Genomic DNA, 72089 nt, shown 5'->3' on the forward strand with positions numbered 1-72089 from the left:
TGATTTAATGGTTTTAGCGTTGTTAGACGTGTTTTGAGGATTGGAACAAGTTTGAATAATGTTTTAAGATGTGTTGGTAACTTTGGTTGAGGTCCCGGGGGCCTCGGGGTGATTTCGGGTGGCTAACGGAAGGAATTTGAAGTTGGAAAATTGCAGGTTTTTGGTTGCAGCAGGTGTTTCCGCATCTGCGGAAAGGAGATCGCAGATGCGGTCTCGCAGAAGCGAGCTAGGCCTCGCAGGAGCGGAAATAGGAGCCCAGGTCAGGTTCCGCAGAAGCGGGACATTGGGTCGCTTAAGCGGTCCCGCAGATGCGAAGTTGGACCGCAGAAGCGGAAAGTCGCCTTAAGTGAAAGGTCCGCAGGAGCGGACGTTGACCGCATAAGCGGAAGGCGCAAAAGCGGGAATTAATCCGCAGAAGCGGAAATAACTGGCAGGTTAAGTGAAAACATCTTCCTCGCGAATTTTTGAAAGAGTAGCATTTTGGACTCCGAACCTTGAGAGCTTTGAGGCGATTTTGAAGAGGGATTCGAGGGCTATTATCAGGTATGAACTCTTGGACTTAGAGCTTGATTTTATGGTGTATAAACATGAATTTGGACTGAATAATCAAGGAATCAAAGGTCAAAAATGGTGGTTTAGGGCTTGAATTTAAGAGAGTTTAAAATAGGGATTTGAGGGGTCAAATGGACCCCGATTTTGATGATTTTGATATGTATAGACTCGTGGCGAGACGAGGAATCCGGAGATGTGAATTTCGTAATTTTTCGAGAAGTGGGCCCGGGGCTCGGGTTTTGCCAACTTCGTGATTTTTGATATTTTTCGAGTCTTTTCGATTGGGTTATGACCCATTAGCCTATTGTGATGTATTCCTTGTGGTTTTGATCAGATTCGACGCACGAGGAGGTTGATTCGAGGGGAAAAGGCATAGCGAGCTAGACTTTGACCGGCTAGAGGTGAGTAATGATTTTAAATGATGTTCTGAGGGTTTGAAAACCCCGGACTTGCACAACTTGGTGCTATGTTGAGATGAGACACGCGTTCCATGACGAGCGCGGGGTCATTTACTATTGGGGACTGTGACTTGGTCCAGTCCGGATGATATTTTACCGCGTATTAGCAATGACTTGTTGTTTTCACTATGATTTGGGCTTATTGCCATATTTGGGGCTTATTGCCGACTGTTTGAACTCTTTATGAACTAACATCACTGTTTTCCTCACTGTTTGAAATATTATTTGAACTCAGTCCATGTGATTTACACTGTTTCTTGAACTCAGCCATATTTACTCAAACTTGGAGTTTTAAACTGATATTTGAACTATTGTTTGAGCTGAGTATTATTGCTTTACTGTTGCCCGAGGGGCTGTTGACTATTTCTGGACTGATTGAGGCCGAGGGCCTTATGTGAGGGCATGATGAGTGAGGTGAGGAGGCTTTCAGGCCTCGTATTGATACTGTTCAGGCTTTCAGGCCTTGTTGATAGCGCTTGGGCTGTAGGAGCCCCTCCGGAGTCTGCACACCCACAGTGAGCGCGGGTACCCATCTAGAGTGATTAAATATTGAACAGTGGTAACAATGACACTGTTATACGCGTTTGGTCAGGTAACAATGACTGACCAGTCAGGTAACAATGACTGACCAGTGGTAACAATGGCACTGTAATACGCGTTTGGTCAGGTAACAATGGCTGACCGGTCAGGTAACAATGGCTGACTTACTGGTTGAGTATGATTGATTTTTAACTGTTTTCAAAAAGATTTTCTTCCTATATTTCACTGGTTTCTACTGTTTATCTGATGTTGCTGCTTGAGATAGCATTATTTGTGCCCTTGTGGGATTTTATGTTCTCAGTCGTTATTTAATTTTATTACTCACTGGGTCGGAGTACTCATATTACTTCCTGCACCATGTGTGCAGAGACAGGCACGGCTGAGTTCGTACCTGGGTGCTGATTTCCTTCCAGACCAGGCGGACTAGGAGAGACGAGGTAGCTGTCGACGTCCACAGCCCCGTTTCTTCCTTATCTTCTGCATATTTTATTCATCTTCAGACTATATTTCCAGACTTGTAGTATTTTCATCAACTCTGTAGTAGCTCGTGACTTGTGACACCCCGATCATCGGGCTGAGTTTGGGATGGTTTTTCCCCGTTATGTTACGTTTATTTCCGCACTTATGATTAATCAGTATCTATGGTTTAAACCTGTTATGCTAAGAAATTGTCAAAAGCAGTGTTGATTGTTCTGTTGGCTGGCCTTGTCTTCACGAGAGGCACCATCACGACCGGGTGGGGATTGGGTTGTGACAGCGAGCTTATTACTACCTGGAGGAACGATATTAACAATTAATAGTATTGTAGTAAGTCTCAAAGAAACTTGTTAAGTTTCAAAGCTATTCACCAAAATGGCTACCATGTTGAGACATCAAACGAAGGAAAGGTTGAATACCTTTATATTACTACAATAAAAGCGGGAAAAAATATATATGCACGAAAAATTACCCGCATTTGCTTCTGGGTTGTACCACACATTGGTGTGGTTGAATTACATGCTATAGTAAGCAAAAAGTTTACTACTTCTAATAATTTTATCATTTGGCATGACCGGTTGGGTCATCCCGGTTCTAACATGATGCGCGAAATAATAGAGAATTCAAATAGGCACACATTGAAGAACAAGAAGATTCTTCAATTTAAGGAATTCTCTTGTGCTGCTTGTTCTCAAGAAAAATTGGTTATTAAACCATCGGCAGCTAAAGTTGGGATTAAATCCCCTGCATTTCTAAAACTTATACATGGTGATATATGTGGGCCTATACACCCTCCATGTGGATCATTCAAGTATTTTATGAGACGCATCTACAAGATGGTCATATGCGTGCTTATTGTCAACTTGTAATATGGAATTTGCGAGATTGTTGGCCCAAATATTAAGGTTAAGAGCACAATTTCCAGATTATGCAATTAAGACAGTTCGTCTTGATAATGTTGGTGAATTTACATCTCATGCCTTTATTGATTATTGTATGGCCACTGGAATAAAAGTTGAGCATCCACTTGCTCATGTTCATACTCAAAATGGTCTTGCAAAATCATTGATTAAACGCCTCCAATTAATAGCTAGACTACTGCTAATGAGGACAAAACTTCCCCTTTCAGTGTGGGGACATGCTATTTTGCATGCAGCAGCACTTGTGCACCTAAGGCCAACAGTTATCATGAAGTCTCCTCATTACAGTTGGCTTTTGGTCAGGAGCCAAATATTTCCCATCTAAGAATTTTTGGATGTGCGGTATATGTTCCAATTGCTCCACCACAACACACAAAGAAGGGTCCCCAAAGAAGGTTGGGAGTATATGTTGGTTATGAATCTCCTTCTATTATAAAATATCTGGAGCCTATGACAAGAGATTTGTTTACAGCTAGATTTGCTGATTGTCATTTTGATGAATCGATTTTTCCAACATTAGGGGGAGAAAATAAATAGCTGGAAAAGAGATAGATTGGAATGTATTATCTCTATCTCATTTGGATCCTCGTAAAAATCAATGTGAACAAAAAGTTCAAAAGATCATTTATATGCAAAATGTTGCAAATCAATTGCTAGATGCATTTACTAACCTTCCATGAGTTACTAAATCGCATATTCCAGCTGTAAATACTCCAATTCGAGTTGATGTCCCAGCTGGACAGTATGATAATGCAAATGAGTCTAGGCCACGCCTTAAATGTGGTAGACCAATCGGTTCCAAGGATAAGAATTTCCGAAAAAGGAAAAGGGCAAATGATCAAGTTGATCATAACATGGAGGTAATTGCTCAAGAGGAGCATAAAGACATAGTAATTGATAAGACCTCACTGGAGGTTCTAGTACCTGGAAATTATGAAAATGAAGAGATCTCAATAAGTTATGTCTCTATGGGAAAAAGGTGGAACCGAAATAACGTTGTAACAATAATTTTGCATATAATGTTGCAATTGAAATAATGCAACAAGATGAGGATCATGAGCCAAAATCTGTCGATAAATGTAGACAGAGAAATGATTGGCCAAAATAGAAAAACGCAATTCAAGCGAAATTGGCTTCACTCGAAAAACGTGAAGTTTTCGAACCAATAGTCCAAACGCCTGAAGGTGTCAAGCCAGTGGGGTACAAATGGGTTTTTGTGCGAAAATGAAATGAGAAAGGTGAAGTCTTAAGATATAAAGCACGACTTGTGGCACAAGGGTTTTCGCAAAGGTCTGGCATTGATTATATGGAGACATATTCTCCTATGGTAGATACAATTACCTTCAGTTAATTAATAAATCTGGCAGTCCATGAAAAGCTTGATATGTGGTTGATGAATGTTGTCACAGCCTACTTATATGGCTCACTGGACTATGAATTTGTTTTGAAAATCTCTGAAGGATTTAAAGTTCCTGAAGCACATAAAATTTCAAGAGAAACTTGTTCAATAAAGCTTCAGAAATCCTTATACGGAATTGAAGCAATCAGGAAGGATGTGGTACACGTCTTAGCGAGTATTTGCTAAAAGAAGGGTACAAAAATGACCCTATTTGCCTTCGTGTCTTTATTAAGAGGTTTGATCTGAATTTGTCATCATAGTTGTATATGTTGATGACTTGAATATCATTGGTACTTCTAAAGAGCTTGCAAAGGTTGTAGAGTGTTTGAAGAAAGAATTTGAAATGAAAGATCTTGGTAAGACAAAATTTTGTCTTGGCCTATAATTGAGCATGTACCAAATGAAATTATTGTCCATCAATCAATATACACTGAAAAGGTTTTAAAGCAATTTTACATGGATAATGCACATCTATTGAGTATCCCAACGGTTGTGAGAACGCTTGATATAAATAAAGATCCATTTCGGCCTCAAGAAAATGATGAAGAGCTCGTTGGTGATGAAACTCCATATCTTAGTGCAATTGGGGCACTGATGTATCTTGCTAACAATACCCGACCAGATATTGCTTTTGCAGTAAGCTTATTAGCAAGATTCAGCTCCTCCCCAACAAGAAGACATTGGAATGGTGTTAAGCATATATTTAGATATCTTCAGGGAACTATAGATATGAGATTGTTTTATTCTAATGAATTCAAGTCAGAAATGATTGGCTATGCCGATGCAGGTTATTTGTCTGATCCACATAAAGCCCGATCCCAAACAGGCTATTTGTTTACATATGGAGGTACAACTATATCATGGTGGTCAATAAAACAAACACTAGCTGCCACATCTTCAAATCATGCTGAGATAATAGCCATTCATGAAGCTAATCGGGAATGTGTTTGGTTGAGATTAATGACTCATCATATTCAGGAAATATGTAGTTTTCTTATGAAAAAAGATAATCCAACTACACTATATGAAGACAATGATGCTTTCATCGCTCAACTAAAAGGAGGATACATCAAAGGAGACAGAACAAAATACATTTCACCAAAGTTCTTTTTCACGCATGATCTTCAACAAAATGGTGAAATTGATGTTCAACAGATTCGTTCATGTAAAAATTTGGCTGATATATTCACTAAGGCATTACCAACCTCAACAATTGAGAAGTTGAGACAGAAGATTGTAATGCGGCGTCTTCGAGAAATAAAGTGATTTCTCATGAGGGGGAGTAAGATACGCGCTGTACTCTTTTTTCCTTAGCCTAAATTTTGTCCCATTGGGTTTTCCTGGTAAGGTTTCTAACGAGGCAGCAAATAAAGCGTATAAAGATATGTGTACTTTTTTTCCTTCACTAAGATTTTTTCCCACAGGTTTTTTTTTCTTAGTAAGATTTTAACGAGGCATATTATCTATTTTTGGACATCGAAGGGGGAGTGTTGTAAAACCTGCAGTTAATATGGATGTCCATTACTCCCACTATTTTCACCCATGATGTAAATAGTCTCCCACTACTCTTCACTATTATGATTATAACTCCCACACCTCCATAACCTCTCCCCATGATCTTCCCCCATGATCTCAATTGTTAATGTCATGTTTAAGACGATCATTTTGTAACCTTCGTATGTAATAGTATAAATAGAGTCATGAAATGTGAGATGGAACACACTTGAACACTTGATTAAATAAGAAAGTATCTATTCTTCTGTGACGACCCAAAGGGTCATCACCTGTTTCCTCACTCGTTCCGTGCTTCCGAGGCCTTGAAAACCTTATTTTTACTTGCCTCGATTTGCGTGCGCAGTCCGGGCGCGTAGCCGAAAAATTTTTATGTTGAAATTTGTGAATTCTGAGAAAAATTTGAAGAATTTTGATATTAACATGATTAAAGTTGACTTTAGTCAACATTTTTGGCAAACGGACCCAGACCCGAGATTGGACGGTCCCGGAAGGTCCGTAGAAAAATATGGGACTCGGGCATGTGCCCGGAGTCGAATTCCGAGGTCTAGAGCCCGAGGAAAGAATTTTTCTGTGAAATTATTTTTCTGAAATTATTAAGGAAATTGGAAATGAAAATTGATTAAAAGACTGTGGTATCGGGCTTGTATTTTGGTTTCGACACCCGGAACAAGTCTTATATATTGTTTAAGTGCTTTCTGTAAAGTTTGGTCGAAATCGGATGTCATTTGACGTGTTTCGGACCTAAATATCTAAAGTGGAAGTTTATGAAGTTTAGAAGAAAATCATGAGTTTTGAGGCTTGATTCTATGAACATAATGTTATTTTGGCGATTTGATTGCGCGAGTAAGTCCGTGAGATATTTTTGAGGTTGTGTGCATGTTTGGTTTGGAGCCTCGAGGGCTTGGGTGAGTTTTGGATAGGCATCGGATTGCATTTTCTCATTTTTAAAAATCTGGTATTTTCAGTGCTGGTGTCTTCGCATTTGCGAAGAAATGATCGCAAATGCGACCACTTGATCGCAAATGCGAAAAAGGGGAGACTTTGCTTGGGTCGCAAATGCGACAATATGTTCGCATATGCGAGAGCAGCCCAGTCGCAAATGCGACGTCTTCCTTCGCAAATGCGATAGCCCCATTTTCCCTCTGTGTTCGCAAATGCGGGAAAAGGCTCGCAAATGCGAGGTAGGGGTCATCGCAAATGCGATGTAATTTTCGCAAATGCGAAAATTTCCTCCAGACCCAAGTTCGCAAATGCGAACTAAAATGTTTGCAATATTCCCACGCCTGTTTTGTTCGCAAATGCGAACCTATGTTCGCATTTCCCATATCCGAGGCCCAGCAAATTTTATACTTAGTCGAATTTTCATCACTTTTCACCATTCTTTCAAAACCCAAACACCATAGGCGATTTTTCAAGAGCAAACTTCATCCCAAATCATTTGTAAGTTAATTTTTACTCAATTCTTTCAACTTTTAACATCATTAAACATGTTTTCCACTTGAAATCAAGGATTTTCATGGGTGAAATTGGGGTTTTTGGGTAGAACCTAGGTTTTCCATAAATTGGGGAGTTGGACCTCGATTTGAGGTCCGATTTCAAAACAAATTATATATTTGAACTCGTGGGGGAATGGGTAACCGGATTTTGGTTCGAACCTCGAGTTTTGACCACGTGGGCCCGGGGGCATTTTTGGAATTTTTGGGAAAAACTTGGGAAATTTATTTTTATGCATTCAAATTGTTTCATATAGTGTTTATTAAAGTAACTAAGCAATTTGTGATTAGATTCAAGCGAATTGGAGGTGGAACCGCGAGGTAAAGCGATAGTTGAGGATTAAGTGGATTTCAAGGCTTTGAGGTAAGTGTTTGGTTTAACTCTAGCTTGAGGGAATAGGAGTTGAGTCTTGTTGCTAATTGCTATGTGATCGAGTACGATGTATAGGCATGGTGACGAGTATCTATACATTGGTGTCTAGCATGACTGTGAGTCCTTATAATGTGATTATCATGAACTGATTTTGAATTTCATGTTTATTGGAGTATTTCTATATGTTGTGAATAACATGTGAATGGTGATATGATAATTTGATTCCTAGGAGCATTGGCTCGAACTGTGATACGAATATTGAAAGTATATGAAATGACTTGATTCATTGAGGAGCGTCGACTCCAGTTGTAGAACGAATTGCGAAAGTATAAGTGATAATTGAACCTCTGGAGCATCTGCTCGAGTTGTGAAAAGAATTGTGAAGTAAAAGTGAGAAAGAGGAGAGATCATTATGTTGCCCTCTTGGCGGGCTATTGTTGGGTTGTGATTCCTATGCATTGTGTTCTTAACGGATACTAGGGTCGCTTAGGTTAATGTTTCCTTGTGTTGTATGATGACTATAGTTATAGATGGGTTGGTTGGGTGTGGTAGTCGGTTAGATATAGCTGAGGTGGTCAAGTGTGGTAATAGGTTGGTTATAGCTGTGGTGGTTAGATGTTGGAACTAATGTGGTGGTTAGATGTTGGAACTAATGTGGGTATAGTAATTCCCTTGCCGGGATATTTGAGATGATGTTTTGTTCCCTTACTGGGAAGTCGTTATATTGTTGTTTGTGACGGAATATGAGATAAGAAATTTCTTGGAGCTTGGGCTCCAGTGATATCGTGGAGTAAGAAAAGAAAGAAAGGGAAAGAGTTACTGGTTATTCCCTTGCCGGACGTTTTGTTGATTCTGTTGTTGGTTTTTTTTTTCTCTCCCTTGCCGGGATACTGAGATTATTAAGTTGTTTGTCATGTGTATTCCCTTGCCGGGATTTTCATTATTGTTTATTTACTCTCTTGCCCCGTATTTGTGACTGTGGTTTGGATGAGGAAATATGATCTTGGTGGAGCGGGTTGCACGCCGCAACAATGATATTGAGGATCGGGTTGCACGCCGCAACAATAATATGTGAGGGTCGGGTTGCACGCCGCAACAATAATATGTGAGGGTCGGGTTGCGCGCCGCAACAATGATACATGATAAATGATATGGGTCGGGTTGCACGCCGCAACAGTGGTATTTGTGGAGCGGGTTGCACGCCGCAACAATGGTAATTATGGAGCGGGTTGCATGCCGCAACAGTTATTTGATGCCCTGTGTTTATATTGAGTATTGATTCCTTGTTTATGGTGGATCTAAGTTGCTTTAGTTTATTACCCTGGGTTACTGTTAATATTGTATCTCCCCATAGCATGTTTCCCCCTCCCATATTGTTAATTGCTTTGTATTCGATTTTCGCTATATATTTATAACTGCACAGGTTTATGTGGTGTCCAGTCTAGCCTCGTCACTACTTCGCCGGGGTTAGGCTAGACACTTACCAGCACATGGGGTCGGTTGTGCTGATGCTACACTTCTGTGCATTTTTGCACAGGTCCAGGTTTTGAGGAGCAGCAACAGCAGTAGTACGGGAGCAGGATTTCATTTACACGAGACTGAGGTAGCCTTGCAGGCGTCCGCAGGCCCGGCGTCTCTTCTTTATGTTCTCTGTTTTGACTGTTGCCTCATTGTTTTCGAGACAGACAACTTATATATTTCTTTCATACCTTTGTATTTAGTATATTCTTAGTAGTTCGTGAGTAATGTGACACCAAATCTTGGGTAGAGGTTATTATTGACTATTCCGCATTTTGTTTCATATTTATAAGACAGACTTCCGCTATTGTTCTTAGTAGGTTTCATGTTCTATATTGATGCTACAAACTGTTAAGATAATTGTTTATTGATGAAAAGGTAAATAAGTTGGCTTGCCTAGCTACCACGAGTAGGCGCCATCACGGCTCTGATGGTGGGAAATCCGGGTCGTGACATCTTCTCTTATTCTACTTATCTTCTTGTTTTATATTGTTATTTTGAGCTACATTTCTTAAGACTGTTGTTTTTTTTAACACTAACGTATCAGAAGTGCCACACCAAATTCTCTTTATATTATTATAGATAGAAAGATATATAGATTATGAGCCCGTTTGGATTAGCTGATTTGAAGTAGCTGATAAGCATTAGGTGCTGAAAAGCACTTTTAAGTGCTGATACTGATTTAATAAATAAGCAGTTACGTGTTTGGGTATAAGAGGGTGTTTGGCTAAGCTTATAAGCTGGTCAAACTGGCTTATAAGCACTTTTTGGCTTATCTACGCGTTTGGTAAAATTAAAAGTGCTTATAAGTTAAGTGCTTATAAGCCAAAAATAAGCCAAAAGCCATAAGTTGGTCTCCCCCAACTTATCAAATTTCAGCTTATAAGCAGTTTAAGTTTGACCAAAATATTTACTATTATATCCCTAAAATACTTCATTTTAAAACAAAACTCTTCATATACCCGTTTCTTTAGCTGCATATTATTAATTTCAGCACTTTTATCCAAACACGTAACTGCTTATTTTTTAAATCAACTTCAGCACTTAAAAGTGTTTTTCAGCACCTAATGCTTATCAGCTATTCTAAATCAGCTAAGCCAAACGGGCTCTAAGTGCTGAAATTGATAATAAGTTGTTGCAGTATTTGATAAAAAAGTACTGTTAAGCTCTTTTTCTGTTAAAATGACTTAAATAACCTTAGAATTATTTACACTTTTAAGAGCGTAATTTCTTCAAAACTTTAGATTCCAAATCAATTCAAATATAAAATATTCTATTTATCATTTTATTTTAAATACAACTGCGCTTTGATAAGATAATTTTTATGATAAATATAATTTATTTTATCATAAGCATATAACATAAGTTATAATACTTAATAAATTGACAAAAATTTCTCAGTAAAAAATTAACCTAAACAGGACAAAATATTTGAAGAGAAACAAACACTGTCTTCATCAACACAACACTTAGAAAGCAATATACCCAAAATTTGATATGTCCTCATTTATTACAAATAGTTCAAAGATTAATCACAATCACATAGATATAAATATGCAAAGAAATAAAGAATTTACTTATCTTAAATAGTCAATGAGAATTGCAGACTTGAAGAGGTGTGGGGAGGGGGAGGGGGGTTAGGTTGAATACTTGAGGCAGTGAGTATCCACGTAGGAGTTTTGTTCTAAAAATGAATATTTTAAGGATAAAATAGTAAAAATCTTGGTCAAACTTAAAGTGCTTATAAGCTAAAAATTCATAAGCTGGGTGTGACCAACTTATGGCTTTTGGCTTATTTTTGACTTATAAGCACTTGGCTTATAAGCACTTTTAACTTTATCAAACGCGTACATGAGCCGAAAAGTACTTATAAGCTAGTTTGACCGGCTTATAAGCTTAGCCAAACCCTCCGTATAGATATAGATTTTGGAAGCCTTTTCAACGGTCATAGTCTCCACGAGAAGAGAAGTTGACAGGGATGTTGAGAACGACTTTTACACGCCGACCCTTGCGATGGGGACGGCAGCAACGCCACGAAATTCAGGTACGTGGACTCTTTCATGGGGTCCTGCTGACCCCAAAACCGAGTACTACACCTACTTACATTTTGCTGAAATTGTGAGCCTAAACCTAAACAGAGCAGAAAATTTGATGTCATTATTAATGATGAAACTGTGTGGGTTGAATTCGAGCCAGAGTACTTGACCCCTTTTGTCATGGAAGACAAGCGCATGAGTCGTAGCAATTTCAACAACACGTTGCGTCGAACCAACAATTCCACGCATTTGAGGTTTATTCTGCTAAAAGGTTATTGAGATGAAATTGATGGTGCGTATACTGTTCTGTCTCCCCATTATAGTTTGTAATCGTTGTTATTTCAGTTGTTGATTGATTACTGGAAAGGACCACATGTTGATAGGGTTCTACATATGGTTATTTTAAACAGTATGAAAGATCGTTGGGTCCTTTCAAAATGTGCATAACAGCACTATATCTTGATCTACAAATAGAAGAACTTCTTCCTGTATAAAATTAGACTGATCATTATTAAGCAGAGGCAGATCCAAGATTTAAAATTGATAGGGAGTTCAATATTTATGTTAGCAGCACTTTATCCATTGGACTTTTGCAATTATGGGTTAAAAACTTAGTATTTGTTCAAATTTGAGTTATTCTTCACAGTGCATATTTATACTCTTTCTGAAAAATACTGGGTTAGAACTACATTGCATAGTTATGTTTCCTATCAATTTTCTCTTTTGTTTATCCCTACTCTGCTTTTTTGGAGTGTAGTTGATGCAATCATGGATATTAAGGAAACTTTTGGTGTGAAGAAAAACTGGCAAGGAGATCCATGTCTCCCTAAAGATTACACATGGGAAGGTCTTCGCTGCAATTACAGTTCCAGCAGTTTGACCCAAATCATAGGCTTGTATGTTTCCACTACATATATCATTTAATATATTTTCCAGTTGCTGAATAAATTGCATGAGGAATAAGTTTACCTTTCAAAGAAGTATCTTTAGCTCTTTCAAATTCTACTGCTAAATGTTCAAAACTCTTTCCAGGAACTTGTCCTCCAGTGGATTAAGTGGGGAGATTCCACCTATCATATCAGATTTAACTGCTTTACGGTACTTGTAAGCTTCCTTAAACCTGAAAAAGGAATTAAAATCTATGAAGATTGACCAAAAAGAGGATCATAGTTCAAGAGAATGAAGTGATTTTGATAATCTCAGGGATCTATCGGACAATGATTTGAGTGGTCCGGTGCCTAGCTTTCTTGCAGGATTTACATCCTTGAGGTTCCTGTAAGTCCTATTTGAACTTCCTTCTTCAACTTGGTTACATGGTCATTTTCAATTAAAATGATCAGATGAATAGAGTATCTTTGCTATTTTTGTGGCAGAAACTTAACAGGGAACAAGTTCTGGGGTTCAATTCCAGTTGAGCTTGCTGAAAAAGCAAATAATGGAGCCTTCTTGCTCGGGTATGCTGATATATTTCCATATCATCAATTAGTAGTACTAGTTTATACGTGGACTACTATCTTCCCTATTATGTCTTCTTTTTTGTTTGCGCAAAACTTACTTTAGTTTCCAGTAGATAATATGTTCTACATATAGCTAAATATTGTACTCTCTGTCGTAGTTAAAATGAGTTTATCATCAGACTGAATTTGTGAACGATATGGTTCTGCTTCTCTTTTGTCCCTTTCCTTCAATCAAACAGAAACAATGCACAGCGCTAGTGCTAGCAATTTATAATGCCTATGCCAGCCCAAACTAATCTTATAATTCTCTTTGGATTTCGTCTATCTCCACACGTCTAACTAAGATAAGAGCAAAACATCACGAAAACTTGAAGAAAAAAAATCAAGCAAGGTACTAAAGTTTAGGTGTTCTTCTGTTAGGCCTCTTTCAAGTTCCATGTTATGCAATAAAAGTAACAAGATTGGTTGTTTTAGAATGCTTTTCTGGTTTAGGGTGCTTCTGACTGCGATTACGTTCAAGCTAAGGGACATATTATTCCTGTTATAATGTAATGACCTTTCACTTGGATTGGTTCCTTCCACAAGTGTCAAGTCCAAAAATGCTAAAAGATGTTTTTTTGCAGATCAAGTTCTTGTGGGTTTGATTGACTAAGTATCTTTCTCTGATTTGAATAGAGATATTGCTGATAACTCTTGAATAGAACCTTTGTTCATTAGTCTGTAGAGTAACACATCTTTTTGCAACAGCATGGATGGATTTGTAGCCCGAAATCCAAATCGTTGTCAATCATTTGCATGTAACAAAAAGAAATTTACAGTTCCAGTAGTTGCATCAGTAGCTGCATTGTTGATACTCTCAATTGTGGTTATCACAGTTTGTTACTGTCACGACCCCAGTTCGCCCTCCGTGAACTGTCGTGACGGCACCTAGTCTCTACGACTAGGTAAGCCTAACAAATGCGGAAAATAAACTAAACTTGCGGAATAAATAATCAAAAGCCGAAAATAACTTAAGGAAACAATATTTAAATGCCGCTTGGCATATACACACAACTTCTCAAAATCTGATACACTATCCCAAAACCCGGAAACTCACGGATCCACAAGCCTTTGAATATCTAACAATGTCTAACACCAGAATATCTAACAAAGAAAAACAGAAGGGCAAATGTTTAAAAGCTAGAATAAAAAGGGACTCCTCGGTCTGCGAACGCGGCACATGTACCTCGAAGTCTCTAGAGCAGTCGCCTCGCCTCACGGGTGGTAGGACTGAATCGACGTACCTGGATCTGCACATGAAAAACATGCGCAGAAAGGGCATGAGTACACCACAACGGTACTCAGTAAGTGCCAAGCCTAACCTCGGTTGAGTAGTGACGAGGAAGGTCAGGGCCCTACTGAGGTTAAATAAAAGCTATAATTCGACAGTGTAGAACATAAAGCAGTATAAATATGTACAACAGTAAAAGTAACACAGATATAAAGAACAACAACAACTACGCAGGAACAATATAAACACCGAAGGAAAATACAGCTCAAACTCCAATAATATCAACCGGGGATCTTCCAAGATACCGTCCTGAAATCCCAAATATACATATCCAGCAAGTCTCTCGGGATACCGTCCCGTAGTCCAGCTCATAGTACACGGGGATCTACCGGAATTTCGTTCCGTAGTCCCAAACATAAATACCCAGTACTGGGAGAATCTACCGGGTGCATTCCCGTAGTTCCATATAACTGTGCAGAGGGATCTACCGGAATCCCACATCCGTAGTCCCAAATGTAAACAGACAAAGGGGTTGCTACCCGAATCCCACATCCGTTGTCCCAATGTAAATACACAGCAGCAACAGAAGAAATGCTCAGAAATATCAAACTTCATATTAAGGCAAACAAATAGTCTAGCCTAGCATGCTGCACAGAATTCAGGTAAAACAGTTAAACAAATAAGGCAATTTAATCACTTAGACATGCTTTTCCTAAGCTAACACAGGCTTAAATAGTACAAGCAGTGAAACAGGAGAATAATCATACTAGTAGTACTTAATGAAAACCGGATTTTCAACAATTAGCACAAGTACGCACTCGTCACCTTACGTACAAGGCATCTCAATTAACAAATATACCAAATCCTAAGGGAAAAGTCCCCCACACAAGGTTAGGCAAGCCACTTACCTCGAACAAGCTCAAATCAACCCGAAACCACGCTCTTGCCACGAGTACTCGACTCCAAATGGCCCAAATCTACTCAATTCAATTGCATATTGTAAATAACACTTCAAGTAACTGATTCTACAATTAAATTCTAAGCTAATACGCGAAATTAGGTAAAATGACCAAAACGCCCCTCAGGCCCACGTCTCGGAATCGGGTAAAATTTACATTTCCAGAATCCTCACACTCTCACGAGTCTAACCATATAAAAATTATCCAAATCCAATGTCAAATCCCCAATCAAAACTCAATTTCTTGGCCTAAGAACTTTACCCCAATTTTCATACAAATCCCGAAATTAAATAATAAATTCTTGTTTAGATTAATGTTTTATAAGCAAAAAGGAGTTTAGAATCGTTACCTAATCGATACCTCTGAAAATCCCTCAAAATCTCGCTCAAATCCGAGCTCCCAAGCTTAAGTTTTGAATAAAAATGGCTAACCCTCGATTTTGAAATCTTATATTTTGCCCAGGTATTCCTTCTTCGCGAACGTGGTCAAAGCCTCGTGTTCGCGAAGCACAAAAATGGCTTTGACCAAAAACCTTTTACGCGAACGCGACAAGGCCCTCGCGAGCGCGATGCTTTACCTAGACGAACCTTCGCGAACGTGGTCCACCCATCGCGAACGCGATGAGTTAATTCCACTGAAAATCAGCCTCTCGATTCCTTCTATGCGAACGCGACACCTATCCTGCGAACGCGATGCACCAAATCCTTAGCCCTTCGCGAACGCGGAGCTCCCATCGCGAACGCGAAGGCTTAATCTTTGCCTTCCTCAACTGACTCTTCGTGAACGCGAGAGTCCACTCGCGAACGCGAAGGGTAAAATTCCTCTGCAACAGCTGAACCAAATCTGCAACTTTTTTACAACTTAAAATGATCCGTTGAGCATCCGAAACACACCCGAGGCCCCCGAGACCTCAACCAAAGGCATCAACGTATCCTAAAACCTTATTCAAACTTGTACCAGTCTTCAAAACACCTCAAACGACATCAAATCAACCAAAACACATCGGATTCAAGCCTAAGTTTCCAAAATCTTCCGAATTCCGCTTTTGATCAAAAACCCAACCAAATCACATCCGAATGACCTGAAATTTTGCACACACATCCCAAATGACATAACGGAACCACTGTAACTCTCGGAATTCCATTCCGACCCTCGGATCAAAATCTCACTATCGAACCGGAAACTTTAAAAATTCAACTTTCGGCATTTCAAGCCTAAATTAGCTACGGACCTCCAAAACACAATCCGAACACGCCCCTAATCCCGAAATCACCTAACGGAGCTAACGGAACCATCGGATTTCCATTCCGAGGCCGTCTTCACACTGTTCCGACTATGGTCAACTTTCCAACACTTAAGCTCTCACTTAGGGACTAAGTGTCCCAAAACTCTCCGAAACTTAAAATCGAACATCCCGGCAAACCAAAAGAGCAGAAATAAACACGGGGAAAGCAGTTAATAGGGGATCGGGACATTAATTCTTAAGACGACCGGCCGGGTTGTCACAGTTACTTCATGAAACACAAAGGTATGGTGAGTGCAGGTTTCTTTTTGTTCTTATCATTCTCAAGGCGAAGATTTTTTCACTGAATTATGACAATGCTTCTATAATCAGGGGATAAAATGGTCAAGTCTTTTGAGTCGAAAAGCCAGTGATTCTTGTAAACTAAAATAGTGAGTATGACCAACAACTTTGAGAAGATTCTAGGCAGAGGTGGATTTGGAATAGTATACTATGGCTAACTTGGGCAACAAAGAAGTTGCTGTGAAGATGCTTGCTGAGACAGGATACAAAGAATTTCAGCTTGAGGTTTCGAAGTTGGCCCTATTGAATTCATGAATTCTTTCAAAGCAACAATTCGTAGGATCTGTATAGACTTGCAGAACCAGTTGAACTAATTCTCTATTAATCAGCCTACTATCTGGTTTTGTAGGCTGAGCTACTGGGAAGAGTTCATCACAGAAAGTTGATTTCACTTATTGGGTACTGTTATGAAGGTGCTTATATGGCCCTTGTGTACGAGTACATGGCAAATGGGGCCGTGAAAGAGCATCTTAATGGTGAGAATTGACAATTTTCATGCTTAAATCTTCTTAATCTTTTCATATGTATCTGACTAACTAACAAGTAAGGTTTTGTTTTTTCTATTTCCACTAAGGCAACTATGTGATAAATTGTTTGTCAATGGACTATATCTTCAAACCTTGTGGTTATTCAAAGATACTTCATCTTTTGAGTATTTAGTTCTACTCTTCCATAGCCAACATCACTTAAATACTTCTAAAATAAATCCTATTTTACATAATATTTTATCCCTTATTTCTCTTAATTGGAGATTTCAACCCTGAATTTGTTGTCTAAATATTCCTGAGCTTGTTCTAATATTCAACTGATATTATACAATTACTGATACATCAAGCAATTGTACTAGAGCAGTTTATTTTGCTGATGCAGGTCATAGTCCAAAATCACTGAGTTGGATTGAGAGACTTCAAGTTGCTCTGGATGCAGCTGAAGGTAAGCAAATCTGTCTCAGTGTTGTTGCTTTTGTTTTTCTCCGTTACCTCATCTCGTTTTCTTCTGCTTTCTTCAAGTTGTTATAATAGTTCTTTTTCTATTTTTCTATCGTATTTGGTCTATTTTCTTGCTGAAATTAACGAGGACTTGCTAGGTTTGGATTATCTGCATAATGCTTGCACGCCGCCTATTGTCCACAGAGATGTTAAGAGTACCAACATCTTATTAGATGAAAATTTCCAAGCAAAACTTTCTGATTTTGGAATTTCCAGAGCTTTTTCGTTAGATGAGAGCTCTTTCGTGTCAACAGCAGTTGTTGGCACCATCGGTTATCTTGATCAGGAGTAAGTAGTTTTACAATCTGCATTTTACATTCTTTGAATTGATTTTTAGAATAAATTGTAAGTAACCTTTTGTAACAGGTTAAATTACACCGATGGTATAAAATTCTTTACACCGTCAGTGATTATATGAATTTAATCCTGACGGTCCTCCCCATATATTCTTGGCTTGCAGGTATGCTCATTTACAGAAGTTGCATGAAAAGAGTGATGTTTATAGCTTTGGAGTTGTGCTTCTGCAGCTAGTCACAGGACAGCCCCCTCTGGTAACAAGCAAAAACTGTCACATAACTCAATGGGTTGATCTTTCCCTTAGTACTGGTGATGTTCTCGATGTTATTGATCCTAGGCTAGAGGGAAGCTAGGATAGTGAAATGGTGGAAAAATATGTAAGATTAGCAATCAGTTGTTGCTCACCCTCCTCTGCTAATAGGCCAACCATGCATTATGTGGCTAATAAACTGGAGGAATATTTAGAAGCAGCAAAAGGGATTACTAAAGGCACAGAGTTTGATTCAGAAGATTCAACTTCAACAATCCCTGTGCTTCTTGATAGAAAACTCTCAGGCAGGTTTTGATTTTAATTTACAGGAGTCTGCAATATCAGGACTTGTTTTGAGACATTTGTTGATTTTTTGTTTGTTATTTCCTTTTTATCATATCTTTGAGCTTTGACTTTGTAATTGGTATATCTTGTCTTTGTTAAAAAGTGTGATTCATTATTTTGCATTGTACTATCTTTTAATTTATACCCCCTTCGTGTAGCCAAACCATGGAAGATAAAGGTGCTTCTATATATTCCTTGTCAAATCTGAATCAAGAAAGCTGCTTTTCTGTCTAGTAAGATAAATTTCTCTAACCTTTTTGGAGGACGATCACCTTTTTGTATTACTACTTGAGCAGTGATTACTTGGGAAGATATTTACACGTTTTGCAAGCAAGGGTGCGAGCTAGTGGTCAATGGAGTAGGTTGAGAACTATAAGGTCTCAGGTTCAGTTCCTAGTGGAGGCAAAAAGCACCATGGTGATTACTTTGCGATTTTTTCTCATCTGTCCAAGCCTCGATGGATAGAGCCCGAACACCATGGTTATAAAAATAAAAAAATTACACGTTTTTGTATTGGCTTGCTCAATTTTTTGCTTGACACGTACTGATGTCAATCGATGAAATTCTTACACTAGGTCCTAATAATACATTAACCTTTTAATTGGGTTAAATCTTACGATTTGAATAGAAGTTGTTCATCGATGGATACATATAAAGCCTTGATAATTATAATCTTAAGAATATTGGATAAAAGTTGTTCATCATTGGATACATATAATTAAGCCTTGATAATTATAATCTCTACAAATTACCAAGTTTGTTTGCTTCGGGTGGTTATGACTTATAGAATCGTTGCTAATAACTTGAATATAGGGCCACCTGTACTTGCACCTTAATTCATACATATTCTCAGCATTTATCACTTAACCATATGAAATTAGTATAGTTTTATGTAAACACCGGTATATTCTACCGTACTTTTCTACTCAACCAACTGAAACCGAACCATTAAATCACACACTAATTCATACAAACACACTATACATATATTAATCTTAGCACGAGACCATTTGGTCCGGCCGATGTTGAACAGTAGGAATAGTATGGATACATATTTTACTATCTTCCAAGCCAAATACGTGGAAACTTAATTAAAAATAATCTAAGTGAATACACCGACAACATAAATATTTTGTTTAATACTGTCAGTGAATAGAACTCCAGCGCTTAAAGATAATTGACGAGAGAGCGGTATGTAGCACCGGGCTGCCAACCAGTGGGAATGACATTCTTGGCCACCAAAATCTGATGAGAATATTGTGAAGTCAGTCGGATGGAAAAGGGAGGGCGTAATTCAGAGCCAGCATCCAGTTTCCAAACAGCACCCCATGACTGCTGCATTTTCCTCCATTTAGTAGTACTACTACTGCTGCTTTTTGTTTCTTTCAGTTCAACTTTTGCAAGATCACCATCTCCTTCTTCAAACTCTATTACCACTGCGAAGTACTCTGGGTTTGATCCTTGGTCAACGTGGAACACTATGTTTTTCCTTGAATAATCACACGCAACCCTGAAATTCAAGTCATTTTAGTCTAAATAAATATCGTTGACTAATACAATAATTGAATTATTTATTTAAGTTAAATTATACAAATATTATTAAAAATTTAATTTGTTTTGCAGGACTAATCTATCTAGTTGAGCTTCAAAGGTGTCTTACCATCTTATTCTTCCAAATCACTGCTTATTATGGAGTAACAGTTTACACATAGTTGACTTTTAAATAACTTGATAATATAAAAGAATTCTAACAAAAAAAAAAAAGAGATAATATAAAAGAATCTATCTTTAATTGAGCGTCTAGAAGTTAATCTTTTAATCTTTTTTTGTTTCGTTAATTTTATATTAAATACTCCCTCCGTTTCAATTTAGATGATGTAATTTGACTTGACACAAACTTTAAGAAAAAAAGAATGACTTTTGAAATATATGGTCCTAAAAGCTTAAGGGGCAAAAGCTTTGTGGGGCCAATGCTATTTTTTGTGTCTATAAAAGTTTCTCAGGTAAAAAATACTCCCCATGTTCACTTTTACTTGGCATGTATACTAAAAATAGATTTTCATCTTTACTTGTCACTTTACGCATATGAAGAGAAGACAATTTTTTTACCTGTTATACCCACAGTATTTATTAATCATTTCAAATCATTTCTCAAATCCAATAAAATATGCATCAATTAATATATGCGTATCATGGTAAATTATGCACTTCATTTATTATTTCTTAAGGGGCGTAAAAAGTCAAAACGTGCCAAGTAAAAGTGAACGGAGGGAGTAAAAAATTCAAAGTTAAGTTATTTTCAAATATAAAAAGATATCATTCTTTTTGGAACACTAATGAAGAAAGTTTGTCATTTAAATTGAAAAGGATGGAGTATATAACAGCACAAAGACATACGTATGATATCAAGTTACGTAAAAGTAACTAATTAAGTAATGGTAATAACTGGTTATAGTAAGCTTGGGAAATTGATGGAATGGATGACTTAATTCTAATGGCAAATTGCACCCATGCATAGTGTGAATTAAACTAGGTAAATATCCTAATTAAGTTGTTTTAATTATTGAGAGGGGGCGGGTAATGGAGTTTGCCTAGCATAACGGATTTGCAAGACGCCAGCATCTCGGAGTTTGTGTTCATGTCCAGGAATGGCCATAGAACCAAATGCAGTTCCGCTCAAGTCAAAGTGTGCAGATTGGGAGACGCAGGGACCTCCTGGACAAAAGTCTGTTATCACCACCCTTACTCCTTTCCCCGAGCACGATGGATGCACCTTCTTTGTACATTTCACCTGTAATACCATATATATATACTATATTACTTTTATTTTCTAATGACTAAAGAAGACTGATTAAGCCTGAGTAATTCACAAATCTTCAATATATATTTGTTAATCAAGAAGTTCAATGAAACTGCATGAGCTTAGGATTTAGGGTGAACCTGGTAGCAAGCTCCACATTCTTTTCCAGACTTATAGAGGGATGGACCAATCCCAGTTACCAAGGAAGAGAATGGGGCTTGTGATACTGCATTTCCATATCCACAAGATCCTCCTGCACTCATAAACATATGCGGTTACGTGTTTAACTTCCATATGCGAACAGTCTATACAAATTCTTACACTATCGCGTCACCTACAACATAAGTTGAGGTAATTGTCCATAATAATCGGAAACAGGCAGGTAACAATATAGTGATAGCGTAAAGAATTCTTTGCAGTATTTTCAGCTCTAATGAAGTCCCCACCTTATAACAAGGGATGTCAACTGACACCCCTTCATGGAAAAAAAATAAAAAAATATTATATGTTGACTCCCTTTAATTTTTTTGCATGTTTATTTTTATATATTTTGATATCCCTTAATAAAAATCTTGGCCACCGCTACTAATGGAGACAATGGAGATGTAAGTTACCGTCGCTACCAGCACCATCGGGGCTGCCATACCAAGTAGCTCCAGCAGACGACCAGTGAATGGCAGAGGTGGTCAAATTGAAATGTTTAGCTCTGAAGCTGAAGCACGGGTTGGTGAAACAAACTAAAGCAATCAGAACATGTGAAAGAATGACCGAATGTGAGATGGCGAATAAGGCCATGTTCTTTAGCTTGCTTCACAAATGAAGTAGCACTAGATTATCACTACTTCTTTAATTTGTAATGATATTACTAGGGAAAAGTATTTGGTAATGCAAAACGTACAGAGAGATCTAGTATATATAGGGGGGAAAAGAGAGAAGGTATGCCGACTGCGGCCATTAGATATAATTTTACTCCACAAAAGATAACTACACATAATCGTATATAATAAGTGTGATTAGTAGCTTGAAAAATAAGGTAGATAATCTACTATAACATATTTAAATATATTAATAGTGTAAATGTTTTTATACAGTATATATAAATTATATCCTAATTATAAACGTCCTCGTGCGCACTTCCTTCGGCCCTAATGATGTCAAGGTCTTCTGAGCTTGTCTTTTGCTTTAGGCTAAATACCAAATATGCATGTGGGCTACCATACAGTTGGAGCCCTTATCAATTCTACCTCGCGAAAATAAAAACATATAATGAGTGATCGGATCAAGAAAGTGAGAATAAAAAATGATACTCGGAACGAAGACACTTTCTTGTAACGGTTTGTCTTCTCTTAAATATTAAATATCACAATAGGGTTTGACGGGCACCCACACAAATATATTAGTAGTACTATTGTTTAATAGGAGTAATTAAGTAAAAGCATTTGAGAAAGGGACGCAGGAGTCTTACTCTTAGCTCCTTAATTAATTTTTCTCTGTTTAGCTACGATATTGATACTTCTTCAACCATCTAAATTAAACTGTATATACTAAGCTAGTTTCGTATACATTAAGTAAGACTAAGTAGTGCCAAAGGTACACCGGCTGTATTGGTAGACTTACTATACTAGTAAGAGAGTAATATAATGTTCTGCAACTTTTCCGTGGGAAGACGTTTTTTGCATGATGAACTAAAGAAGAGTAATTTACTTCCATCTTCGTTAAAAAAGACTACTTATGGCGGCGTAGATTCAAAATATAAAACCATATTATGATCTTGTGGTTTTACTCGGATTGTTTAATATTAATTTTAATACACCAATGAAAACTCCCTTTGCAACGACTGAAATTACAAACATTACATTTTCAATGAAGAAATATTAATGTGCCAGAATAAGCAGATTGGCTCAATATAAATAATTTTAACTTTATTGCATATGTACAAATAATTCCAACTAAAAGTATAGTAACTTGCGTTGAACCTGTTGAAATCGCTCAAAATTAATCAGCCTCTACCCAACGTGCTTGATTTAACAATATTGCATGGCTTGGTATATTCTAAGCAGTAGTGCATGAGCCGGCCCTGAGCAACAGTTTGACTTTAAAGTGAAAGGCAAAACTTGTCGGCAGAAATGGGGCCTTATGCAAATCTTTGTATGTCATTTTTGTGTGTCTTTTCTTCATTTAATAATCCCCAATAACCTGCCGTTGATGGCGGTTTTTGGTCGTTGAAACTTCCTCTTTTTCTTTTTGTCCATCTTCGTATTATATTAGTTAATCTTGCCCCAAACCAAATCCTTATTATTTATATTAGCGTTTAATATTCGTGTGTAATCGATTATCATGACGAAGAATGAGCACCTTACCGCCAAAAGTTATGGTGGAATGGACAAGATTCCTTTACTTTAATTAGAAGTTCCGAGTTCAAGCTTTATGTATAGAAATAATCCTCATAGAGATTGTTTTCTCCCTTTAATAGGCATTATGGGGCACGGATCGAGATTAGTCGAGCCCAAAAGACGCATATTATACCTTACCAGTATAGGCCTCATACGCCTTAATCACGTTTTGAATCTTTCCAGACCAATTTTTTATTAATTTCCGGTTAACCGTGCCAGGTATACCCTCGTGTAAGCACTCCGGGTGAGAGAAAAAAGAATGAGGACCCCGATTCTTCACCGGTGGATTATCATAAAGTTATTTAGGATCAAGAGTTGAGATATATATATTTAGACTTAAATGATGGAGTGTGCATTTTGTCACATTTGTGTAACTCTCTAGTGATACGTGGGAGTGTTTTATAACGTTCATTATCATGTTCTTCTTTACATTTAATTATTCATTTGTTTGGTTTTATTAGGGGGAGTTTGTGGACGTTATTTCAACGGTAATTAATATATTGATGTAATAAAATTTGGCATTTTCGAAATCTCGTTTGCTTTGTTTCACTTAAATAAAGATCCGAGTGAGAATGATGTCTCACCCACCGAATCTTTGCTCTTCTAATTTTCTTGCACTATAGTCTCATGAAGTCCATTTGAATGTACCCTTTGGAAATTAAGCTTTTTCTTCTTGAGCAGCTTCTGATCATTTTATTATATTCTTCTATAATCCATCGTTGTTGAAATTCTCTTGAAATATTGTCAAGTGAAGGCCTGCTAATTTGCCTTACCATGAAATTAAAGGACTGACACTGTCCATTGATGAGTCCGAAACTTAATTAATGACTTTTTAGACACAAAGTACGTTTTTAATGTTTAAAAAAAAAAGTTACAAAAATGGCTACTTCGCAGTACTGTACTGCGAATTAGGTTAACGGAAATTTTGCCGTTAAATCAATTCGCAGTATAATACTGCGAATTGCCTTAATTAAATAAGGCTCTTCTTCTTCCTTCGAGACAGAAGTCCAAACCTCCATTAAATCCCCGCTCCCCCCCTCATTTAAAAAAAAAAAAAATTCGGCCCCACCCGTCCCATAAAGAGCAAGGAGTGTAGGTCTCACACACAAAAGAAGCTTTGGATTCCGTGTTTCGGGTGCAAAAATTCGATTTCAATAATATTCAAAAAACTTACATCGAGGTATTTCAATTTAGTTTATGCCGAAACTCGTATAGTCATGCATATTAGTATTGTTTAGTATGTTTCCATGTGAATTTATGTTATTTTTGTATTTAATTTTGTATCTTTTATATACCCGGATTTATTTATTTGATACCCGAATTTATGTTATGTTTGTGACCAAAAATGCTACCGGATTGTTTGTGTTATATTTGATTTATATACCCGAATTTATGTTATGTTTGTGACCAAAAATGCTACCGGATTGTTTGTGTTATATTTGATTTATATACCCGAAATTATGTTATGTTTGTGACCAAAAATGCTTAAAATTTGATAAATAATTTGTATTCTTATGTAATTTGTATTAAAATTTGATAAATAATTTGTATTGTTAAATAATATTATTTATTTTGTTTATTTGTATTGTTAATGTTATGTTCATATTGTAGAGCCTTGTAGCGTAGTAAAATATAGTGTCTTTTAGCGAAGTAAAATATAGAGCCTTTTAGCGTAGTAAAATGTAGAGCCTTTTAGCGTAGAGTCTCAGTAGCTAACAAAATTTTAAAAATGTTGAAATTGAGACGCATAATAATTAAGGATAATTCGGTGCTACCGGGCCGCAAAAATCAAGCCTGGAACCCATACATAATTATTATCTCCAATTCAAAAATTTATAATTTAATTTATTAAGTTAACAAAATTCTAAAAATGTTGAAATTGAGACGCATAATAATTAAGGATAACTCGGTGCTACCGGGCCTCGAAAATCAAGCCTGGAACCCATACATAATTATTTACTCCAATTCAAAAATTTATAATTTAATTCTTTAAGGTAACAAAATTCTAAAAATGTTGAAATGTAGACGCATAATAATTAAGGATAACTCGGTGCTACCGGGCCTCGAAAATCAAGCCTGGAACCCATACATAACTATTCTCTCCAATATTAATCATACTTAATTATTTAATTTATTACACTAACACAAATAATTAATTTTGTTTAAATTATAGTAGACGACATGGCCTTTCCTCCGCCTGCGCATCCTGGACCTGCCGAGGATCAGCTACTAGTGCTGCAGGGCGACCATAGGTCCTCCTATGTTTGGGAGGGACAGCTATCGATGCAGGCACTCCGCCCCAGGAGGCCTGATGATTTGTGGGAGTTTATTGCGGGGCATCCTTTCCATGAGCGCGTAGTAGAGAGCCTCCAGACTACGGGATTATATACCATTTTTGAGCTTGGACGGATGCAGCTTGATTGGTCGCTCATCACGGCCTTGGTAGAGCGGTGGCGACCGGAGACGCATACATTTCACTTGCCCACTGGAGAGGCCACCATCACGCTGCAGGATGTCCAGGTTTTATACGGACTGCGTGTAGAGGGACGCGCCTTCGCACTGCCCCACCACTGGAGAGGGATGACACGTGCACAGTTGGCGGATATGATGGGGCAGTTGACTGGTTCTAGACCTCAGGGTGACTGGGGTGGCAGTCGCGTTGCTTTGTCATTCATTAGAGATCAGATGCAGATTTGCACCCAGATATTACCCACGAGACGGAGCATCTTTGGATTCAGAGGTACACTCGGTTGGCGTTGCTCCTGCTTTTCGGGTGTGTCTTGTTCCCGGACACTTCGGGGAGTAAAGTGAGTATGCGCTTTCTCCATTGTCTTGAGCAGCTGGATGAGCTACCCCAGTACAGCTGGGGTGCTACTGTTCTGGCGTATCTGTATAGGAGCATGTGTCGGGCGAGCATAGGTCCAGCGGTTGATATATGTGGTTTTCTGCCCCTCCTACAGGTGCAATAAATTTCCGAATACTTTGTTCTTTACTCCAAATTCTATATCGTGAAATGACTCATAAATTTACATCAACATTTTATCTTAGCTTTGGGCCTGGCAGCGGATCATGCCGTTGCAGCCACTTCTACCACCACTTCCGCCCAGTGAGGATTATCCGCTTCTCCCTCTAGCTATTAGGTGGATTCTCCGGTGTGGGAACTACCGAGGGACGGATGCTCATCATAATCTCCCCCTTCTCAGGAATGTGTTAGATATGTTGGTGGACGGACAGGTAAATATGTACCTACACTTGGTTGTTTTAAATTGAGTTGTGTTTTGCATACTCATTTTTATGTTATTATTTGGTAGTTCATCTGGACGCCATACATCATCGAGTTGCTTGGTCAGCTACCCGCTTGTTGCTCAGTCGACCGGCTGATTTGGAGCACCTCCGTCCCGATGATCTTCTGGGATCACGTTGAGTATCATGCCACGGAGCGTGTGCTTCGACAGTTTGGACTTCCTCAGCCTATACCGAGGGAGCCTGGATGGGAGGCTACACACTATCAGCGGGACGACCGTGCCAGCATAGACCGGCAGTATATTGGATGGCTACAGCAGCAGATAGCTTATTGGGAGGACCGAGCTGGGCGCATTCCGCTACCACCTACAGTTTTCCAGGAGGCCACTATTCATCTGTATGCTGAGTGGTACCGCCGTCAGACCCGAATGATGATCGGGAACCCCGTTCATGTACTTGGCGAGCGCTACAGACCGTACGCCGGGAGGCACGAGGCACTGGTATGTTTCTGTGGCTTATTAATATCTTATAATTGTGATATAGCGTTATTTAATTACTATTTTAAATGTTTCATAGGCTATTGGGCATCATCGCATCTACCAGTTGGGACAGGAGATGCAGCAGCGTGCCGACCCCGAAGGGGTTGAGTATGGCCGCCAGGTGGCTCAGATGGCTCGTCTGACACTGTTGCAGGCGAGAGATGCCGAGAGGTTAGACCATGAGCCTCAGTATGTGGCTCCAGAGGCCTACCAGCGGGGTAGGCCAGTCCCACGAGCCAGGGGTAGGGCACCAGGAAGTGGTGCCCCACGAGGCAGGGGTGCCCCACGGGGTCGCAGGGGACGGCGAGGAGGTGGTCAGCAAGGGGGCGTTGAGGTACCTGTCGACCCACCTGCTGAGGGACATGACGAGGACTTCGGAGTTGGGGGCTTTAGAGATGATCAGCAGGGTTATATGCCTCATGCAGATGAGCCTTCCAGCAGCATGCCTTCGTATAGCCTTCAGCTATCTTTGCCAGCATTGCAGGTCACCCCATCAGGAGCATTGTCGATCATGTGTACATTCGACGGGGATGTAGTTCAGTACTTCGCATGCCCATCTACCGCAGCTGAGGATCGGCCGGCCCGAGACGTGGATGGCGGGTGTAGGTTGAGTTATCCATCGTCCCCGACAGTTCATGCGGATCTACCACAGGCGGCGGTATGTTTGTATTACTTTAATATTTCAATTTGTTTTCTTTTCCTTAAATAGCTGCCATTAATTAATTGTTACTTTCTTATGCAGTCTTCGTCCCAGCCCATCTTTGAGGACACTACATGCGGTGATGTACCATGGATACATATACCCAGGAGGTCGACGAGACCATGGTGAGAAAATATTTTCTTACTTAAAATAATAGTACATTCTGTAGGTTAAGATAATAATACATTTTCATAAAATAATACATTTTCACATGCTAAGATTACTTCTTGTTTTGTAGGTTGCTGACGGCCCGACGGCCTATTCTTCCGATCCTGCCAGTTGTAGGGTTGATGCTGCTACACATCCTCACATAAAGAGACTGCTTGATGATGATGATCCAGATAGTGTGCCCGGGCGACAGGGGATGCGACTTAGGCCAGCAGCAGCACTGAAGCACACAGGCCGCGACACTCACTGATTTACTTATGTATTAACTTTGTGTAAATAGTGTTTTATGTAAATAATAGTAACAACTATCTTTTAACAACTATTTTATTTTAATTGCGTTTGAACAGCAATTTTACTTAAACAGTACAACTCAAACACAAACCTTACAAACTTAACACAAAAACAAACAGTACAACTAATGAAAGCACTTGACAAAGGAAACATGAAGATACACTACAACAATCAACACGCAAATGTCATCGCTTAGTTACGACCGCCTAGTATTCTCTGCTTAATCCTCCGAGCTTTCTTTCTAATTTCTTTTTCTCTTCTTCCACCTCCTTGATCTTCGCCTTCAACTCTTCAATTTCTTGCTTCGATTGGCGCTCTCTGTCCCACTGCCCATTACACACATCTTGAAGATGATACACCTGGTCTTTGTAGTATTCCTGGTCACATGGTTCATCAACCCATACCTTAAAATTGCATATAGGTACGTCGGGATGCCTATAAAACTTGTTCATACACGCCCAGTAGCGGCGTCCAGCTTCTTCCCATTCATTATACATCATGCTTTTGATTCCACAGTTGCACTTTGGGCAACGAAGGGGTCGTTGAGACATTTCTTAAAGAGAAGTTTGGTTTTATGGAAAATCTCGATTATAGGTTGTTGTTAAGCGCAGAAAATAACTCGAATTTGCTCGTTATTTATAGGCAAGATTTCAGATTGATCGTAGTATTATACTGCGAATTACATATTAAATTTCTTTGACACGAAACAGGGTTTCCACATGGTTTTCAGCTTTTTCAGAACGATAAGACAACTCCGCAAAATGTAGTATTATACTGCAAATTACATATTAAATTTCTCTGACACGAAACATGGTTTTCACATGGTTTTTAGCTTTTTCATAACGACATGACAACTCAACAAACTGCATTTTTCTCATTAGATTTGCATTTTTCGACATAACATTTTAAATTTCGACATGACAGCTTTAGATTTGCATTTTTCGACATAACATTTTAAATTTCTTTGACACGAAACAGGGTTTGAATATTATGTATTTAATGACAACAACTCAAGTATAACAACATTTTTATTGAAACAGAATTTGAACATGAATTTTATTTGAACATGAAACACAAACACAAAAGCGACAAATCTAAAGATACAAACAGTACAACTACTACAAACACATGACAAGGGAAACATGAAAATACACTACTACGCTTATCATGTACAAGCCACTATTTAATCACGATCGCGTACTACAATTTGCTCCAACCACTCGAGTTGCTCTTCCACCTTTTTTTCTCTCTTCTTCTGCCTCGTTGAGTTTGGCCTTCAACGCCTCAATTTCATCATTGGTTCGGCGCTCGCTTACCGCTTGGCTATTACATAAACAATGAAGCTCATACATTCTTTCTTTGTAGTGCTTCTGGTTACATGGTTCGTCCATCCAAACCTTAAATTCACATGTAGGCTTGCCGGGTAACTCCTCAAGCTTGTTCTTACATGCCTAGTAGCGGCGTGCACCTTCTGGCCACCATTTGAACAAACTGCATTTTTCTCCGCAGTAGCATTCTTCTTTGTGGCACGCAGCATCCAGTGACAACCCATAAACCACCTACGGCATACAACCTTGTATTTCTCCGTAGTTGACTCACTTACTGTCATCTCACGACACTCTCTTATACTGTAGATTTTTCAGCCCTAATTAGGCGAGCTTTATCGGGGAAATACATGCCCTTTGTAAGAACAGCTGGTCTAGACTCATCCCACATCGCTGACCGTAATTCATCATCATCCCTTGTGAGGGCATCGACGTTAGGCATGCTTGGCAAATTATCAAGGTAGGGAATATTTTGCTCATGAAATGGAACGTGGGACTCGTACACTCTTGGTCTAGCGGGAGGTGGAGGAACATGCTCCCTGGTCAGCTCAAGTTCAAAATTCAGTTCCTCCTCCTCATCATCACCCTCATCATGGAAGGGTGTGTCATCCCCAGACTCATCCGCATTGTTGTCATAATCACTATCATCCTCCTGACTCTGCGCATCTGCCAAATCACGAGTAAAAACATCGTCTATGGGCAACTGTGTGAGGTCAGGAGCTTCAAGAAGCTCGTTTTCACTGCACAAAAAGAACAAAAACATAAGTTACCCAATACTCAAGAAAAATACTTTAGATATAGCTATATCACTTTACTTACAAATCGTATTGTCTTGACGTTTCATGATGGATATTTTCATATTGGTGATGACTCCAGATGGACCACCGTGGTCCAATACTCCAGACCTACGCATATTCCAACTAGGGGCGGGGTCATAACTTGTAAAATTCAAATTCGGACGGTACCCCCTATAAAAAATATGAGTGTTAATACAAATTCAATTAAAACATGAAAAAAAAATATCGCTAAAGCGTAGTAAAATTGAAGTTTACCAGTCGTCTTGTTGATTATATAAAGTGGAAAAATTATTTTGTGGCTGCTCATTCGCCGGTGGTGACAAGTTTAAATCAAGGCAAGCTCTTTCATCAGCAATCTGTCCGGCAAAAATTGCTCCATAATAACCACCCGATGACTGGGGGTTATCCCTGCTATGCACGCCTTCATTACTGGGAAGGTCCTCCACCTTGACGTACATTTCCAATAATTTTATTACAATAAATTCCCTGTATTCATCCGGAATCCGCAAAAAATCTCTAAGAGTTTCATCATCCTCGATGTTAAACTCAGAATAATAAGCAAACCCCTGCGGAGTCACTGAATAAGGAAATCTACCGGTTACTTTAAGGCTAACCGAACGCCTCCGCTCACTCATTTTTTTACGTAACAACGATACCAATGTATCGTACTCCATATTAAGCGGCAATTTAACATGACACTGTGGAGGTGAGCTATACCTCACAGAGTTATTCTCCACCACACCCCAATACAGTGAAACCCTTATTTTTGGCACTTCAGACATTGTAAAAAAATGATTGATAAGGAGAAGAGAGAATAATGAACGTATGTTTGAAGTTTAAGTATTGAATGAATTTTTATAAAATTGAAACGCCTATAAATAAGGCAAGTCCGAGCTTGGGGTGTAGAATTTTTCAAAGTAATTCGCAGTATTATACTGCGTTTTATGTATTTGAATTATTGTTATGTCAGTTAATTATTATTGGTGGGGCCAAAAATCAGTAAAATCAGTCTAATTCGTAGTATCATACTGCGAATTAATGCAATTCGCAGTATAATACTGCGAAACGNCACTGGGCGAACCACAGGGTATGTATCCATCTTCAGAATCAGTCCCCGCCCCAGGTGAGGTGACGACGTTCTTTTTCTTCTTCTTAGGGGCGCTCCGACCTGCCAACACGAATGTCAGGTAACAAGAGCGTAGGGAACTCCCAAACCGTAGCCAAAGAATTACCTGACGGGCCGTACCGTTGAAGAAATGCAGCCCAGGTACGGCATTCCTCCGCATAAGGTATTGTTCTTTCCACCCATGATTTAATGTCATCAGTGAACTGGGGTGGAGAAGCCCTCGCTGCGAATAAAAAATGGAGAAAAGCAAAGAAATCACAATGGCCGTATGGTCAAAAGCGCAAGCAGTCCTGAATTCTACGAGTAGAAATACTTACGTTCTGGATTCCATCTTTCCGGGAACCCTTCGGGATTCGACACCAGGTGCTCAGTTCTGATGTAGAAATATTTACGCCAAAAGCGGTGGTTGGGCTTATCATCGGCTTTAACAACCAAGCCCCTTGTGCCACGACTTTTTAACTGCAGCATGGTACCCCTCAGGTAACCAGGGCTGAATAATTGTAAGAGGTGGTGGACCGAGACGCTGCACTCAGCCCTGGCCGCATAAGTGGTCATAATACGGCACACCTTCAAGGTGTAAGGAGTGAGCTGAGCCGGACACACATTGTAAAAACGGCAAAGCTCCTCCATCAGAGGGTAGATTGGAAGATTGTAACCGATCAAGAACGGGTACTCATAGAATGCGCAATATCCAGGCCGGTGCACATTGGTATAGTCCGTCCCGGCCGGAACCATTTCCACGTGGTCCGGAATATGGTGCGTCTCTCGAAAATCATCTAAATGAAATGATGTATTTAAGTATATAGTCATTCTTAATAATATTTCTGTTTTTGTGTTCAAGATCATGCCCCAATTTAGGATGCGGATCATAATCTTCTTACAAAAATTTAAGTTTTACTTATTTTTATCGTAAATAACTATGAGGCTATGGCCATGTCAAAATAGCATGGGCTAGCCAGTTTTTGGACTGATAATTTAAAAATAGCTAGTGTTTGCAAAGTTATTGAAAAATAGCCACTACTTTGCTGCAATACGGAAAGTTCCAAGCATAATATATTGGAGATTGGTGCACCTGTGCATGAACTTCAAGCATATTATGCTGGAACTCCAACACACGAAAAGTTCTAGCATAATATACCAGAGATTGAAGCACCTGTGTATGAACTTCCAGCATAATATGCTGGACCAGTATATATACTGGAACTCCAGGATATTATGCTGGAATAGTTTCCGGATTTTGAACAGCGTTCTCGTTCAGATTTATCTTTACATGAAAAATTGTTAAATTTCGATTACTTTTGAAACTATATCTATTTTTTAATAACCACTAGTAAAACTAGTTATTTTTGAATTTCATCCTATGACGATTTAATCTTGTGCCTTGCTTATAATTTTCTTTACCGAGAAACCAAATATGATTGAAAAAAGAGATCTATCATTTTTGTGACATGACATTTTGATTGATCGATATTATTTTACTATTATATAGTTTCCACCAAGATCGTATTAGAATCTAGTGATAGAACAAGAAAATGATGGGAAGCAGAAAAGGTGATCGATTTCCTTTATTTCTGAAACTGAAAGGTGCATCTTTTGTGAATATGTTAGACCCCGTAATAATTTTATGAAAGAAAGATACGTTATTCTTTTCCTCCTCAAAAAAGAATAATGACTGCACGCAGCTGCGAATGGTGAGGAATGTTTGGAGGAAATAGAAAGCATACTCACTCTTGAATGTTAGTAACATAGAAAATTTACTAAGAACTTTATTAGAATCAAAAATTAATTTTTTTCAGAGTATTTTTCCATAGTACTTCTCTAAAAGTTTCTTTTGGAGTTGGATGGCCCGTGAAGGAAAGGACACGTGAAGGACTGGAGAACCTTAGACGACTCAGGATTGTGGTGAAATGAATATTATTACCCTGTTTTTAGGTTTTGGGTATAAGTCATATATAATATTAAAAAAATCCTCATATAGAACAATTTTATATGAGCCTTAATATATGGCGCGAATTCAAATCAATTGGATCTCAATATGAATACAGAATACCATTTGGGGAAAAAAGGGTGAAACCTTGCATTTAAATGATGTAGAATGAAGTACAACTTTAATTTCTCTTTGACACCTTCAAAGACTCTTAATTTTCCTTCTTTTTTTCCTTTGATATGATGAACAAGTCCACTTTATTACGGATGCCCACAAAGAAAATTGTAGAAATTATATGCTGCTGTCCAAGAACTTTCAACAACGTTGAGGCTCAATGCAGGTGATCAGCGTAAGTGTACGAACCCAATAAATTCAAACTTCATAGCGGATCAAGTTAGACAACTAACCAAACAAGAATATATATATAGTATATCCAGTAATACCAATGAAGCCCAAGATTTTAGTTGAATAAAATCCTTCTCCAATAATTGCACAAGGGGTATGGTATAAACAGATGGCAATGGCAAAACTTTGGCCCAATAATATCTCAGCCTAAGGCATTTATCAAAGGAATTTTTACCTCCTATAGCAAATGTTGATACCTTATTTATTTTAAATAAATATCCTTTTAAAAAATTATATTCCATAGCTACCTTTTGATTTTTATAGCCAAATATCTATTTATGGTCACCTCCTACCCTTAAGCCATAACATACGCTTGTATTATTTTTCTTTCACATTCTTTCAGATTTTTCTCCACACACTCTCTCTCTCTCTCTCTCAACTCCGGTCTTTCTCCATGAAATTTCTCTTGTTTTAACGAATCAGATCTCATGGCCTACTTTGGATACCAGCTTCAGATCTCATGCTCGGCGTTGATAAATTAGTCTCACCGTCGGATTTATGGTCTAGTTCTCGTGTTAATTGGAAGATTCTAGCAGCACAGGCCGCCGGCATCCGGATTCACGGCCTTCAACTTTCGTGTTGCTGGTCTTTTGAGGATCTTGTGTGAATCAAATTAGAGACGCTTATATCACATGGAGGGCATAGACCATTTTACTCAAAGATTTTTCAAGTTCCAAGAATTTTCTGGCGTAACTTTCGTGTGCCCATCCTTCAAATCGTTTTCCTCCGGCTCTTCCTTTAACAAAGGCACAATTTCTGTTGACGGCGGCCACGGCTTCCTATTGTTGTTAGAAGGGAAACGAGCCATGGCTTCCTGTTGTTGTTGCTGCTTCTGACGTTATTGTTGCATCTGCTGCAATAGGAGTAGCTGGAAATTAGGGTTTGTTCTTGAACAAAGATGACGTTTTTTGGGGCTGAGCAACTTGATTTTCTGTTAATATATTTCAATGTATTTTCAACGTATCACGCTGTATTTTCATGTATTTCATTGTATTCGTTGTCTTTTTTTCATTGTAATTCAATGTATCTCGTTGTATTCCATGTATTTCATTGTATTCGCTATTTTTTTTCTCATTATATTTCAATGTATCCCGCTGTATTCTATGTATTTTATTGTATTCACTGTCTCGCTATATGCCATGAATGTATTCATATGTTTTTTTAATTAATATAATTTATGTATTCAGATGTATTATATAATTTCTCTGAAGATTGCTATGTTTTTGGGGTATTTTTCGGTTGAGAATCTTTTTTATAACTGAAAATACAAAATTTGTGTTATAATTGAGTTTGTTGAGTTATATTAGGAGTCTATTATGTTAATTGATTCACTTTCCGTTTTAAAAATAGTGTAATCCCCTATTTCACACCGTGAATACAGTCGAATACAATCGAATACAATAATCTGTCCAGCTGTAATCCCATGTTTCACTCCATGAATACAGTCGAATACGACAACTGATTAGCTGGACTTCCCTGATTCACGCCTATTTTTGCTACTGTATTCATGAATACAATAGCTTAAATACATCAAATACATCTTATAACCACAGAAAAGGTATCTATAATCCGTAATATAGCAAATGGTATCTATAGATGGCTAATTACTACTAAAAGATAGTGCTTTATGAAAATTTCTCTTTATCAAAATATTTTTTGGGCTATTCCCAAATATATTGAGAAATGTATATTTTTAGCCGCTCCTAAAAAGAAGCCAATAAAATGCACATTGTATATATATAATGATGGGTTATTATAAGCAACAGAAGCAATCCCAGTATCAAAATCACATGTAATCTAGACAACTATTATAAACAGGATTTCATGGGTTAACTCTTAATGCGTGAAGCCATGAACAAACTCCTCTATCACGTGAGCCTCCAATTCCACAACAACTCAATGAAATCTCCACCACCCGCACGATCACGATCTCCGAATGTTCCACGGTCTTCTACTGTATTACCCAAATAATACCCGGAAATAGCAATTTCATGTGGGCAAAATTTTCTAGGAAAAATGGCTGAAAATTTCGGCCACCATCTTCTACCCCCTCTAGGTGAAAAACCTTATGTATTTATAGCACAAGTTTTAAGGATCAAAACACTTTTTCAATTTCACAAGAAAAAAGATTCCTTTATTTCCTATTATTTAGGTACAGTAGGGACCACAGAATTTGATTAAAAAGGCTTTCAAATATGGAATTAATTTCTAATTTCCGAAATAAATATCCATCATAATTAATTACGAATTAATTCACTAAAAATTCGTAATTGCACTCCTTATTCAATTTCGAAATTCATCCATTAAATCTTATTTAACTCCCTATGTTAAGATTCAAATACTAATCAATTAAATTAAATTACTGACGATTTAATTTATTAATTGTTTCCTTTAGACTTTTGCTTAACTTATTTCATGTGTCGGATACAAAGTCCACCGGCCGGGTTTACACATGAAAACTTATAAGCTTTCATAAAGGTGTATTATCAATTTCTAAACCGAGATATGGATTAATAATTTCACCATTATATATTATTATTATCCAATTTACCAAGCATATTGACCCACGAAAGAATCTCGCCTTTTAATAAATCAAAACAATAACAATATACACAACTAATAATAATCATATCAAGATTAAGAGTATAAGTACATTTAATGACTAGAGAGTTGTGACGACTCAAATGGGTCATCACTTGTTTTCTTACCATCCTGTACTTCCGAGGCCTTAAAAACATCATCTAGGGTTGCCTCAATTTGCGTGCGCAGTCCGAGCGCGTAGCCGGAAAGCTTAAATATGAATTCTGTGAGAAAAATGCTAAATTTTGATATTAAATTGAATAAATTTGACTTCGGTCAATATTTTGGGTAAACGGATCCGGACCCGTGATTTGACGGTCCCGGAGGGTCCGTAGGAAAATATGGGACTTGGGCGTATGCCCGGAATCGAATTCCGAGGTCCCAAGTCCGAAAAATAAATTTTTGTGTGAAATTGTTTTCTTGAAATAACTAAGGAAATTGGAAATGAAATGTGATCAGAAGACTATGGTATCGGGCCCGTATTTTGGTCCCGGCGCCCGGTACAAGTCTTATGTATATTTAAGCACTTTCTGTAAAGTTTGGTTAAAAACGGACGTCGTTTAACGTGTTTCGGACTTAAAATGGAAATTTGATGTTTTATGAAAATTTGGAAGAAATCATGAGTTTTGAGGCTTGATTCGATGTATATGATGTTATTTTGGCGGTTTGATCGCACGGATAAGTCCGTAGGATGTTTTTGAGGTTGTGTGCATATTTGGTTTGGAGCCCTGAGGGCTCGGGTGAGTTTTGGATAGGCCACGGAGTGCATTTTTGAACTTGGAAAATTGCTGGTATGATCTGACCTGCAGGCTTCGCATTTGCGAAGCCTGGCTCGCAAATGCGAGCTCGCAAATACAAAGAAATATTCGCAAATGCGAAGGTACTCACTTTGTTCAGGGATCGCAAATGCGATCACTGCATCGCAAATGCGAGAGCTGGACTTTCGCAAATGCGACCCTTCTGTTCGCAAATGCGAAGTTCCCAGTTATGCTCATGGTTCGCAAATGCGAACTATTGTTCGCAATTCCCACATTTGGTCGGGGTTCGCAATTGCGAACCCCAGTTCGCAATTCCCACATCGAGGCTCAGCAAATTTTATATTTAGTCGAATTTTCACCATTTTTCACCATTCTTTCAAGACCCAAACCCCATAGGCGATTTTTCAAGGACAAAACTTCTTCCAAATCACTTGTAAGTCGATTTTTACTTAATTCTTTCAATCATTTACATCATTTAACATGTTTTCCACTTGAAATCAATGATTTTTCATGGGTGAAATTGGGGGTTTTGGGTAGAACCTAGGTTTTTCTAAAATTGGGGATTTGGACCTCAATTTGAGGTCCGATTTCAAAACAAATCATATATTTGGGTTCGTGGGGGAATGGGTAACCGAATTTTGGGTCGAACCTTGGGTTTTGACCACGTTGGCCTGAGGGGCATTTTGGTCATTTTACCTAAATTTGCGTCTTAGCTGTAAATTAAATAGTAGAATTAGTTGCTTGAGATGTTATTTACGAGATGTAATTGAAATGAATAGATTTGGGCCATTTGGAGACGGATACTCGTGGCAAAAGTGTGGTTTCAAGTTGAATTTGGAGCCGGTTTGAGGTAAGTGGCTTGCCTAACCTTGTGTGGGGGACCTTTTCCCCTTAGGATATGATATTTGGTAATTGAATGCCTTGTACGTGAGGTGACGAGCGCGTACTTGAGCTAATTGTTGAAAACCCGGTTTTTACTTAGGATATTGAGACTGAGTTTCTTTTGAATTGCCTTATCCTACTTGCAATTATAACCTGTGTTAGATTAGAAAAGTGTGTTGGTTGATTTAAATTGCCTATTTGCTTAAGTTGCCTTAACTGTGCTACGTGGAGCATGTTAGGCTAGTATTACCCGTTGTTTGTATTTTTGTACTTCATTTCTGAATATCTTCTGGTTGTGGTTGCGCATTTTACATTGGGACTACGGATGTGGGATTCCGGTAGCTCCCCCTTGTTTGTTTACTTTGGGACTACGGGTTAGATTCCCGATAGATCCCCCTGCCTATTTACTTTGGGACTGCGGGTTCGATTCCTGATAGATCCCCCTGCATATTTACTTTGGGACTACGGATTAGATTCCCGATAGATCCCCCTGCACATTGATAGTTGGACTACGGGACGGTATCCCGGGAGATCCTTCGGATATATACATATGATGGACTACGGGACGGTGTCCCGGGAGATCCACTGGACAGTTGAGAAAAGGACTACAGGATGGTATCCTGGGAGATCCTCATTGTTACCATTGGTATTGAGCTATACATATTTCGTGTTTACTCCGTTCCTTGTGTAATTGTTATTGCTTTGTTTAGCCTGTCTTATTCCATTGCTGTACTCATTATTACCGCCTGTTTTCATACTGTTAATTCATATTATATTGTTTAACCTCAGTAGGGCCCTGACCTTCCTCGTCACTACCCAACCGAGGTTAGGCTTGGCACTTACTGAGTACCGCTGTGGTGTACTCATGCCCTTTCTGCGCATGTTTTTCATGTGCAGATCCAGGTACCTCTACTCAGGCGCACTATCCTTGAGGCAGGGAGAGCTACGGAGACTTTGAGGTACATCTGCAGCGTCCGCAGACCGAANGTTCGAGATGTAGCATTTATGGTTGGTGAGCGGGTATTGCTCCGAGTATCGCCTATGAAGGGCGTGATGAGATTTGGGAAGAAGGGCAAGCTTAGCCCTAGGTACATTGGTCCATTTGAGATTCTTGATCGAGTGGGAGAGCTGGCTTATAGACTCGCATTGCCGCATAGCCTATCAGCCGTGCATCCAGTTTTTCATGTATCTATGCTTCAGAGGTATCACGGCGATCCAACCCACGTGTTAGATTTCAGCACTGTCCAGTTGGACAAGGACTTGTCCTATGAGGAGGAGCCGGTAGCTAGTCTAGACCGGTAGGTTCGTCAGTTGAGATCCAAGATATTTCCTTTTGTTCGTGTCCAATGGAGAGGTCAGCCTCTTAAGGCATCGACCTGGGAGTCCGAGTCTGATATGCGGAGCCGTTATCCTCACCTTTTTCCCGACTCAGGTACTTCTTTCTTTTGTCCGTTCGAGGACGAACGGTTGTTTTAGTGGTGGAGGATGTGACGACCCAAAAGGGTCATCACTTGTTTTCTTACCATCCTGTATTTCCCAGGCCTTGAAAATCTCATCTAGGGTTGCCTCGATTTGCGTGCACAGTCCGGGCGCGTAGCCGGAAAGCTTAAATATGTATTCTGTGAGAAAAATGCTAAATTTTGATATTAAATTGAATAAATTTGACTTCGGTCAACATTTTGGGTAAACGGACCCGGACCCGTGATTTGACGGTCCCTGAGGGTCCGTTGGAAAATATGGGACTTGGGCGTATGCCCGGAATCGTATTCCGAGGTCCCAAGTCCGAGAAATGAATTTTTGCGTGAAATTATTTTCTGGAAATAACTAAGGAAATTGGAAATGAAATGTGATCAGAAGACTATGGTATCGGGCCCGTATTTTGGTTCCGGCGCCCGGTACAAGTCTTATATATAATTTAAGCACTTCCTGTAAAGTTTGGTTGAAAACGGACGTCGTTAGACGTGTTTCGGACTTAAAATGGAAATTTGATGTTTTATGAAAATTTGGAAGAAATCATGAGTTTTGAGGCTTGATTCGATGTATATGATGTTATTTTGGCGATTTGGTCGCACGGATAAGTCCGTAGGATGTTTTTGAGGTTGTGTGCATATTTGGTTTGGAGCCTTGAGGGCTCGGGTAAGTTTTGGATAGGCCACGGAGTGCATTTTTGAACTTGGAAAATTGCTGGTATGATCTGACCTGCAGGCTTCGCATCGCAAATGCGAGCTCGCAAATGCGAAGAAATATTCGCAAATGCGAAGGTACTCACTTTGTTCAGGGATCGCAAATGCGAGAGCTGGACTTTCGCAAATGCGACCCTTCTGTTCGCAAATGCGAAGTTCCCAGTTATGCTCATGGTTCGCAAATGCGAACTATTGTTCGCAATTCCCACATTTGGTCGGGGTTCGCAATTGCGAACCCTAGTTCGTAATTCCCACATCTGAGGCTCAGCAAATTTTATACTTAGTCGAATTTTCACCATTTTTCACCATTCTTTCAAGACCCAAACCCCATAGGCGATTTTTCAAGGACAAAACTTCTTCCAAATCACTTGTAAGTCGATTTTTACTTAATTCTTTCAATAATTTACATCATTTAATATGTTTTCCACTTGAAATCAATGATTTTTCATGGGTGAAATTGGGGGTTTTGGGTAGAACCTAGGTTTTTCTAAAATTGGGGATTTGGACCTCAATTTGAGGTCCGATTTCAAAACAAATCATATATTTGTGTTCGTGGGGGAATGGGTAACCGGATTTTTGGTCGAACCTCGGGTTTTGACCACGTTGGCCTGAGGGGCATTTTGGTCATTTTACCTAAATTTGCGTCTTAGCTGTAAATTAAATAGTAGAATTAGTTGCTTGAGATGTTATTTACGAGATGTAATTGAAATGAATAGATTTGGGCCATTTAGAGTCGGATACTCGTGGCAAAAGTGTGGTTTCAAGTTGAATTTGGAGCCGGTTTGAGGTAAGTGGCTTGCCTAACCTTGTGTGGGGGACCTTTTCCCCTTAGGATATGATATTTGGTAATTGAATGCCTTGTATGTGAGGTGACGAGCGCGTACTTGAGCTAATTGTTGAAAACCCGATTTTTACTTAAGATATTGAGACTGAGTTTCTTTCGAATTGCCTTATCCTACTTGCAATTATAACCTGTGTTAGATTAGAAAAGTGTGTTGGTTGATTTAAGTTGCCTATTTGCTTAAGTTGCCTTAGCTGTGCTACGTGGAGCATGTTAGGCTAGTATTACCCGTTGTTTGTATTTTTGTACTTCATTTCTGAATATCTTCTGGTTGTGGTTTCTCATTTTACATTGGGACTACGAACGTGAGATTCCGGTAGCTCCCCCTTGTTTGTTTACTTTTGGACTGCGGGTTAGATTCCCGATAGATCCCCCTACCTATTTACTTTGGGACTGCGGGTTCGATTCCCGATAGATCCCCCTGCATATTTACTTTGGGACTGCGGGTTTGATTCCCGATAGATCCCCCTGCATATTTACTTTGGGACTGCGGGTTCGATTCCCGATAGATCCCCCTGCATATTTACTTTGGGACTGCGGGTTTGATTTCCGATAGATCCCCCTGCACATTGATAGTTGGACTACGGGACGGTATCCCGGGAGATCCTTCGGATATATACATTTGATGGACTACGGGACGGTGTCCCGGGAGATCCACTGGACAGTTGAGAAAAGGACTACAGGATGGTATCCTGGGAGATCCTCATTGTTACCATTGGTATTGAGCTGTACATTTTTCGTGTTTACTCCGTTCCTTGTGTAATTGTTATTGCTTTGTTTAGCCTGTCTTATTCCATTGCTGTACTCATTATTGCTGCCTGTTTTCATACTGTTAATTCATATTATATTTTTTAATCTCAGTAGGGCCCTGACCTTCCTCGTCACTACCCAACCGAGGTTAGGCTTGGCACTTACTGAGTACCGCTGTGGTGTACTCATGCCCTTTCTGCGCATGTTTTTCATGTGCAGATCCAGGTACCTCCACTCAGGCGCACTATCCTTGAGGCAGGGAGAGCTACGGAGACTTTGAGGTACATCTGCAGCGTCCGCAGACCGAAGAGTCTCCTTCTTACTCTATCTTGTAGCGTTTAGACTTCTTTCGTACTTTTGTTTTGACAAATTCTGGAGTTTAGAGCAGTGTATTACATTTCTATTAGCCTGTGTTTCCTGTGAGTTTCCGGGTTTTGGGGTGATATTGTAGACTTCCGCGTTTGAGTTGTATATGCCAGGTGGCACCTATATACTGTTTTACTTCTATTTTTTTTGCTTAGTTTAATTTATTGTTCCGCAAGTTATATTATTTCCGCATTTTAGGGTTACCTAGTCGTAGGGACTAGGTGCCTTCACGACATGTTCACGGAGGGCGAACTGGGGTCGTGACAAGAGTTTATTTTATTAAGTCAGTATAAAATACTTATCTCTACTTGATCCGTTCAATACATACAAAATATACTAGCACAAGAAGTTGAAATTAAACCATTCACATAATCAAGATAAATTATATTTAATCTTGTGCTACAATCATTCTTGATGGTTTGTCCAATTCCATCATTAGATTGTGAACTCAAATTTTATACTTATAAGAGCCGATGATTTAATCTTCCGTGTATAAGATAAACTCTATACACTAAATCATCTACTATATAAGCAAAGGACACAGACTAATATATGATCTATTTAAAACTTTATTAAAACTGAATAAACAATTATTTCATAATAAATACTATATCTAATCCAAACCCATTGTTAATAGTATATATCCCAATAATTCTTCCACTTAGACTTTTAACCATGACAATTATTAGAATATATTATATCCAAATGTATGGTTAATAGTATATGCCCCAACAATCTCCCATTTAGACTCGTTACCATGCATCTACAACTTTCTCAGGCATTCTTTTACATGACTATTAAAAGTCTTCACCAAATAAGGTTTTGTTCAAGAATCTTGACAAGTTATTTCCGATGCAATATTTGTCCAGTAGTGCTTTGTCGTAACTATCTAGTTTGGTATCAAACTCTTCAGGGATCCTATTACCGAAACTATCCTAATAGTTTATACCGAACTATGATTTTCTTTAGCATTCTCCCACTATGACGAAGTACTACTAATATTACCTTCATTACCTTACGACATTGAAATATTAGAGACTTCTTACTATAATGTTCATTGTTCAAACATCACTCCCACTCGATAAAGGCATATTATGTCTATTCACATTCTCCCACTACTTAAATGCAATGGAACGTCAATTCCAACGTGTGTGTTTTGATGTTCTTGAACATCTAGTTATTTTTTTGCCCAGTTCCTGTAAAAATAGTTTACTTCTAGGAACATGGTTTATTAAACACTCCTTATCTAGAAAAATTGGCTTATTTTCTTTAGAACAATAAAATAAAACTCCATTTGTTTTCTTGGATATTCAATAAACATGCACGTATCCATTCTTAGTTCCAACTTACATATCCGCTTTCCCTTTCAGCACATATGCGGGACAATCCTATATTTGAACATGTCACAGACTGAGCATACGTTCAGTCCATAATTCTCTAGATGTCACAGGTACTAACTTAGAAGGAACAAAATTCAGAATGTAATTTGTGGTTTCTAAGAAATATTCCAAAAGCGAACAAGGAAAATCTGAATAACACATCATTATATATCCATGTCCAAAAGAGAGTTATTACCATACCACTCTATTATGGAGTTTACACTGTTGACAATTGAGATGTAATCCTTTATTCTGATAAGTAACGAAAGAATTCTTTAGAGAGGTGCTCGCCACTACAATCAAATTGCAGTAACTTAATATATTTCCTTGGTGCTTCTCCGTTTCAAGTCTTAAAAGCCTTGAATTTCTTAAATCCTTAGTATTTACGGTGCATCAAATAAGTATATTAATATTTTGAGTAATCATTTATAAATGTCAAAAAATACATAAAACTATCTCTTATGAGTATGTTCATTTAACCATACAAATCAGAAGTGATTCATTCTAGCTTATCACTTGCTTTATTTCCTTTTGAAGGAAAATTATCACGATCCAATTTCCATTATAGGCCGTGATGGCGCCCAACAGCGTTGTTAGGCAAGCCAACACCGATCAACTAGTGTTTTCCGTTTAAATAAATTATTAAGTAGTAACATTTTCCTTCTTTGTTAAAAAGATTTAGATTTTTGCAAGTGAAACATAAATAAACGGAAGCAATAAATCAGAATCATGTAAGCAAATCCAAAATCATAAGTCTACTAGTGAATGTGCCAAGACCCGGTGTCACAAATGTGTGGGCAATCTAGTAGAATGTACAAAAGAATACTGCTAGCCTATTGTCTGAGAGAAAATAGACAGAAAAGTAAAACATAAGGAAGACTCCAACTGCTGCAGATCGGCTCGGAAGGCAGCTCACCGTGAAGTCTCGAAGGGGGGATCAACTACGCGTGCCGGACAGGTAACTCAATGCACCTGCCTCAGATACTGTACAATTAAGCACATAAGCGTAGTATGAGTTACATAAGCAATATGTACCCAGTAAGTATCCAGTCTAACCTCGAAGAAGTAGTGACGAGGGGTCGACTTGACGCTTACTAGGGCTAATAATAATATATTAAAATGTTATACTAAGCATGGATATCACGAATAATACTGAAAGTTCAATAACAGAAAGTGATAAGTTCTTTTTTCACAAATATAATTTCAATTTCAGTCATATCATTTAATAGCTTACATTCCAAGGCATTTAAGCAGTATAAATCACGGAGAGTTCCAAATAATTAACATGTGCAAATTATGCCGAGTTTGTATGGGCCGGTCCAACATAATATTAAAATGTGCACTACTGGAGGTCGAACGACGCGAACCATAGATGCATCTATTTACTATCGAGGCGCTCGGCCTGATCCACAAATAGCACTTATTTCAAAGAAAGCAAAAATTTCACATTTATAGTCAAGCATTGTCGCGCCCCCGTTTTTAATCCTCGTGGAGAAAGGTCCGGGGTTCTATATTCCATGGGGGATAACTCTTTTCCTTTTGGGAATTGGATTTTTGAGGAGTCGCCACCTAACAAATTATGGTGCGTTAGGGCACCTTGAGCAGTTAACTCATAGACTAGTTTGCATTACCAGAGATTTAGGGTAAGGACTCAAAATAACCTTGAGGAGAAGGTGTTAGGCACCCATCGCGATCCACAACGGTGGGTCCCGGCCGAACTTATATTCATGTGAATTAGTCAAATAAACGGGTAAACAGTTTTACCACGTACTTGCAAGTAAGGCATGTTTTGACATTCAAGTAAGAAAAAGGGTTTGAACACATTGCACATATAAAGAAACTTAAATTCATTTAAACAACAGGAACTGGGAAAGGGGGTCCTAGGTTGGTTAGCCTACAGGATCATACCCACACAATGGCCGGTAATCATTCCTCAATGAGGGGCTACATGTGACATTAGTGCATAGTCATCATATCCTTACTACCCAATTCCCTCCCCTTGGTCATAGCCTAAAGCGTTCTAACAACCTTGAAAGATATCCTATGCGTGCATTACCCGTCCCTTCTTTATGGCCCTGGAGGTATTTAGGACCTCTAATTTTGGGCAGTTCTAGACCATCCTAAGGTGTTTAAAGGAGAAAAAGTCTAGGTGTCAAACAAAACAAGTAGGACTGTATTTAAAAAGAAAAAAAACTAAAGGCTCACATTTACCTCCACAAACATAACAAGCAAATGCATGTCTCAGACGATTGTTTTTAAGTATTTGAGAGAAAACCTTAGAACATGATATCTAGGTGAGCTGAGAGTATACAGTATTGAATTAGGACCAAAGTGTGAAAGAACTGAGTCCATTTGCCTACTGATTTTAAACTTGCTGAGTATGAGCAATCGCAGATAGCAGAAAATGGTTTTACGGTTGCAGAATTTTAATAGTCCTATAGGCTTGCCTAGGCGTATAACAGTGATGCCTATGAGCATGATACCTATGTTGATTAGGAATGCAGTAAAACAGTAAAATGATTTTCAAACGACAACTTGAGATCTTATATGCATGCTTTCTATCAGTATTAATTTAAAGCAGTATTTGAAGACTTATTTAAAGAAGTGGACAGATTAATAGAATTAAACCAATTCAGATTAAACAAACGTGAATTAAACTGATTTATTTAACTAAGCTGGTTTTAAGTTCTATAGGCATGATTTCTATTAGAGCTGATTTTAATTCCTATAGGCATGGTATCTAATTATTAAAAGCCATTTAGACCCTATAGACATGTTTTTTAATTGTGTGGAAGTAAAGCAAACATAACAAACACATTTGAATCAACACGACCCTATAGGCATGGTATCTACCCAGTTTTACCCATAATATATATACTACCCTCCCTTTTCACTAAACACCCCACTGTTGTTTACAATAATTATTACAAACCAATGAGTTAAATAAAAGTACATAAATAAATAGGAGTTAATCTATAGGGAGTCTGCAGTAGGCCCAAATGACTTCCAAGCCTCCAGTAGCCTCAAATGCCAAAGTGCCATAGCCAATTTCATGTCCAGGTGTGTCAGAGTTCCCAAAGGACCTCAAGGATCCCGCCCAGTGCTCACACCCAGACTTTCCCAAATAGTAACTGTTTATTGTGCAGTGTGGAAGCGCCAGCTCTGACATGCCATAGTGCAGAGAGATCTCAAGGGTCTCAAGGCAGTACACGTATCAGAGGAGCAGAACCTAGTAATCTAAGAGTAAAGTGAGAGTACTTGACATAGTTTTAAAAAGGTTTTTGAGAATAGTATAGAGATGACTTTAAGAGTGAAAAACGTTTTTAGAAACAGGCAATAGTTTGGTAGTCAGAGACAGTTTGAGAAAAGTGCCAAAACTCTTTTGAAAACAATAGATAATCAATAAAACATTCAAATTCAGAAACACCCAACAAACAGATCTCACGTGGGGATAAAGGGATTGGGGCACATAAGAGTCACACATAGAAAACTGTGACGACCCAAAGGGGTCATCACCTGTTTTTAATTAATTCTGTGCTTCTGAGGCCTTGAAAACCTCATTTAGAGTCGCCTCGATTAGCGTGTGCAGTTCGGGCGCGTAGCCGGAAAGCTTAAATATGAAATTCTGTGAAAAATGCTAAGTTTTGATATTAAAATGAATAAATTTGACTTCGGTCAACATTTTGGGTAAACGGACCCGGACCTGTGATTTGACGGTCTCGGAGGGTCCGTAGGAAAATATGGGACGTGGGCGTATGCCCAGAATCGAATTCCGAAGTTCCAAGCTCGAGAAATGAATTTTTAAGAAAAATTGTTTTATGGAAATGTTTAAGAAAATTCGAAATGAAACTTGATTAGAAAACAATGGTATCGGGCCCGTATTTTGGTTCAGACGCCCGATACAGGTCTTATATATAGTTTAAGTCCTTTCTGTGAAGTTTGGTTAAAATTGGACGTCGTTTGACATGATTCGGACTTAAAGTTCTAAATTTGAAACTTAATGAAGTTTGAGGAAAAACTCTTGATTTTGAGGTTTGATTCATTGTATTTGATGTTATTTTGGCGATTTGATCGCACAGATAAGTTCATATGATGTTGTTGAGTTAGTATAGCGTTTGGTTAGGAGCCCCGAGGGCTCGGATGTGTTTCGGAATGGTTTTGACTTAGAAAAAGTTGCAGAAAGTAGCAGTTCTGGTGTCTGATATTTAGTCCTATGCGATCGCATAGGCAGCCTCGCGATCGCGTAGTGTAAGCTTCCAGATGCCCAGTTTTGTTTTATGCGATCGCATAGATTCATCCGCGATCGCGTAGCCTAGCCACAATTCATTCCATGCGATCGCATCTTTTTTCCGCGATCGGAGTTCATTAAACCAAACCTGAAAAGGCGAAGTCCTTTCTTCTATGCGATCGCAATGCTTGGTTCGCGATCACAGAGACCAACCTTCCCTTCCCCTATGCGATCGCATGACCTTCTTCGCGATCGCATAGATCATTTTCGCCCAGTTAAATTTTTAAACTTCAGAAAACAGTAGCTACGGGATTCATTAGAAATTTCACAAAACCTCTTTTTCTCCAAGCTCTTAGGCGACCATTGAAGTGATTCTTCACCAAAACCTCTTGGGTTAGTAATTCTTAGCTTATTTTCTTCCAATTCCTTCAATATCTATTGAAATCCTAGGCCTAAAACATGTGATTTAAGGTAGAAAATTGGGTATTTGGGTAGAGTTAGGGCCTTTTGATTTTTCTTGATTTAAACCTTGTTTTGGGGTCAAATTTGAAAATAAATTATATATTCGGGCTCGTGGGTGAATGGGTGATTTGATTTTGGTCCGAACCTCGTGTTTTGACCAAGCGAGCCCGGGGTCGATTTTTGAGTTTTTGGGAAATATGATGGAAAAGCTATAATTAGGCATTGGGTTCGTGTTGTTTAGCATTTATTGATGTATTGAAGTCATTATTGTATAAATAAAATTGATTTGGAGCTGAATTCGAGAGGAAAGGCGGTTATTGAGGATTGAATTGGCCGTGGAAGCTTGAGGTAAGTGTTTGGTCCAACCTTAGCTTGAAGGATTAGGAGTTGAGTCCTATTTGCTATGTGGTAATTGTTGAGTACGACGTATAGGCATGGTGACGAGTATCTATACGTTGGTGTCTAGCATGACCGTGAGTCTTTAAATTATGAATATCTTGATTTCGTTGTATTTCTCTTGCCTTGGTGATGATTCCTATTTGTTGTGAAAAGCTTGTGAAAGGAAATTGTGACCTATGAACATCGAGGAGCGTTGGCTCAAGTTATATTGCAATTGTGAACGTATATGAAATGGTTGAACCCTTTGGAACATTGGCTCAAGTGGTAAAGTGAGATATGAAATAAAAGTGAAAGGAATAGAAAGAGTATTTAAATTGCTCCCTTGCCGGGATATTGTTGCTTATTGATTATTTTCCCTTGCTGGGACGTTGAGATTATTGATGTTGTATCCTTGCCAGGATTTAATTGTTTAATTGTGTTCCCTTGCCGGGATTTCTATTATTATTTTGTTTATTCCCTTGCCCCTTGTTTGTGATTGTTGTCTGGGTGAGGAAGAGTGTTAAAGCACGAAGGGTGATGCCGTGCATTGTTTGTTTATTGTGAGGAAAGAGTGTAAAGCACGAAGGGCGATGCCGTGCATGGTTTGCTTATTGTGAGGAAAGAGAGTAAAGCACGAAGGGTGATGTCGTGCCGCACGATGTACCTTTTCGTGCCGATTCTATTAATTATATGTGAGGAAAGAGAGTACAAGCACGAAGGGTGATGCCGTGCACGTTTTATTATATCATTGTTTGGTGAGGATGAGAGTAAAAGCACGAAGGGTGATGCCGTGCACTTGTTGCTTCCTGATTCTTTATTAATGTCTGAGTCGTGTTGTTTCCTTCGTTACTGGACGACTTTTACTTGAAATTGTTATTTTCCCCATAGCATGCTCCCCCTCCCATATTGATTACTTGTCTCTGTATCTCGATTTGCTGTATATGTATATATAACTGCACAGGTTTATGTGGTAGTCCGGTCTAGCCTCGTCACTACTTTGCCAGGGTTAGGCTAGGCACTTACCAGCACATGGGGTCGGTTGTGCTGATGCTACACACTGTGCTCTTTTGCACAGATCCTGGTGTCGGAGCAGCTTACGGTGCGCAGCAGTAGTCAGGGAGCCGACCTTCAGTCCACGAGACTCCGAGGTACCCTTGCTGGAGTCCACAGGCCCGACGTCTCTTCTATCAGTTTTCATGTTCTGTTGACATTTGTATCCGAGACAGACTATGTCCTTTATTTCAAACTCTTATGTGTAGTAATCCTAGACAGTCCGTGTATTGTTGTGACACCAGGTGCTGGGTAGAGACTTGTATTGGTTTTCTAGACACTGTTTCTATATTTAGTTTAGACTTCCGCTAAATTTTACTCTTCGTTGTCTTTTAATTGCTTATTCATTGATAATTTAATTATTTAATCATGTATAAAATGAGATGGGTTAATGTTTGCAAAGGTTCTTGGCTTGCCTAGCTTCCACGAGTAGGCACCATCACGACCCCCGAGGTGAAAATCCGGGTCGTGACAAAAACCCAACATGATCACACAATTAAGGGGTTAAACAGATATTCACAAACAGGCTGGTTAAGCGTCAGATAGCTAAGTGAATTATAGACATGCTGATCATATATTGAACAAGACAGAGTTTAGACATGCTAAGAAGGAAGACAGGTTGAATTTATAACTGATGAACTAGTGCAGGAACGAAACACATAGGGTTTGGATTTCAAAATTTAACTAGAGACATACCAGTTGAAGAAAAGAATGCAGAATGTAAAGCAGATGCAGTTCCAATATCTAGCCTTGGCTTTCAGGTGGCTAGACTAGTGAGTATCACAAGTAGCAGAGAAGAAAAGAGAGTTTTAGAGTGTAAGTGTGCTTTTGTGAACTAATGTTCTATTTTTGAAGTGAGAATAGGAGAGTGCTTATATAGCAGTTCGAGGGTAGAGTCAATAAGGTAAAAGAATCAGAAATCAGCAATTAGAGAAATTCAGGGAATCAATCACATGTAAAATCAGTAAGTCTTTCCTTTAATCACGGGATAATTACTGGTAGAAGAAGGACAAACATTTAAGGAAGGAAATCAAGTACAGAGTAGGTAATTAGGGGTTAATACACAAGGTTTCAATTAAGGAACAATCAGTAAGAATCAGTAAAATAACACATAAGGCAAGGAAAATAATTAATTAAGGCAAGCAATCCAATTAAACCGTGTAAAGAAGTAAAAATTGAAAATTTCGTGAAGGAGAAGTGTTCAAATCAAACCAGGAAATAAGGGATTCAGAATAATCAAGGGTTCAATCAAAGAGAGAGTCATGAAAGAGTCAGCAATTTAGCATATAAAATAAGGCAAGACATGAATAGTCAGGATTCAACACATAACTTTAACAAAACAAATAGTTAAAACGACACTGATTCAAGGAGAAAGATATAGGTCTTAACATGAATAGTCAGGATGAACACAAGCATATAGAAGTGAAAGGTCGAACTAAGAAATTCAGTAGAAGCATATTAGGGCAAGAAAATCACGAGAAATCACAAGAACCCAGGCAAGAACAAAGGCAGTACTCAAATAACTCAGAACCCAAACAAAAGAGTCAAAAAAATTAGGGCTTTCAGTAGAAACAAGTGGAAGTTGTAGGAAACTTACAAAATCAGTTCGAAACACATGAGAAGCAGAAGATCAAGCACTCAAAAATCATCAAACATTTTGTAAAAGAAATTTCCGGAAACCCTAGTTTACAAAAAGATGAAAATCACTTGAAAATCATACGATTTTTGTAAAGAATCTCAAGGTTATTGTAAAACACACAGAAACAAGCCCAAATCATCTCAGATCTGTACAGATATAAGAGGTTCAAAAGAAAGAAATTAGGGTTTTTAGGAGAACAACACAGAGGTGAAGAAACATGCTTAGGAACCCATAGATCGTAGTCAATATAGGACGATCTTACTCAGAATCACACTGGAACGAACTGAAACAGGCGAGAAAGGAACCATAGATGCAAGCCAACTAGCCCTGGTCCCTTGAGGACCCTGGAGATGGCAAGGTTAACGCGAGGGAGGCCATTGGAGGCCTGGGAGGTGGTGAGAAACCACCATAGATAGCCATGGACGAGTGTTAGTGAGGTTTGATTAGGGTTAGGTTTGAGAGCGTTTGAGAGGGGAGAGGGGTTTCAGGGCGGCGGATGGTGTAGAATGATAGGGTTTGGGCGGGGGGGGGGGGGTCTTTCGGTTTATTTTAGGAAGGGTTGTTTGTGGCAGTTGATCTTTATGATCAACGGNGGGGGGGGGGGGGGGGGGGAGAGGTCTTTTGGTTTATTTTAGGAAGAGTTGTTTGTGGCCGTTGATCTCTATGATCAACGGCCGAGATTAAAGGGTATAGGGGCCGGATCAGGTCTTCAGGTTTGGGCTGGGTAAATTTAATTGGGGACTGGGCTGGTAATTGGGTTGAATTGGGGCTGAAATTGAAAATAAAAATAGGCTGGATTTTAAATAGCCACTTTTAATAACTATATAATTTATAAAAATAATAAATGATTTCCAAAAAAATATATTTTCGTGTACTAAAATGATTTAAAATACTTATTTAACATTTTAAAAATATAAAAGATCGTTTTATGCATCAATAATGTAATTATGCACTGGTATGGGCTATTATTGAAAAGATGTGCAATTAGCCTAAAAAATGTAAATATAACTATAAAAAATGCAATAAAAATATTTAAACACTATGTTGGCATAAATAAAGAATTTAGATGACTAAATCATGACAAAAGTAATTTGAAGAATAATTATTGGATATTTATAAATAAAAGAGAGGAAATAAATTTATTTTGGAGCTCTTAAAATTATAGAAAATATGAAAAATGCTAACGCATGCTTATAAGTGCATATGTGCTATTTTGAAAGTATATATATGTATTAAAAATATATGAGGAAAAATTGGGTACCAACAAACATTCCATTAAATCTTCAAATATGTGAATTTAACCTCTTACACTTCTTTCATGAAATTTACGATTTGACCAAGTAATCAAATTAGCAAGTAAGGGCGCAAACAGTTCAAATAAAACATGATATGGGTCCCAAACTACCCAGATAATTGCTTATTAGTAGCTACGTACGGACTCTCGTCACCCCGTACGTACGTAGCCCCCACAAATAGGTACACACATTTGTTTAATTCACCTATGGGGTTAATTCTCTCTTACAAGGTTAGAAAGGAGACATACCTCGCCTCAAAGCCTACTTCCCAATTCAAGAATGTTCTCAAACCTCCAAATTCGATGCCAAACGACTCGAAACTAATCAAACATTACATAAACTAATCAATTTATGCTCAAAAGTTCATATTTCCACTATTAAAGTGATTACCCAACCCAAATTGCAAGATTTCTAAAATTCACCCCCGGGCCCACATGCTGGGATTCCGGAAATTTTCGAAGAAAGTCGTTACCCATAAACTTAGGAACATAATATGTGATTTGTACTAAGCTTCATAGCAAATTTTGTGGTCAAATCTCGTTTATATAAAAAACCTAGGTTTTCCTCTAAACCCTTGATTTTCACTAATTTTTACATGTTAATCTATCCATAATCTAGATATTTAACTCATATTTGGTAGGAATTTCTTACCTCCAAAAGCTAGGTCGAAATCCCCTCTTTAAGAGCTCTCCAATCGCCCAAGTATGGAAGAAAATGAGTCAAAAATGCCAAAGTCCTGTATTAAATGAAGGCCACTGCCCCAGCGATTTCCGCATCTACGATCACAGGGCCGCATCTGCGGTCCTGCTTTTGGGGACAAGGGTCCGCTTCTGCGAAGAAGCCCTGGACGAGTGGGTCACATCCGCGGTCGGGTACCTGCTTCTGCGGTCCCGCATCTGCGGAGGAGGAGCTGCATCTGCGGAACCTGGGCTGCCCTTCCTTGGCCGCTTCTGCGATGCCTGGTCCGCACCTGCGAGCTCACATCTGCGGCTGACCAACCGCAAGTGTGGATAGACAGATCTAGGGCATTCAGCTGCTTGTTCCAAATTTCGACTTGGTCCGAGCCTTGTCCAATTAACACTCGGGGCCTTCGGGGCCCCTCCCAAACATACCAACAAGTTTGGAATCATAAAACGGACTTGCTTGAACTCTCGGAATGCCCGAAACAACACTAAAACTAAGAATCACACCTCAAAACCAATAGAATCAAACTTATGAACTTCAAGTTCTTCAATTTACTTCCAATGCGCCGAAGCGTACTTATGCTACTCGGAATAACACCAAATATTGTGTGCAAGTCTTAAATGACATTATGGAACTAGTCCCGGTCTCGAAAATTCCGTTTGGGCCTCGATATCACCAAAACCCGCTCCAAACTAAATTTAAAGAACTTTCAAAACCTTCAAGAACAAACTTTCGCTATAGGAGCCAAAACGCTCCCAGGTCATCCAAAACCCGATCCAAACATACGCCCAAGTCCGAAACCATCATACGAACCTAATGGAACCGTCGAATCCCAATTACGAGGCCATTTGTCTAAATATTGACCAAAGTCAAACTTGGCCTTTTAAGCCATCCTTAAGGAACCAAGTGTTCCGATTTCAACCCAAACTCTTCCGAATTCCGAACTACTCATCCCCGCAAGTCATAAATCAGTAAAAGTAAGTACGAGAAGTCTTATTTAGGGAAACGAGGTTCTAGAAAGAAAAATGACCGGTCGGGCCGTTACATTATTCACCTATTAAACAAACGTTCATCCTCGAACGGGTTTAGATTCATACCTGAAGTGCTGAATAAGTGTGGATATCTACTCCGCATGTCCTCCTCGGACTCCCAGGTCGCCTCCTCGATTGGTTGGCCCCTCCACTGGACCTTTACCGCAGATTTCCTGTTGGATCTCAACTGGTGATCCTGTCTAGCAACAATGGCAACTGGCTCCTCCTCATAACCCAATCTCTCATCTAGCTGAATAGTTCTTAAATCTAACACATGTGACAAGACGGCGTGATAACTCCGAAGCATAGACACGTGAAAAACCGGATGAACCCCTAATAGGCAGGAAGGTATAGCAAGCTCATAAGCAACCTCCCTAACTCACCTCAACACCTCGAATGGACCTATAAACCTTGGGCTCAACCTGCCCTTCTTTCCGAATCTCATAATCTCCTTCATAGGCGAGACTTTCAAGAGAACCTTCTCGAGTACCTAAATGATATATCACGCGCCTTTTGATCCACGTAACTCTTATGTCTGGACTGTGCAGTGCGAAGTCGCTCCTAAATCAACTTTACCTTTTCCATGACATCCTTCACTAGATCAGTACCATATAACCTAGCCTCGCCGGGCTCAAACCACCCGATGGGAGAACGACATCGCCGAACCGTATAAAAAGCCTCAAATGGAGCCATCTTGATGCTGGACTGATAACTGTTGTTGTAAGAAAACTTGGCCAAGGGCAAGAATTGATCCCAATTCCCTTCAAAGTCAATCACACATGCTCTGAACATGTCCTCCACGATCTGAACTGTCTGCTCTGACTGCCCATCGATCTGTGGATGAAATGCTGTGCTGAGCTCTACGCGGGTCCCCAACTCACTCTGTACGGCTCTCCAAAAATGTAAAGTGAACTGAGGGCCTCTATCTGATATGATAGAAACAGGCATGCCGTGCAACTGAACTATCTCCCGAATATAAATCTGGGCCAACTTCTATGAAGTATATGTAGTCACAACCGGAATGAAGTGTGCCGACTTGGTTAACCCGTCGACAATGACTCAAACTGCATCAAACTTCTGCAAGGTCCGCGGCAATCCAACTAGGAAGTCCATAGTGATGCTCTCCCATTTCCACTCAGGTATAGTCATCTGCTGAAGTAGGCCACCTGGCCTCTGGTGCTCATACTTGACCTACTGGCAATTTAGACACCTAGCTACATACTCCACTATGTCTTTCTTCATCCGCCGCCTCCAGTAATGCTATCTCAGATCACGATACATCTTCGTAGCACCTGGATGAATACAATACCGAGAACTGTGTGCCTCCTCTAGAATCCTCTTCCTCAAGCCATCGACACTAGGAACACATAGACGACCCTAGAGTCGCAGAACACCATCCTCGCCAATAGAAACCTCCTTGGCACTACCCTATAGTACCGTCTATCTGAGAACTACCAAATGCGGAACATCAAACTGTCGAGCCTTGATCTGCCCCAATAGTAAAGACTGGGCAACAACACATGCAAAAACTCGGCTAAGCTCTGAAATATACAACCTCACAACTCTGTTAGCCAAGGACTGAATGTCCAAGGGTAGTGGCTTCTCCTCTGCTGAAATGAATGCCAAGCTACCCATACTCTCTGGCTTCCTGCTTAAGGCATCCGCGACCACATTTGCCTTGCATGGATGATAAAAAATGGTGATGTCATAATCCTTCAGTAACTCAAGCCATCTATGCTGCCTCAAATATAGCTCCTTTCTTGAACAAATGCTGTAAGCTGCGATGATCAGTGTAAACCTCACATAACACCCTGATCTCGCCCAAACTCACACCACAATTAGGTAGTGAGGCAGTCGATGCAATAATAAACCCAACAGAGTCGGGATCGAATCCACAGGGAGTTAGAATTTGGATTAGATATATAACTAGAGCTAATGTTTGTTGTTGCCTTAGATTGGACTTCCACATATTCATTGGTATTTCTAATTTTAGCTAATGATTGCAAATAATAACTAAGAGACAGTGTTTTTGGTTTTGAGTGTTTTTTAAATGATCTAGGGTCGTGACCTATACCTAGGTGGCTAACTAACGGGTTGGAAACTATAGGGAAAATTAGATTTATCGGGCTCATGATATAGAAATTACACACAATTTCTCACTCTATACTTCTCGTTAGTTTGAGTGATTTTGCCCGATTTGGCTTTCTCAAGCCCAAATGGGCCCAAATGGGTATTTGCACAAATCAAGTGATGTATGCTCAAGTCGGGTCTTACTACCTCTAGATTTGACCCTTTAATTGAGGCTATCAATTTCTTGAGTTCACCCTCATTCCTTGTTAGCCAAGTTTGCCCAAAACCTAGTCTATCTTTCTCAAGCAAAGACTAGGTCAAATAGGCATGAATCAATATTTGCAACCATTAATTCTAGGATTTAAGCATAAATAAAGCTAAATAACACTAACCTAATCACAAACAAGCCCTATAATTAGATACCCATTAAGTACCCACACTAGGGTTCCACAACCTTAGCTAAAGATTTAGCTACTCATAAAAATTGAAGAAATACAAGAAGAAGTTAAAGCAGAATGCATAATCATATGTTAAACAAAGGAAATCTAGTGTTAAGAAGTCAATCTAGTACAACTTTACTCAAAGAAGTAAAGAAAAAGGTTCGGTTGCACCTTTGCAAACTAAACTTAACCTAAAAATGATAAAAATTTGTATTTATACTAAGCTGAAAATATCTGACAAAAATGCCCATACGGAGGTTGTGCGGCCGCATAATTCTGATGCAGACCACAAAATGGCCTTCTGCGGCCGCACAATTCTAGTGCGGTCCGCACACTTGGGAACTTGGGACTGGAACTTGAGATCTTCCGCGGTCCACATAAAAATGGCTGCAGCTAATAGTGATTGCGGCCGCACAATTTTGGTGCGGTCCGCATTGTCTGAGCTGGCTAAAACCTCCTCTCTGAATCTCACTTTGCGGTCGCACTAGAATTGTGCTGTTCGCACTGTCTGATCTCTTTGCCCAGTTTTGGCTCTTGTTCACTTTTGACTCCTTTATGAGTTGATTTTGCCTTCTTTGGCTCGTTTCCCAATATTCCTGCAAGTAAGCACATTTTGTTAATATTCGAGAATACTTTTAAGCATTTTTGAGCTAAAACGCAAGTAAAAAGAGCAAATAAGCAGTCAAAATCCCTACTTGTCAACTCCCCAAACTTAAGCTTTTGCTTGTCCTCAAGCAAATAAGGCAATTCCCACCTCTACTAGAAAAAGAGATATTTCAGCTAGCCTAGGGTGAATCAATTACACATCAATTGAGACCAACAATTACCCACAACACATATGAATTATCAAAATTCCATGATATGACTTTTTGAGTACCATAGTTCTAGTGTGACTCTAGAGCATCAAGGGTTGACTCTATTCATCAAGGAAGCTCGCTCTCTCATTTAGGTCATTTTGGATCCCAAACTCCTCCTCCTCTACTTTGCATTAGCAAATCTCACTTCAAAATGTAACACTCAAAACAAGGATAGTGAAAATTCGCTCATCTCTCTCAAAAGAATGTCACAAGTCCGGCTTTAAGTACCATAAGCTTTCCCCTTATGTAAATCACCACTAATGTAAGCTCACTAAACTTGAAATCATGTAGGGCTTTTGCGGGATGTAATGAAGGCTTTTCTACCAAGGTAGGACTAATTGGAATAGAATGGTTTCATATTTCCTTAAGCACTCCATTTTCTCTTTTTGGCTTATACTTTCTCGACTCTTTGAGTCATATTCTTCTTCCTCGGGGGAACTAGAGAGACGTAACATCACTCTTTCCTGAGCATGATATTCATTTTTCTCCTTTTCTATTTACTTCAAATTTTCCTCCTTATTTTCTTTTGGATTCCCTTCAACTCTTCACTTTATTCACTTTCTTTTTGACATTTTTCTTTTCGTTCTTCCCTTCTTTTCTTTGCCTTCCTTCCCTTTTCTTCATTTCTTTCTCTTTTTTGTACCTTTAATCACTTTAAAACTCCTCTTCTCTTCCCCAAATTTATGTTTTTGCCAATTGTTTCTCAAGAATGCTAGGAAATATCGTGTGGCAAGAGAGGATCATTACAAAACGGATGAAGGCTTGTAATGTGGTTATTGAAAGAAAAGGGCTTCGGCTCAAAGGGGTTGACTAGGGATATCACATTGGTAGGACATGGAAGATTTCAAATTTCAAATTGGAACAAGGAGAGCCTACAATCATTTCTCAAGCCAAGCTACACTTAGAATTTCGCCTAGACAAACATTCGAGGCATGTTCTAGACCATTAGCGCTCGGGTACTTGGACTTGCAACTAAATATCTCACCTCTCACACTTCTGGAATTCTAAAGAGAACATAGTCGAGGGCCCACAACAACTCTAGCAAAGATTGAGAATCACAAATGGCTCGATTTGAACCACTCGATGACTGCTTAAGTCAACACAAGAGTCAAAAGAGTCACAACTAGAGCTATTTTCTGCCAACAACTTGTTTTTAACCATACGATCATAGGTAACTGTGTTGGTGCCAAGTGAAGCATGCTTGAGACCCCTTTTATTCATTACTACTATATTTACCGAAACATAAAAGAAAACGGACTCAATCCCTTAAGAAGGTTGTCACGCCATCCATCGTTGGGAAGAGCCACCGGTTCACACATAATCCACCTTTGGAAAGAACTGTGGCATTAAGAAAACCAAAGGCTTATTGATCACTCTTCTCCATGGCAAACACAATAGCAAGTAACTCCTCTTCGGTCACTGTGTAGTTGACTTGGGCATCATTCATGGTCTTGCTAGCATAGTAGACCGGATGGAAGATTTTGTTGATTCTTTGCCCCAACACCGCTTCAACTACAACATCACTAGCATCACACATGAGCTCAAAAGGCAAGCTCCAATCCGGTGCGGTGATAATGGAGTAGTAGTCGACTTGAACTTAAGCAACTTGAATGCCTTCATACAATCCTCATTAAAATGGAACTTGGCATCCTTCTCCAAAAGTTTACACAAAGGGTTTACCACCTTGGAAAAGTCCTTGATGAATCGACGATAAAAACCTGCATGACCCAAGAAGCTCCTCACTCCCTTCATGGATGTAGGGGAGGGAGTTTGGAGATCACCTCAATTTTTGCTTGGTCAACCTCAATACCATGTTTTGAAATTTTATGGCCGAGGACAATGCTTTCCTCGACCATGAAGTTACACATTTCCTAGTTCAACACCAAATTGGTCTCCTCACATCTAGCCAACACTCTATCCAAGTTGTTCAAACAATCATCAAACGAATTTCTAACCACAAAAAATCATCCATGAAAACCTCAAGAATGTCCTCCATCATGTCGGTGAAGATAGCCATCATACACTATTTCGTCGTTGCATTACACAACCCAAAAGGCATCTTTGAAAACTAAAAAGTACCATAAGGACATGTGAAAGTGGTCTTCTCTTGGTCCTCGGGAGTAATACGAATTTGGTTATAGCCGGAGTATCCATCAAGGAAGCAATAAAAAGCACGTCCGACCAACCTATCAAGCAATTGGTCAAGAAAGGGAAGCGGGAATGATCTTTCCGAGTGACCTTGTTGAGATTCCTATAGTCCATGCACACTCTCCATCCGGTGATAGTTCTTGTTGGGATCAATTCATTCTTGTCATTTGTCACCACAGTCATGCCCCCTTTCTTTGGGACACATTGCACCGTAGAGGTCCACGAGCTATCGGAAATGGGGTAGACAACCCCGGCATCTAACCACTTGATTATCTCCTTCTTCACCACCTCTTGCATTGCTTTATTTAATCTTCTTTGATGTTTAACAAAGGGTTTGGCACCCTCCTCCAAGATAATCTTGTACATGGAAAAGGCGGGGCTTATGCCCCGGATATCTGCCAAAGTCCAATTGATTGCCCTTTTTCTCCTTTGTAGCACCTCCAAAGTGGACTCTACCTGCATGTTAGTTAAGCACGAAGAAAGAATAACAGGTAAAGTAGATGAAGGGCCAAGGAATTCATACTTGAGGTGCGGTGGCAATGGCTTTAACTCCAAGGTAGGAGGCTCCTCGATTGAGGGCTTTGTTGGAGGAATCTTTCGGTTTTCAAGATCCAAATATAGCTTTCGGTGCTCATAAGTGTACGACCCCATGCCTTGCAATGCATTTACACACTCCACATAGCCATCACTCTCCTCATCATCATCAAGATTGAGCAAAATTGCTTCCAATTTGTCCTCAACATTCATTGTTGCACTAGCATCATCAGCTATCACGTCGGTCACCAAATCCACAAATGAACAAACTTCATTACTATTTGGTTGCCTCATTGATTTGCAAACATGGAAGACCACCTTTTTGTCATCCACCCAAAAGGTGAGCTCACCGGCCTCCACATCAACCAGAGCCTTTCCCGTAGCAAGAAAAGGTCTACCCACAATGATAGGCACCTCATAGTCCACTTCACAATCAAGGATAATGAAGTCCGCTTGGAGGATTAACTTGTCAACTCTAACCAATACATCATCAATAATGCCCAGTGGCCTCTTCATTATTTGATCCGCCATTTGCAACCTCATGGATGTGGGTCTTGGTTGCCCAATTCTCGAAGTTTTGAAAACAGAGTAGGGCGTCAAGTTGATACTTGCCCCGAGATCACATAATGCTTTGGCAAAATCGGCGCTCCCAATAGTGCAAGGGATTGTGAAAGCGCTCGAATCTTCCAACTTTGGAGCCATTGAGTGCACAATAGCACTCATTTGATGAGTCATCTTGATGGTTTCACAATTCATTGATCTTTTATTGGTTACCAAATCTTTCATGAATTTTGCATATCCCGGTACTTGCTCCAATGCCTCAACCAATGGCACATTTATGGACAAACTCTTCATCATATCAATAAACTTTTTGTATTGGTTCTCACTGTTTTGCTTTGCAAGCCTTTGAGGGTACAGAGGAGGAGGCCTTGTCATTGGTGCCTTGGCCTTTGGTACCACCGGTTCCGGCATGTCAATCATGTGTTCCCTAGACGTGTTCACCTCTTCTTTTGTCTCCTCCACACTTTCATCTACATCAATTCTCACTTCTTCATTAGCTTGAACCACATTGCTTGGCATTTCATCCTCTTGAACCACAACATCTTCATCCACAATCCTTCATTGATTTGAGGTGGTTGCATCTCCACCTTTTCCACTTCTAGTAATTACGGCCATAGCGTGTCCCGTATTACTCCACCCTTCGGGTTCACCACCGTATCTCTAGGTAGTGCCCCCTTAGGACGAGTGTTCAATGCTTGTGAGATTTGGCCAAGTTGAACCTCCAGATTCCGAATAGAAGTGTTGTGTGAGGCTATTTGAGCATCGGAGTTGTCATTCTTCTCTATCATCTGTTTAAACATGTTTTCAATTCTACCCATCTCATTGCAAGAAGAGCTCGGGCCTTGAGAAGGATAGGGAGGTGGATTTCTTGGTTGTTGAAACATCGGAGGCCTTTGAAAACCCAGCCCCCGATTGTTGTTGTTGTTCCACCCTCCTTGATTATTGCCTCCCCAATTTCCTTGATTGTTGTTACCCCAATTGCTTTGATTACCCCAATTGCCTTGATTTTCTTGATTGTTCCAATTTCTTTGATTAGAATTACCACCATTCCAATTGCCTTGGTGGTTTTGGTTGTTCCAATTACCTTGGTTTCCTTGTGACCTCCATTATTGTTGATTTTGCCCTTGAGCATTATTTCTTTGACCTTGATAATTATTGACATATTGAACTTCTTGATCTTGCTATTGAATGAATCACCTTGATCATAACCACTATCATCTTGCATGAATTATTCCAGATGGTTTTGCATTTGTTGACCTTGTTGCCGTCTTTTGTTTACCATCATATTCACACCTTCCATTGCATGCACTTGTTTCGGCCCATGAACATGTTGAAGCTGAGCCTTGGCCAATTGGTTCATGGTAGTTGTCAACTCGGCTATAGCTTGTCCATGGTCATGTAGCTCCTTATGTAGGTGAATAACATTAGGGTACCTTGTGGAATATTGGCTCTACTTTGCCACACCGAAGAGGTATCCGCCATCTCATCAAGAAATTCACAAGCTTCGGCATATTGCGTGTTCATGAAGTTACCCCCAGTGAGTTGGTTAACCACACATTGATTAGTTGTGTTGATCCCCCTGTAGAAGGTCTTTTGGATCATGGCCTCGGTCATATCATTGTTCGGACACTCTTTAACCATGGTACGATATCTTCCCCAAATCTCGTACAATGGCTCATTGGGTTCTTGCTTGAAAGCAAGAATCTCATCTCCAAGCGTTGCCATATGTCCCGGACAGAAGGATTTGGAAATGAACTTTTCTCCAACTCATCCCAAGTGGTGATGAAATGGTTGGGCAACCTCTCTAACCAGTCCAATGCTTTTCCCCGTAGAGAAAAGGGAAATAGCCTCAACCTCAGCGCGTCCTCAGAAACATTTGTTTGCTTGCTCCCCGAACAAGTATCGACGAACCCCTTGAGATAATTGTAGGAATTTTGATTCGGAGCCCCAGTGAAGAAACACCGTTGTTCAAGTAGTGTAAACATCACGTTGGTGATTTGTAAGTTGCCCGCCCTAATGCGGGGCGGGACTATGGCACTTGCATAACCCTCATTTGGCAATTGTCGGTGGGCTGCCGCTCTTGGTGGAGGTGGGGGAGGGACGAGCACATTATTGTTAGGCGGGCAGCCTCGTCTATTAGCTTGAGGTTCAATAGGGACCTCATCCAAGGCAGAATCGTCCACGTCCTCCCCCAAGTACACATTTTCGGTGGGCTCATTGTTGAGAGCCATTTTTGTACCTAAAATCAATTCAAACACAATATTAGTAACTCGGAAGGAAAGAAATACAAAACACACAAAAACCTAGATATATAGCTATATCTGTTTAACTCCCCGGCAACGGCACCAAAAATTGATCTCCCCCAAACTCACACCACAATTAGGTAGTGAGGTGGTCGATGCAATAACAAACCCAACACGAGTCAGGATCGAATCCACAGGGAGTTAGAATTTGGATTAGGTATATAACTAGAGCTAATGTATGTTGTGTGTTAGATTGGACTTCCACATATTCATTGGTTGTTTTCTATTTCTATTGTTAGCTAATCATTGCAAATAATAACTAAGAGACAGTGTTTTTGGTTTTGAGTGTTTTTCAAAAGATAAAGGAATCTAGGGTCGTGACCTCTACCTAGGTGGGTACCTAATGGTTGGAAACTATAGGGCATGTTTATTTATCGGGCTCGTGATATAGCAATCACACGCAATTTCTCACTCTATACCTCTCGGTAGTTTGAGTGATTTTTCCCGATTTGGCTTTCTCAAGCCCAAATGGGTATTTTCACAAATCAAGTAATGTATGCTCAAGTCGGGTCTTACAATCTCTAGATTTGACCCTTTAATTGGGGCTATCAATTTCTTGAGTTCACCCCAATTCCTTGTTAGCCAAGTTTTCCTAAACCTAGTCTCTCTTTCTCAAGCAAAGACTAGGTCAAATAGGAATGAATCAATGTTTTCAACCACTAATTCTAGGATTTAAGCATATACAAGGCTAAATAACACTAACCCAATCACAAACAAGCCCTAAAATTAGATACCCATTAAGTACCCATGCTAGGGTTGAGCCAGAACCCGAGCTAAAGGTTTAGCTACTCATAAAAATTGAAGAAATACAAGAAGAAATTACAGTAAAATGCATAATCATATGTTAAACAAAGGAAATCTAGTGTTAAGAAGTCAATCTAGTACAACTTTACTCAAAGAAGTAAAGAAAAAGGTTCGGGTGCACCTCTGCAAACTAAACTTAACCTAAAAATGATAAAAATTTGTATTTATACTAAGCTAAAAATATCTGACAAAAATGCCCCTACGGAGGTTGTGCGGCCGCATAATTCTGATACGGACCGCAAAATGGCCTTCTGCAGCTGCACAATTCTAGTGCGGCTCGCACATTTGGGAACTTGGGACTGGAACTTGAGGTCTTCTGCGGTTCGCATAAAAATGGCTGTGCCACACTGAGGATTCTCCGGTCGCATAAAAGTGATGCAGTCTGCACTCTTCAGCTTTTGGACTTTGATCAACTCTCTGATTCTCCAATCTTGCAGACCGACCGTATAATAATTATTGCGGATGGACTAGTCCTTCTACGGCCGCACAATTTTTGTGCGGTCCGCACTGTCTGAGATAGCTAAAGCCTCCTCTCTGAATCTCATTTTGCGGCCGCACTAGAATTGTGCGGTCCGCTGTGTCTGAGCTCTTTGCCCAGTTTTGGCGCTTGTTCCCTTTTGACTCCTTTATGAGTTAATTTTGCTTTCTTTGGCTCGTTTCCCAATATTCCTGCAATTAAGCACATTTCGTTAGTTTTCGGGAATACCTTTAAGCATTTCTGAGCTAAAACGCAAGTAAAAGAGAGCAAATAAGCGGTCAAAATCCCTACTTATCACACCCCATAAAGGTAATGCCTCTAGATCGTAAGAGCATGAACAATCGCGACTAACTCTAGGTCGTGCACAAGGTAATTCTTCTCATGAATCTTCAGTTGACGTGAAGTTTATGCAATAACTTGCCCCTCCTGCGTCAATACACAACCCAAGCCAACGCTTGAAGCGTCACAATAAACCGTATACATCCCCGAACCGGAAGGCAACACTAGAACCGGTGTTGTAGTCAATGCTGTCTTGAGCTTCTGAAAGCTTGCCTCACAATCATCAGACCAACGGAACGGAGCGCCCTTCTGGGTCAATCTAGTCAGAGGGGATGGAATGGACGAAAACCCTACACAAACCGACAATAATAACCTGCTAATCCCAGGAAACTCCTGGTCTCAGTCACAGAAGTGGGACGTGGCTAACTCTGAACTGCCTCAATCCTCTTGGGATCCACCTTAATACCCTCTCCTGATACAACATGCCCCAAGAATGCCACAGACTCTAGCCAAAACTCACACTTGGAGAACTTAGCATATAACTTATATTTCCTCAAGGTCTGAAGCACCACTCTCAAATGTTGCTCGTGCTCCCCAGGCTACGTGAGTAGATCAAAATGTCATCAATGAAGACAATGATGAACAAATCAATATAATGCCTGAACACCCTATTCATCAAATCCATAAACGCCGCTGGGGCATTAATCAAGTCGAAGGACATCACCAGAAACTCATAATGGCCATATCTAGTACGAAAGGCAGTCTTCGGGACATCAGAGTCCCGAATCTTCAGCTGATGATACCCTGATCTCAAGTCAATCTCAGAGAACACCCTAGCACCCTACAACTGGTCGAACAAAACATCCATGCGTGACAATGGGTACTTGTTCTTGATAGTAACTTTGTTCAACTGGCGGTAATCAATGCACATCCGTATAGTCCCATCCTTCTTCTTCACAAATAACACTGGTGCACCCCAAGGTGATACACTTGGTCTTACAAACCCCTTTGCTAACAACTCCTCAAGCTACTCCTTCAACTTTTTGGAGCCATACGGTACGACGGGATAGACATAGGCAAGGTACCTGGAGCCAAATCAATACAGAAATCAATATCACGATCTGGTGGCATGCCTGGAAGGTCAGAAGGAAACACATCAGCGAATTCCCGGACTACTGGCACTGAATCAATCGTCGGAGAATCTATTGTAGTATCCTAAACATAAGCTAGATAAGACAAACAACCCTTCTCGACCATGTGTCGAGCCTTCTGAAAAAGAGATAACCCGACTAGATGTACTAACGGATGAACCCTTCCACTCCAATCTTGGCAACTCTGGCATCGCTAAAGTAACAGTCTTGGCATGGCAATCAAGGATGGCGTGATATGGGGATAACCAGTCCATGCCCACGATGAACTTAAAGTCGATCATATCAAGTAACAAAAGGTCTGCTCTAGTCTCGTAACCACAGAATATGACCATACAGGACCGATAGATCGGATCCACAACCACAGAATCACCCAAAGGAGTGGAAACATTAATAGTAGTACCCGAAGGACTCACGAGGAATATCCAAGAAATGAGCAAACAGAGATGATACATATGAATAAGTAGACCCTGGATCAAATAACACCGAAGCATCCCTACCGCAGACAAAAATAATACCTGTGATCACGCCATCTAAGGCCAATGCATCTGTTCTGGACGAAAAAGCATAGAATCTAGCCGGAGCGCCGGCTGGCTGGCCTCTACCTTACTGAGTAATAGCCGACTGACCTCCCCCTACCTGGCCTCAACCTCTAGGACGGCCCCTACCAGCGTGCCCTCCGACTCTGGGCGGCCAGACAGCCGATGCTGAAATCATGGGCTGCTGACCTGCTGACTGCCTTGCCCGAAGCCTGGGGCAGAGTCTCCTCATGTGACTGAGATGTCCGCACTCAAAACAGCCCATCATGCGGTGATCTACTACCTAATGTCTAACCCTGATGGCTTGTAGACCCACAGGAAGAATCCTAAATAGCCGGCGGGCGTAAGAAATCTCTGGCATGGCGCTGAAATAGAGGCGCGCTGGAGCACCTCGAGGAGGTAGTGGTGCTGAATATGGGGGCCTACTAGGCTTACCCCTCCCAAAAGGACCTCTGCCCCTATCCAGGGACCCTCTAAACTCTCTAGAGAAATGGGCCCTCTTGTCCTGCTGCAACTGCTCTTTACCTCTCTGACGGTAGCCCTCAATCCTCCGAGAGATCTCCACTACAAGCTGATAAGAAGTCCCCATCTCAACCTCTCGGGCCATATTGGCCCTAATACCGAAGTGCAACCCTGCAACAAAACTCTGCACTCTCTCTACGTTAGTAGGAAGTATCATAAGTGCATGGCGAGACAACTCATAAAACCTCGCCTCACAATCGATCATTGACATCTGACCTTACTCAAGCTGCTCAAACTGATACCGCAACTCTTCCCTCTCAGAGGGTGGAATGTACCTATCCAAGAAAAGCTGTGTGAACTGGCCCCAAGTCATGGGAGGAGAACCCGCTGGTCTACCAAGAAGATAAGACTGCCACCCTCTACGGGCCCTGCCCTCCAGCTGGAAAGTAGTGAAATACAATCTATGAGACTCCAATATCCTCATGTTGGGCAGTCTGTCCCTGCACCTATCAATGAATTCTTAGGCATCCTCATGACGCTCGCCTCAAAAGACAGGAGGGCGTAGCCTAGCCCATCTGTCCAATAACTTTTAAGGATCACCGTCCGCAGCTGGTCTAGGCTCAGGTACAACTGCTGTAACTGGCTGGACCCCGTCCACGGGTAGTGCACCCGGAGTTTGATACACTGCAGCTGCATGCCCCAGAGCCTGAGCAGTAGGGGTCTGTGCTCCCCCTCCCGCCTGGGATGTGGCTGGGTCTGCTGGAAATAAACCTGCCTGGGTCATAGAATCCAAAAACCGCAGCATACGACCCATGAACTTCTGAAAGCCCAGTGATGTCATGAATTCCACGGGGGGCAAGCTTTGTTACGGGCACCTCGCCCTGCTCCTCAATGATGGGATCCTCTACTGAATCTGTTAGCGGTGCAACTGGGACAACTCTAGGACGTCCTCTTCCCCTACCTCGGGCTGGTGCCCTCCCCCGGCCTCTGCCTCGGCCTCTAGCAACGGGGGGACCAGCTCCTCCCGGGTCCGGAACGTCTCCTGCACGCGTTCTCACCATCTGTGAGAAAATAAGAGAGAGAATTTAGTATACTATCAACTGCACGATGGAAGGTGAATAAAGAGTAGTCTCCTAACACCCCATAGTCTCTCGAAGATAAGTACAAATGTCTCCGTACCAATCCGCAAGAATCTATTAGGTTTGCCAATAACTTGTTAGACCTACATGAACCTAGTGCTCTAATACCATGTTGTCACGACCCAATTTCCATTATAGGCCGTGATGGCGCCAACACCGTTGTTAAGTAAGCCAACACCGATCAACTAGTGGTTTCCCGTTTAAATAAATTATTAAGTAGTATCATTTTCCTTCTTTTTAAAAAGATTTAGAAATTTGCAAGTGAAACATAAATAAACTAAAGCATAAAGTACTAATCAGAATCATGTAAGCAAACCCAAAATCATATGTCTAGTAGTGAGTGTGCCAAGACCTGGTGTCATAAGTGTGTGGGCAATCTAGTAGAATATACAAAAGAATACTACTAGCCTACTGTCTGAGAGAAAATAGACAGAAAAGTAAAACATAAGGAAGACTCCAACTGCTGCAGATCGGCTCAGAAGGCAGCTCACCCTGAAGTCTCGAAGGGGGGGGGGGGGGGATCAACTACGCGCGCCGGACGGGTAACTAGATGCACCTGCCTCAGATCATGTACAATTAAGTACATAGGTGTAGTACGAGTACATAAACAATATGTACCCAGTAAGGATCTAGTTTAACCTCGAAGAAGTAGTGACGAGGGGTCAACTTGACGCTTACTAGGGCTAAAAAAAATATATTAAAATGTTATACTAAGCATGGATATCACGAATAATACTGAAAGTTCTATAACAGAAAATGATAAGTTCTTCTTTAACAAATATAATTTCAATTTCAGTCATATCATTTAACAACTTACATTCTAAGGAATTAAAGCAGTATAAGTCACGGAGAGTTCCAAATAATTAACATGTACAAATTATGCCTAGGTCGTAAGGCTCGGTCCAACATAATATTAAACTGTATACTGCCAGAGGGTCGAACAGCGCGAACCATAGATGCATCTATTTACTACCGAGGCGCTCGACCCGATCCACAAATAGAACGTATTTCAAAGAAAGCACAAATTTCACATTTATCGTCAAGCATTCCGTTAAATCTTCAAATATATGAGTTTAACCTCTTACACTTCTTTCATGAAATTTCCGATTTGACTCAAGTAATCAAATTAGAGAGTAAGGGCGCAAACATTACAAATAAAGCATGATATGGGTCCTAAACTACCCGGACAATAGAATATTAGTAGCTACGTACGGACTCTCGTCACCTCGTACGTACGTAGCCTCCACAAATGGGTACACACATTTGTTTAATTCACCTATGGGGTTAATTCCCTCTTACAAGGTTAGAAAGGAGACTTACCTCGTCTCAAGCCTACTTCCCAATTCAAGAATGCGCCCAAAACACCAAATTCGATGCCAAACGACTCGAAACTAATCAAACATTACATAAACTAATCAATTTACGCTCAAAAGTTCATATTTCCACTACTAAAGTGATTACCCAAACCCAAATTGCAAGATTCTTAAAATTCACCCTCGGGCCCACATGCTCGGATTCCGGAAATTTTCAAAGAAAGTCGTTACCCGTAACCTTAGGAACATAATATGTGATTTTTACTAAGTTTCATAACACATTTCGTGGTCAAATCACGTTTTTATCAAAAACCTAGGTTTTCCTCTAAACCCTTGATTTTCACTAAATTTTACATGTTAATCTACCCATAATCTAGGTATTTAACTCACATTTGGTAGGAATTACTTACCTCCAAAAGCTAGGTCAAAATCCCCTCTTCAAGAGCTCTCCAATTGCCCGAGTGTGGAAGAAAATGAGTGAAAAATGCCTAAGTTCCGTATTAAACGAAGGCCACTGCCCCAGCAATTTCCGCATCTACGGTCATAGGGCTGCATCCGCAGTCCCGCTTCTGCGGACAAGGGTCCGCTTCTGCGGAAAAGCCCTAGCCGGCTGGGTCGCATTTGCGGTTGGGTACCTGCTTCTGCGGTCCCGCATCTGTGGAGGAGGGGCCGCAGCTGCGGAACCTGGGCTACCCTACCTTGGCTGCTTCTGCGATGCCTGGTTCGCACCTGCGAGCTCGCATCTGTGGCTGACCAACCGCAGGTGCGGTTATGACAGATCTGGGGCATTCAGCTTCTTGTTCCAAATTCCAACTTGGTCCGAGCCTCGTCCGATTGAAACTCGGGGCCTCCAAGGTCCCGCTCGAACATACCAACAAGTTTGTAATCATAAAACAGGCTCGTTTGAACTCTCGGAAAGCCCGAAGCAACAATAAAACTAAGAACCACACCTCAAATGCAATAGAATCAAACTTATGAACTTCAAGTTCTTCATTTTACATTCAATACGCCGAAACGTACTTATGCTACTCGGAATGAAACCAAATTTTGCGTGCAAGTCTTAAATGATATCACAGAACTATTCCCAATCTCGGAAATTCAGTTTGGGCCTCAATATCACCAAAACCCGATCCAAACCAAATTAAAGAACTTTTTGAACCTTCAAGAACAAACATTAACTATTAGGCTGTCCACAAGAATAATACGTATCAGAACCTCGACGGCACAGTCCAAAGTGGGCCTTGCCGCACTGATTACAATAAGGTGTTGGGGGTCTCGTCTGACTAGTATCCCTGTGATATTGCGAGCCTGATGCCCGCGAACAATGACCTGGACCAGAATAGGTAAATCGATCATATCGAGGCCTCTAAAACTGTGGATGAGCACTAGCTATAGGTGGCACCAAACTCCTCAAAGACTGGGGCCTGACACTACCTCTGAAGTCATCAGAATACCCTTCAAATCTCGCTCTCTTATGCTGGCCCCTATCCTGCTCCCTATCTGCCCTTTGCTGGCGCTTACAATCCTCTAGGGTCTGGGTATAAGCCTGAATACGGGAAATACCCATGCCCTCCACCAAGGAGGCTGTCGTGCACTCATTTATCAGATGTGGTCCCAACCCGTTCACGAACAGATGCACCCTATCGCTCATCTCGGCCACCATATAGGGAGCATACCTTGCTAAAGAATCAAACTGCATACTATACTCTCGCACACTCATATTCCTCTGTCGAAGGTTCAAGAACTTATTAGCTCTAGCTTGTCATATCTTAACTGGCAAGTAGTGACGAATAAACGCCTCAGAAAATTCCTTCCACACAGCTAGAGGAGCGTTTAGACCCCTGATCTCTCCCAACTATCATACTAGAAAATCGCTAAATCCCGTAGCCGATAAGAAGCCAACTCTACTGCCTCCGTATCACTAGCATGCATAATCCGCAGTGTACGACGTACCTGGTTAATAAAATCTGCGGGTCCTCCTTGGGGTCTGATCCGGTAAACACTGGAGGGTCTATATTAATAAAATCACAAACTCTCGCACTAACTGGTTCATCAACAACACCTGTATTCTGCCTCTGAGCCTGAGCAACTACCGAGCTAGTCAACAACTGTACCGCACTCTGCATATCCTGGTTTGTAGTGCCAGACGAAGGAACTGGTGGTTTTGGGTGCCTCCTAATATCCTCTAGAGGAGACGGAGTAGATGAGGTATGAGATGGAGTCTCACTCTTAGCCTCAATTTGGCCTGCTCTGGCTTGGGGCACCTGACTAGTACCCTCTCCCACAGCTGTATCAAGTCCTCTATTAATCGTTTGCTTCCTAGTCGAAGGCATCACTGAAAGAAAACAAGGTGAATATTAC

The 72089-nt window shown here is 40.0% G+C and overlaps 1 protein-coding gene and 1 pseudogene across 1 annotated transcript; one reads left to right on the forward strand and one right to left on the reverse strand.

Annotated features, from left to right (window-relative positions):
- Positions 1-11258: 11258 nt before the first annotated feature.
- On the forward strand, positions 11259-18622 carry LOC109239277 (annotated as a pseudogene).
- A 747-nt stretch (positions 18623-19369) lies between these two features.
- On the reverse strand, positions 19370-22137 carry LOC109239284 (expansin-B15-like). Its single transcript, XM_019405826.1, has 4 exons — positions 21848-22137; positions 21374-21486; positions 21025-21224; positions 19370-19943 (listed from the first exon to the last, which is right to left on the reverse strand). Exons 1-4 carry the CDS (start codon positions 22026-22028, stop codon positions 19601-19603), a joined length of 837 nt encoding a protein of 278 aa, XP_019261371.1. The 5' UTR covers positions 22029-22137; the 3' UTR covers positions 19370-19600.
- Positions 22138-72089: the final 49952 nt, after the last annotated feature.

Source organism: Nicotiana attenuata, unplaced genomic scaffold (assembly GCF_001879085.1).
Source record: "Nicotiana attenuata strain UT unplaced genomic scaffold, NIATTr2, whole genome shotgun sequence".
Lineage (NCBI taxonomy): Eukaryota > Viridiplantae > Streptophyta > Magnoliopsida > Solanales > Solanaceae > Nicotiana > Nicotiana attenuata.

Coding starts and splice junctions, on each gene's coding strand:
- LOC109239284 (XM_019405826.1), bottom strand. CDS start 22,028: ATGGCCTTATTCGCCATCTCACATTCGGTCATTCTTTCACATGTTCTG. Junction 21,225..21,373: donor AATGTGGAGCTTGCTACCAG/GTTCACCCTAAA, acceptor ATGGTATTACAG/GTGAAATGTACAAAGAAGGT. Junction 19,944..21,024: donor TTGCAAATCCGTTATGCTAG/GCAAACTCCATT, acceptor CTTGAATTTCAG/GGTTGCGTGTGATTATTCAA.